This window comes from Heterodontus francisci, unplaced genomic scaffold (assembly GCF_036365525.1).
Source record: "Heterodontus francisci isolate sHetFra1 unplaced genomic scaffold, sHetFra1.hap1 HAP1_SCAFFOLD_86, whole genome shotgun sequence".
Taxonomy (NCBI): Eukaryota; Metazoa; Chordata; class Chondrichthyes; order Heterodontiformes; family Heterodontidae; genus Heterodontus; species Heterodontus francisci.
The window spans coordinates 4157551-4229639 of NW_027141093.1; the positions used below are offsets into that span (position 1 = coordinate 4157551).

Sequence of the window (72089 nt, forward strand, 5' to 3'; positions counted from 1 at the left end):
AGTCACAGGTTATAAGCAAGTGGGGTGGGGGTGGGGCAAGAGATAACAAAGGAGAAGCTGTAGATTGGACAAGGCCACATAGCTGACCAAAAGTTCATGCAGCAAAGGCAAACAATATGTTAATGGTGTGTTGAAAGACAAAGCATTAGTACAGATTAGGTGTTAATGGACTGAATATTGAACAGCAGGAAGTACAAACCTGAAAAAAAAAACAGTAGGTAAGCAAACTGAACAAACTGAGATGAAATGAAATAAATGCAAAAAAAAGATTAGTCTGTTGACCCTCTGTTTCACCCCCTCTATGGCAAGTGTATCCTTCATAAGATGAGGAGACTAAACTGTACACAATACTCCAGTGCGGATTCACCAAGGCTCTAGACAATTGCAGCAAGACATCTTTACTCCTGTACTCATGACCCCTCGTGTGGGTACAACATACCATTTGCCTTCCTAATTGATTGCTGCACCTGCACAAGAGCTTTTAGTGTCTCAGGAACAAGGACACCCAGGTCCCTTTGGACATCGACACTTCCCAACCTCTCACCATTTAAGAAATACTCTGTCTTTCTGTTTATTCTACCAAAGTGAATAACTTCACACTTATTCACATTATATTCCATGTTCTTGCCCATTCACTTAGCCTCTCCAGGTCCCCTGGAAGCCTCTCTGCATCCTCCTCACAACTCACACTTCACCGAGCTTTGTGTCATCTGCAAACTTGGAAATATTACATTTAATCCCCACATCCAAATCATTTATAGAGGTTGTTAACAGCTGTGGCTCCAACACTGATCCTTGCAGTACGCCAATAGTAACAGCCTGCCATCCTGAGAAGGACCCGTTATTCCTGCTCTCTGTTTTCGGTCTGTTAACCAATTCTCAATCCATATCAGTATATTATCCCCAAGCCTATGTGCTCTAATTTTGTTTACTCACCTCCTGTGTGGGACCTTACCAAAGGAAAATACAAATACCACACATCCACTGATTCTCCTTTATCTGTTCTATAGGTAACATCCTCAAAAATCTCAACAGGTTTTTCAAACCTGTTTTCCTTTTCATAAATCTATGTTGACTCTGCCCAATCATGTCATCATTTTCGAACTGTCTAGTTATCACATCCTTTATAATTGGCATATTCTTCTCCATGCTGCTATTGTACACTTTCAATTACTCAGATATAGGTGTTCACCTGCACATCAGAGCTGACGACAAGCTGTTCAACTTGGCAAGACTGTGCGCCAAGACCAAAGTGGGTAAATTCCTAGTCTGTGAGTTGCTATTTGCTGATGATGCTGTGCTGACATCCCATAATTAAGTTCAGTCACAGCAGCTTGTAGATCGGTTCTCCCTGGCCTGCAAAGAGTTTGGACTGACAATCAGCATCAGGAAGATGAAAGTTACGGGCCAGGACGTAGAGACTCCACTTTCCATCAACATCGACAACCTCACTTTGGAGGTTGTCAACAGCTTCACATACCTTCAATCAACAATCACCAGCAATCTGTTCCTTGATGCTGAAATCAGCACCAGGATTGTCAATGCTGCAGCTGTCATGTCAAAGTTGAGAAGACAAGTGTGAACCGACAGCAAACTGACCGAAAATACAAAGCTCCACGTGTACCAGGCTTGTGTTCTCAGCACCCTCCTTTATAGTAGAGAAGCATCAACAACTTATACAAGCCAAAAAAAGCGGCTGAACAGCTTCCACCTCCACTGCCTCAGATGGATACTGGGCATCTCCTGGCAGGACAGAGTGCCGAATGCGGAAGTACACCAGCGTGCAGGGATCCGCAGCATGTTTGCCCTCTTGAGTCAGCGGTGACTCTGTTGACTGGGCCAAATGGATGACGGTCACATTGCCAAAAACATGCTCTATGGTGAGCTTGCTATCAGCATGAGATCAACAGGTCAGGGAAAAAAATCAAGTCCTTTGGAGAGGTTTGAGTTAATTCAGGAGAGTGGGCATGGATTTATCAATGGGAGTTCATGCTTGACGAATCTAACTGCATTTGTTGATAAACTATCTGAGAATACTGATGAAGGGAATGCAGTGGATGTTGTTTATATGGATATTACGAAAGCATTTTATAAAGTACCACATAAAAGGGTGGTTAACAAAATTGGGGTTCATGGATTCGGAGGGTCAGTGTCCATTTGGATAGTAAATTGTTTTAAAGACTGAAAACAGCGAGTCATATTAAATGGTTCTTGGTCAGACCGGAGGACAGTCGACAGTGGTGTTCCCCAAGGGTCAGTGCCAGAACCACTGCTTTTTTGCTAAAGGTAAGTGACTTGGATCTTGGAATACAGAGTAGAATCTCAAAATAAGCCGATGACACCAAACTTGGAGGAGTGGCAAACAGTGAGGATGATATGAACTGCCTGCAACAGGACAGTGATAGGCTAGCAGAATGGGCAGACAGGTGGCAGATGGAATTTAATAGTGACAAGTGTGAGGTGATGTATTTTGGCATAAGGAATAGGGAGAGGCAATATATACTTAATGGCACAGTTATAAAGAGTGTGCTGGAATAGAGGGACTTGGGGTTCATGTGCACCGATCTTTGAAGGTGGCAAGACATATTGCGAGAGTGGTTAGCAAAGCATATGGGATCTTGGGCTTTATAAATAGAGGCATTGAGTACAAAAGCAGGGAAGTTATGCTGAACCATTATAAAACTCTGGTTAGGCCCCTATTGGAGTGTTGCTTCCAGTTCTGCTCAGCAGACTTTAGAAAGAATGTGAGGGTCCTTGAGAGGATGCAGAGGCGATTTACCAGAATGGATCCAGGGATGGGGGATTTTAGTTACAAGGTTAGGTTGGAAAAGCTAGGATTATTCTGCCTATATCAAAGGAGATTGAGTGGAGAATTGATAGAGGTGTATAACACCTCTAGAGAACAGGCCATCCTGGACTGGGTATTGTGTAATGAGAAAGGATTAGTTAACAATCTTGTTGTGTGGGGTCCCTTGGGGAAGTGCGCCCATAATATGATAAAATTCTTCATTAAGATGGAGAGTGAGAGAGTTGATTCCGAGACTAGGGTCCTGATTCTAAACAAAGGAAACTATGAAGGTATGAGGAGGGAGTTGGCTATGATAGATTGGGGAACGTTACTTAAATGGTTGACAGTGGATAGGCAATGGCTAGCATTTAAAGAGCGCATGGATGAATTACAACAATTGTTCATTCCTGTCTGTGCAAAAGTAAAACAGGAAGGGTGGCTCAACTGTGGCTTACAAAAGAAATTAAGGAAAGTATTAGATCCAAGGAGGAGAAATATAAAATGGCCAGAACAAGCAGCAAACCTGAAGATTGTGAGCAGTTTGGAATTTAGCAGAGGAGGACAAAAGGATTGATTAAGAAGGGGGAAATAGAGTATGAGAGTAAGCTAGCAGAGAACATAAAAACTGACTGTAAAAGCTTCTCTAGATATGTGTCGAGAAAAAGATTAGTGAAGACAAATGTGGGTCCCTTACAGTCAGAAATGGGGGAATTTATAATGGGGAACAAAGAAATGGCAGACCAATTAAATACATACCTTGGTTCTGTCTTCACAAAGGACGATACAAATTACCTCCCAGAAATGTTGGGGAACATAGGGTCTAATGAGAAGGAGGAACTGTAAGAAATCTGTATTCGTAGGGAATGTTTGGGAAATTGATGGGATTGAAGGCCGATAAATCCCCAAGGCCTGATAATCTGCATCCCAGAGTACTTAAGGAGGTGGCCCTTGAAATAGCAGATGCATTTCTGGTCTTTTTTCAAAATTCTATCGACTCTGGAACAGTTCCAATGGATTGGACGGTAGTTAATGTAACTCCACTATTTAAAAAAAGAGGCAGAAAGAAAACAGCGAAATATATACCGGTTAGCCTGACATCAGTCGTGGGGAAAATGCTGGAGTCCATTATAAAAGATGTAATAGCAGAGTGCAATTATAACTCGTCTCCACTCCTAGTATTTCTAAATCCCACACATTCACTATAATGTGAACAATTATTTCCTGTTGTGTCTCTCTCAGATTTGTAAACTTCACTGTATTGGAGTGAGGTGACATCTACTGGCGGGAAGCAAGAACTGCAATCAAGCAGCAGAAACTCCACAGTCTGTCAGGGTTAAAGAAACATTGCAATGTGAGGAGACAGCGAAGTGGTTTGATTGGGTAGATGGAGACATGATTCCACTTGTGGTGGTGTCTGAAGCAAAGGCCAGAAATACAAAATTGTCATTAATAAAAGAAATGAGGAATTCATGAAAAATGTAGTAACGTAGTGAATGGTTAGAATGTGGATAGAATAGAAAGTGAGATTGGATGGACAGAAGCAGTCTGAAAGGATGGCTGAAACAAAAGGTGAGTGCCCAGAAACGTTAACTGTGTTTCTCACAGCACAGATGCTGCCAGAGCTGCTGAACATTTCCAGCACTTTCTGTTTTTATTTCAGCATTTGCAGGATGTTGCTTTGATCTGAAAAAAAAATGGATGATTGGCTGGGGGGTTCCAGTGAAATTCCACAGCAGCGAAAGAGACCTGACTGATCAGTGGTTCGTTGGTCTAGGGGTATGATTCTTGCTTAGAAAATGTGGTTGATTAACATGTAAGAAATCCAGGGTTCTAATCCCAGATGAGCCCTGGCCTGCTGGCATTTTCAGATTAAGGTTATCTATTGGTTTCAGCTTTGCAGAAGGTGGAATTGACTTCCAAAAAGAGCTGCCATGAGGACCAGACAACTGGATTCAAAGAGCTTGTCGACTAAATTGCAATTAACTAAATGTACAGAAAGCCAAGTGGGAATATAAAGTTGTTGCTGGAATTGTGACCTGACTCCAAAAACAAAAGGACTGGGTTCTGGACTGGAATGGAATGGAATTCTTCAGTGTTTCTGTTGTTTGGCTTGCATTGACTCATCGATTTTCTTGTTTTTCACTTTGTCGATGCCTTTGAATAATTGTGGATCCTTCTTCAGGGTGTCTTCATTCACCAGGTAGTTCTGACCTCTGATGATGTTGATTGTAATCAGCTTCAATTCGCTGATAGTTTTGGAAGTGAGCAGATTTCCTTTGCTTGAGTCTACAACATGGAACTCAGTCTGACATGTGGACCCATGGGAGGATTTGAATGCCATCCCTGCGTTGGAGTTGCATCCATCCAATAAGAGACCGAGTAGAAGTGACAGTTCTGTCAGTCGAATATGAGACTTTTAATGGCAGGGTTGTGAGTTTGAGTGCCATTCTGTTTTTCCCTTTTGTAAGGCTTCATGAGCAGAGAGTACAGGGAGTGTTTGAAATGAGCAAGTCTCGCTTTGATTCAGGACTCTTACCTCTCAGCAGCATCTCGCTATGAAAGATTGAATTTGATCTCATTTCATTCTCAGCTCGGGGTCTGTGCGGCTCAGTGGCACTTCTGGCTGTCTCCCGCTTCACAATCCATCAGTACTGAGAAAGCAATGGGGAATATTACTCACATGTTGTGTTCTTTAATTTTTTGGAAAACTTGAATGTATGTATTTTCTTCCAAAACAAGGACAGCAAGCCGCTGTTAATGTAGGGCTGAAATAGCTCAGTTGGGAGAGCGTTAGACTGAAAATCTAAAAGTCCCTGGTTCAATCCCGGGTTTCAGCAATTTGGCTTCCTTATGCGTCCCTTGCCTTGGTTCTGATTTTCCAGTTGCACAATTTACTTTGAGATTATTTCCCAAGCACCAGTGGATTGAATTTGAGAAACAACACAGAGTCATATGCAACATAGAAGGTGGTCATTTGGCCTATCACGTCCATGCTGGCTTTCTCCGGAGCAATCTAGTCAGTTCCACTCACCAGCTCGATCCCTTTCCTCCTGCAAGTTTCTTTCCTTCAAGTATCCATCTAATTGCCTTTTCAAATCATTGATTGTCTCTGCTTCCACCACACTCGTGGGCCAAGACATTACCACCCACAACATAAAGTATTCCACCTCATCAAGGATGGGAAATACTTACATCTTCTATATTTGCTTATTCTCTATTTCTATGAGAATAGACTGGCAGTCAACATGAAAGGAAACCCAAAAATCTTCGAGCAGCATGTAAATGATAAGTGGGTAGTAAGAGGTTGAGTCGGGCCTATTAGGGACAACAAGGATAATATAAGCTTAGAGGTGCAGGGCAATGTTATTCTACTTAATGAGTACTTTGTATCAGTGATCACTAAGGAAGTGGAATTTGACAAAATATCAGTCGAAGTGAAGAGAGTAGAGTCAATGGAGAGGGTACAAATTGAGAGAGGGAGGTACTAAAAAGGCTGGCTGTGCTTAGGGAAGATAAATCACCTGGTCTGGATGGCTGGCATCCCAGGTTGCGAAAGGAAAAGCGGATGCAGATAATGGAAGAGTTTGCCATAATCTTCCAATCTTCCCTGGATACGGGGGAGGTGCCAGAGGATTAAACAGTGGCAAATGCGACACCCTTATTCAAGAAAGGGTGTAAGGACAGTCCGGGTAACTACAGGCCAGTTAGATTAACAGCAGCGGTGGGTAAGGTTTTAGAAAGAATAATCAGGGTAAAAAATCAACAGTCACTTGGAGAGGTTCGAGTTAATTAAGGAGAGTGAGCATGGATTTATAAATGGGAGTTCATGCTTGACTAATCTAACTGCATTTTTTGATGAACTAACAGAGCAGGTTGATGAAGGGAATGCAGTGGATGTTGTTTATATGGATTTTAAGGAAGCGTTTGACAAGGTACCACATAAAAGGGCGGTTAACAAAATTGAGGTTCATGGTATAGGAGGGTCAGTGTCCAATTTGATAGAAAATTGGTTTAAGGACAGAAAACAGCGAGTCTTATTAAATGGTTCTTTGTCAGACTGGAGGATAGTCAACAGTGGTGTTCCCCAAGGGTCAGTGCTAGAACCACTGCTTTTTTTGCTCAAGGTAAGTGACTTGGATCTTGGGATACAGAGTAGAATCTCAAAATATGCCGATGACACCAAACCTGGAGGAGCGGCAAACAGTGAAGATGATATGAACTGCCTGCAACAGGACAGTGATAGGCTAGCAGAATGGGCAGACAGGTGGCAGATGGAATTTAATAGTGACAAGTGTGAGGTGATGTATTTTGGCATAAGGAATAGGGAGAGGCAATATATACTTAATGGCACAGTTCTAAAGAGTGTACTGGAATAGAGGGACTTGGGGTTCATGTGCATCAATCTTTGAAGGAGGCAAGTCATATTGCGAGAGTGGTTCGCAAAGCATATGGGATCTTGGGCTTTATAAGTAGAGGCATTGAGTACAAAAGCAGGGAAGTTATGCTGAACCATTATAAAACTCTCGTTAGGCCCCAATTGGAGTGTTGCTTCCAGTTCTGCTCAGCAGACTTTAGAAAGAATGTGAGGGTCCTTGAGAGGACGCAGAGGCGATTTACCAGAATGGATCCAGGGGTGGGGGATTTTAGTTACAAGGTTAGGTTGGAAAAGCTAGGATTATTCTGCCTTTCTCAAAGGAGATTGAGTGGAGAATTGATAGAGGTGTATAACACCTCCAGAGAACAGGCCATCCTGGACTGGGTATTGTGTAATGAGAAAGGATTAGTTAACAATCTTGTTGTTCTCTTGGGGAAGTGCGCCCATAATATGATAAAATTCTTCATTAAGATGGAGTTGATTCCGAGACTCGGGTCCTGAATCTAAACAAAGAAAACTATGAAGGTATGAGGCGGGAGTTGGCTATGATAGATTGGGGAATGTTACTTAAAGGGTTGACAGTGGATAGGCAATGGCTAGCATTTAAAGAGCGCATGGATGAATTACAACAATTGTTCATTCCTGTCTGTGCAAAAGTAAAACAGGAAGGGTGGCTCAACTGTGGCTTGCAAAAGTAATTAAGGAAAGTATTAGATCCAAGGAGGAGAAATATAAAATGGCCAGAACAAGCAGCAAACCTGAAGATTGTGAGCAGTTTGGAATTTAGCAGAGGAGGACAAAAGGATTGATTAAGAAGGGGGAAATAGAGTATGACAGTAAGCTAGCAGAGAACATAAAAACTGACTGTAAAAGCTTCTATAGATATGTGTAGAGAAAAAGATTACTGAAGACAAATGTGGGCCCCTTACAGTCAGAAACGGGGGAATTTATAATGGGGAACAAAGAAATGGCAGACCAATTAAATACATACTTTGGATCTGTCTTCACAAAGGAGGATACAAATTATCTCCCAGAAATGTTGGGGAACATAGGGTCTAGTGAGAAGGAGGAGAAGGGTCTCGGAGAAGGAGCCTTTCAGTGCAGCAGCTTTTTCGGGAGCAGAGTGTGAGCGAGTGAGCAGCTGGGAAAGTCAGTTTGAAAGTAAATTTAATTTCCTTTTGTTTTTCGGCGGAGGCCAGGGGGCTGCTGGGTAAGTAAAACACTATATATTTGGGCGGTTTCTGAACCCGAGACACCACACTTGTAGTGTCTCCCACCCGCCCTCCTGCTCCAACCAAAAAAAAAGGACTCGGTGGGGTGTTTATAAGGTAAGGCTTTTTCGATTTCTCTGGTTTTATTGTGATTGGTAAAAACTTTACGTTCCTTTTTCATTTAACTAAGTTTAAACTTAAGATTAAAAATGGCAGGAGATCTCAGACCCGTATCATGCTCCTCTTGCTCAATGTGGGAGCTCAGGGACATGGCTGATGACCCTGACTCCTTCACGTGCAGGAAGTGTGTCCAGCTGCACCTCTTGTTAGACCGCATGACGGCTCTCGAGCTGCGGATGGACTCACTTTGGAGCATGCGCGATGCTGAGGAGGTCGTGGATAGCACGTTTAGTGAATTGGTCACACCGCAGATTAGGATTGCTGAGGGAGAAAGGGAATGGGTGACCAAAAGGCAGAGAAAGAGCAGGAAGGCAGCGCAGGAGTCCCCTGCGGTCATCTCCCTCCAAAACAAGTATACCGTTTTGGATACTGTTGAGGGAGATGGCTCACCAGGGGAAGGCAGCAGTAGCCAGGTCCATGGCACCGTGGCTGGCTCTGCTGTTCAGAAGGGCGGGAAAAAGAGTGGAAGGGCGATAGTCGTAGGGGATTCGATTGTAAGGGGAGTAGATAGGCGGTTCTGTGGTCGAAAACGAGGGTCCCGAATGGTATGTTGCCTCCCAGGTGCACGGGTCAGGGACGTCTCAGATCGGCTGCAGAACATTCTAAAGGGGGAGGGTGAACAGCCAGTTGTCATTGTGCACATAGGCACTAATGATATAGGTAAAAAACGGGATGAGGTCCTACAAGCAGAGTTTACGGAGTTAGGAGCCAAGTTAAAAAGTAGGACCTCAGAGGTAGTAATCTCAGGATTACTACCAGTGCCACGTGATAGTCAGAGTAAAAATGAAAGAATAGTCAGGATGAATGCGTGGCTTGAGAGATGGTGCAGGAAGGAGGGGTTCAGATTTTTGGGACATTAGGACCGGTTCTGTGGGAGGTGGGACTATTACAAATTGGACGGTCTACACCTGGGCCGGACTGGAACCAATGTCCTTGGAGGTGCTTTTGCTAACGCTGTTGGGGAGGGTTTAAACTAATGTGGCAGGGGGATGGGAACCAATTGAGGTCAGTTGACAGTAAGGAGGTAGTAACAAAAGCCTGTAAGGAACTAGATAATGAAGTCAGTGTGACTAAGGGGAAGAGCAGGCAGGGAGCAGATGATGAATATAAAGGGACTGGTGGTCTGAGGTGCATTTGTTTTAATGCAAGAAGTGTAGTAGGTAAGGCAGATGAACTTAGGGCTTGGATTAGTACCTGGGAGTATGATGTTATTGCTATTACTGAGACTTGGTTGAGGGAAGGGCATGATTGGCAACTAAATATCCCAGGATATCGATGCTTCAGGCGGGATAGAGAGGGAGGTATAAGGGGTGGAGGAGTTGCATTACTGGTCAAAGAGGATATCACAGCTGTGCTGAAGGAGGGCACTATGGAGGACTCGAGCAGTGAGGCAATATGGACAGAACACAGAAATAGGAAGGGTGCGGTAACAATGTTGGGGCTGTACTACAGGCCTCCCAACAGCGAGCGTGAGATAGAGGTACAAATATGTAAACAGATTATGGAAAGATGTAGGAGCAACAGGGTGGTGGTGATAGGAGATTTTAATTTTCCCAACATTGACTGGGATTCGCTTAGTGTTAGAGGTCCAGATGGAGCAGAATTTGTAAGGAGCATCCAGGAGGGTTTTCTAGAGCAGTATGTAAATAGTCCAACTCGGGAAGGGGCCATACTGGACCTGGTGTTGGGGAATGAGCCCGGCCAGGTTGTTGAAGTTTCAGTAGGGGACTACTTTGGGAATAGTGATCACAATTCCGTAAGCTTTAAAATACTCATGGACAAAGACGAGAGTGGTCCTAAAGGAAGAGTGCTAAATTGGGGGAAGGCCAACTATACCAAAATTCGGCAGGAGCTGGGAAATGTAGATTGGGAGCAGCTGTTTGAAGGTAAATCCACATGTGATATGTGGGAGGCTTTTAAAGAGAGGTTGATTAGCGCGCAGGAGAGACATGTTCCTGTGAAAATGAGGGATAGAAATGGCAAGATTAGGGAACCATGGATGACAGGTGAAATTGTGAGACTAGCTAAGAGGAAAAAGGAAGCATACATTAGGTCTAGGCGGCTGATGAAAGACGAAGCTTTGAAAGAATATCGGGAATGTAGGACCAATCTGAAACGAGGAATTAAGAGGGCTAAAAGGGGTCATGAAATATCTTTAGCAAACAGGGTTAAGGAAAATCCCAAAGCCTTTTATTCATATATAAGGAGAAAGAGGGTAACTAGAGAAAGGATTGGCCCACTAAAGGACAAAGGAGGAATGTTATGCTTGGACTCAGAGAAAATGGGTGAGATTCTAAACGAGTACTTTGCATCGGTATTCACCGAGGAGAGGGACATGACGGATGTTGAGGTTAAGAACAGATGTTTGATTACTCTAGGTCAAGTCGGCATAAGGAGGGAGGAAGTGTTGGGTATTCTAAAGGGCATTAAGGTGGACAAGTCCCCAGGTCCGGATGGGATCTATCCCAGGTTACTGAGGGAAGCGAGAGAGGAAATAGCTGGGGCCTTAACAGATATCTTTGCAGCATCCTTAAACACGGGTGAGGTCCCGGAGGACTGGAGAATTGCTAATGTTGTCCCCTTGTTTCAGAAGGGTAGCAGGGATAATCCAGGTAATTATAGACCGGTGAGCCTGACGTCAGTGGTAGGGAAGCTGCTGGAGAAGATACTGAGGGATAGGATCTATTCCCATTTGGAAGAAAATGGGCTCATCAGTGATAGGCAACATGGTTTTGTGCAGGGAAGGTCATGTCTTACCAACTTAATAGAATTCTTTGAGGAAGTGACAAAGTTGATTGATGAGGGAAGGGCTGTCGATGTCATATACATGGACTTCAGTAAGGCGTTTGATAAGGTTCCCCATGGCAGGCTGATGGAGAAAGTGAAGGCGCTTGGGGTCCAAGGTGTACTAGCTAGATGGATAAAGAACTGGCTGGGCAACAGGAGACAGAGAGGAGCAGTAGAAGGGAGTTTCTCAAAATGGAGACGTGTGACCAGTGGTGTTCCACAGGGATCCGTGCTGGGACCACTGTTGTTTATGATATACATTAATGATTTGGAGGAAAGTATAGGTGGACTGATTAGCAAGTTTGCAGACGACACTAAGATTGGTGGAGTAGCAGATAGTGAAGGGGACTGTCAGAGAATACAGCAGAATATAGATAGATTGGAGAGTTGGGCAGAGAAATGGCAGATGGAGTTCAATCAGGGCAAATGCGAGGTGATGCATTTTGGAAGATCCAATTCAAGAGTGAACTATACAGTAAATGGAAAAGTCCTGGGGAAAATTGATGTCCAGAGAGATTTGGGTGTTCAGGTCCACTGTTCCCTGAAGGTGGCAACTCAGGTAAATAGAGTGGTCAAGAAGGCATACGGCATGCTTTCCTTCATCGGACGGGGCATTGAGTACAAGAGTTGGCAGGTCATGTTACAGTTGTATAGGACTTTGGTTCGGCCACATTTAGAATACTGCGTACAGTTCAGGTCGCCACATTATCAAAAGAATGTGGATGCTTTGGAGAGGGTGCAGAGGAGGTTCACCAGGATGTTGCCTGGTATGGAGGGCGCTAGCTATGAAGAGAGGTTGAGCAGATTAGGATTATTTTCATTAGAAAGACGGAGGTTGAGGGGGGACCTGGTTGAGGTGTACAAAATCATGAGAGGTATCGACAGGGTGGATAGCAAGAGGCTTTTTCCCAGAGTGGGGGTTTCAATTACTCGAGGACACGAGTTCAAAGTGAAAGGGGAAAAGTTTAGGGGGGATATGCGTGGAAAGTTCTTTACGCAGAGGGTGGTGGGCACCTGGAACGCATTGCCAGCGGAGGTGGTATATGCGGGCACGATGGAGTCTTTTAAGATGTATCTAGACAGATACATGAATGGGCAGGAAGAAAAGAGATACAGAACCTTAGAAAATAGGCGACATGTTTAGAGAGAGTATCTGGATCGGCGCAGGCTTGGAGGGCCGAATGGCCTGTTCCTGTGCTGTAATTATCTTTGTTCTTTGTTCTTGTTCTAGGAACTGTATGAAATCAGTATTAGTAGGGAATGTTTGGGAAATTGATGGGATTGAAGGCCGATAAATCCCCAGGGCCTTATAATCTACATCCCAGAGTACTTAAGGAAGTGGCCCTTGAAATAGCAGATGCATTTCTGGTCTTTTTTCAAACTTCGCACGACTCTGGAACAGTTCCAATGGATTGGACGGTAGTTAATGTAACTCCACTATTTAAAAAAAGAGGCAGAAAGAAAACAGCGAATTTCATACCGGTTAGCCTGACATCAGTCGTGGGGAAAATGCTGGAGTCCATTATAAAAGATGTAATAGCAGAGTGCAATAATAACTCGTCTCCACTCCTAGTATTTCTAAATCCCACACATGCACTATAATGTGAACAATTATTTCCTGTTGTGTCTCTCTCAGATTTGTAAACTTCACTGTATTGGAGTGAGGTGACATCCACTGGCGGGAAGCAAGAACTGCAATCAAGCAGCAGAAACTCCACAGTCTGTCAGGGTTAAAGAAACATTGCAATGTGAGGATACAGCGAAGTGGTTTGATTGGGTAGATGGAGACATGATTCCACTTGTGGTGGTGTCTGAAATAAAGGCCAGAAATACAAAATTGTCATTAATAAAAGAAATGAGGAATTCATGAAAAATGTAGTAACGTAGTGAATGGTTAGAATGTGGACAGAATAGAAAGTGAGATTGGATGGACAGAAGCAGTCTGAAAGGATGGCTGAAACAAAAGGTGAGTGCCCTGAAACGTTAACTGTGTTTCTCTCAGCACAGACGCTGCCAGAGCTGCTGAACATTTCCAGCACTTTCTGTTTTTATTTCAGCATTATTAGGATGTTGCTTTGATCTGAAAAACAATGGATGATTGGCTGGGGGGGTTCCAGTGAAATTCCACAGCAGCTAATAAAACCTGACTTGTCAGTGGCTCGTTGGTCTAAGGGTATGATTCTCGCTTAGGGAAAATAGTTAATTAACATGCGAAAGTTCCTGGGTTCAAGTCCTGGACGAGCCCTGGTCAGCTGGCATTTTTAGATTAAGGTTATCTTTTGGTTTCAGCCTTGCAGAAGGTGGAATTGACTTCCAAACAGAGCTGGCATGAGCACCAGACAACTGGATTCAAAGAGCTTGTCGACAAAATTGCAATTAACTAAATGTACAGAAAGCCAAGTGGGAATATAAAGTTGTTGCTGGAATTGTGACCTGACTCCAAAAACAAAAGGACTGGGTTTTGGACTGGAATGGAATGGAATTCTTCAGTGTTTCTGTTGTTTGGCTTGCATTGACTCATCGATTTTCTTGTTTTTCACTTTGTCGATGCCTTTGAATAATTGTGGATCCTTCTTCAGGGTGTCTTCATTCACCAGGTAGTTCTGACCTCTGATGATGTTGATTGTAATCAGCTTCAATTCGCTGATAGTTTTGGAAGTGAGCAGATTTCCTTTGCTTGAGTCTACAACATGGAACTCAGTCTGACATGTGGACCCATGGGAGGATTTGAATGCCACCCCTGCGTTGGAGTTGCATCCATCCAATAAGAGACCGAGTAGAAGTGACAGTTCTGTCAGTCGAACATGAGACTTTTAATGGCAGGGTTGTGACTTTGAGTGCCATTCTGTTTTTCCCTTTTTTAAGGCTTCATGAGCAGAGAGTACAGGGAGTGTTTGAAAATGAGCAAGTCTCGCTTTGATTCAGGACTCTTACCTCTCAGCAGCATCTCACTATGAAAGATTGAATTTGATCTCATTTCATTCTCAGCTCGGGGTCTGTGCGGCTCAGTGGCACTTCTGGCTGTCTCCCGCTTCACAATCCATCAGTACTGAGAAAGCAATGGGGAATATTACTCACATGTTGTGTTCTTTAATTTTTTGGAAAACTTGAATGTATGTATTTTCTTCCAAAACAAGGACAATAAGCCGCTGTTAATGTAGGGCTGAAATAGCTCAGTTGGGAGAGCGTTAGACTGAAGATCTAAAGGTCCCTGGTTCAATCCCGGGTTTCAGCAGTTATGCTTCCTTATGCGTCCCTTGCCTTGGTTCTGATTTTCCGGTTGCACAATTTACTTTGAAATTATTTACCAAGCACCAGTGGATTGAATTTGAGAAACAACACAGAGTCATTTACAGCACAGAAGGTGGTCGTTTTACCTATCACATCCATGCTGGCTCTCCCCGGAGCAATCTAGTCAGTTCCACTCACCAGCTCGATCCCTTTCCTCCTGCAAGTTTCTTTCCTTCAAGTATCCATCTAATTTCCTTTTCAAATCATTGATTGTCTCTGCTTCCACCACACTCGTGGGCCAAGACATTACTACCCACAGCATAAAAAATTCCACATCATCAAGGATGGGAAATACTTATATCATCTATATTTGCTTATTCTCTATTTCTATGAGAATAGACTGACAGTCAACATGAAAGGAAACCCAAAAATCTTCGAGCAGCATGTAAATGATAAGTGGGTAGTAAGAGGTTGAGTCGGGCCTATGAGGGACAAAAAGGATAATATAAGCTTAGAGGTGCAGGGCAATGTTAATCTACTTAATGAGTACTTTGTATCAGTGATCACTGAGGAAGTGGAATTTGACAAAATATCAGTCGAAGTGAAGAGAGTAGAGGCAATGGAGAGAGTACAAATTAGGAGAGGGAGGTACTAAAAAGGCTGGCTGTGCTTAGGGAAGATAAATCACCTGGTCCGGATGGCTCACATCCCAGGTTGCGAAAGGAAATGCGGATGCAGATAACGGAAGGGCTTGTGATAATCTTCCAATCTTCCCGGGATACGGGGGAGGTGCCAGAGGATTAAACAGTGGCAAATGCGACACCCTTATTCAAGAAAGGGTGTAAGGACAGTCCGGCTAACTACAGGCCAGTTAGATTAACAGCAGCGGTGGGTAAGGTTTTGGAAAGAATAATCAGGGTAAAAAATCAACAGTCACTTGGAGAGGTTTGAGTTAATTAAGGAGAGTGAGCATGGATTTATAAAAGGGAGTTCATGCTTGACTAATCTAACTGCATTTGTTGATGAACTAACAGAGCAAGTTGATGAAGGCAATGCAGTGGATGTTGTTTATATTGATTTTAAGGAAGCGTTTGACAAGGTACCACATAAAAGGGCGGTTAACAAAATTGAGGTTCGTGGTATAGGAGGGTCAGTGTCCAATTGGATAGAAAATTGGTTTAAGGACAGAAAACAGCGAGTCTTATTAAATGGTTCTTTGTCAGACTGGAGGATAGTCGACAGTGGTGTTCCCCAAGGGTCAGTGCTAGAACCACTGCTTTTTTTGCTCAAGGTAAGTGACTTGGATCTTGGAATACAGAGTAGAATCTCAAAATATGCCGATGACACCAAACCTTGAGGAGCGGCAAACAGTGAAGATGATATGAACTGCCTGCAACAGGACAGTGATAGGCTAGCAAAATGGGCAGACAGGTGGCAGATGGAATTTAATAGTGACAAGTGTGAGGTGATGTATTTTGGCATAAGGAGTAGGGAGAGGCAATATATACTTAATGGCACAGTTCTAAAGAGTGTACTGGAATAGAGGGACTTGGGGTTCATGTGCATCAATCTTTGAAGGAGGCAAGTCATATTGCGAGAGTGGTTCGCAAAGCATATGGGATCTTGGGCTTTATAAGTAGAGGCATTGAGTACAAAAGCAGGGAGGTTATGCTGAACCATTATAAAACTCTGGTTAGGCCCCAATTGGAGTGTTGCTTCCAGTTCTGCTCAGCAGACTTTAGAAAGAATGTGAGGGTCCTTGAGAGGACGCAGAGGCGATTTACCAGAATGGATCCAGGGATGGGGGATTTTAGTTACAAGGTTAGGTTGGAAAAGCTAGGATTATTCTGCCTTTCTCAAAGGAGATTGAGTGGAGAATTGTTAGAGGTGTATAACACCTCTAGAGAACGGGCCATCCTGGACTGGGTATTGTGTAATGAGAAAGGATTAGTTAACAATCTTGTTGTGTGGGGTCCCTTGGGGAAGTGCGCCCATAATATGATAAAATTCTTCATTAAGATGGAGAGTGAGAGAGTTGATTCCGAGACTCGGGTCCTGAATCTAAACAAAGAAAACTATGAAGGTATGAGGCGGGAGTTGGTTTTGGTAGATTGGGGAACGTTACTTAAAGGGTTGACAGTGGATAGGCAATGGCTAGCATTTAAAGAGCGCATGGATGAATTACAACAATTGTTCATTCCTGTCTGTGCAAAAGTAAAACAGGAAGGGTGGCTCAACTGTGGCTTACAAAAGAAATTAAGGAAAGTATTAGATCCAAGGAGGAGAAATATAAAATGGCCAGAACAAGCAGCAAACCTGAAGATTGTGAGCAGTTTGGAATTTAGCAGAGGAGGACAAAAGGATTGATTAAGAAGGGGGAAATAGAGTATGACAGTAAGCTAGCAGAGAACATAAAAACTGACTGTAAAAGCTTCTATAGATATGTGTAGAGAAAAAGATTACTGAAGACAAATGTGGGCCCCTTACAGTCAGAAACGGGGGAATTTATAATGGGGAACAAAGAAATGGCAGACCAATTAAATACATACTTTGGATCTGTCTTCACAAAGGAGGATACAAATTATCTCCCAGAAATGTTGGAGAACATAGGGTCTAGTGAGAAGGAGGAACTGTATGAAATCAGTATTAGTAGGGAATGTTTGGGAAATTGATGGGATTGAAGGCCGATAAATCCCCAGGGCCTGATAATCTACATCCCAGAGTACTTAAGGAAGTGGCCCTTGAAATAGCAGATGCATTTCTGGTCTTTTTTCAAAATTCTATCGACTCTGGAACAGTTCCAATGGATTGGACGGTAGTTAATGTAACTCCACTATTTAAAAAAAGAGGCAGAAAGAAAACAGCGAATTATATACCGGTTAGCGAGGCCTGGACAAGGTATGCCAGCCAAGAGCGACGTCTCAATTCATTCCATCTTCGCTGCCTTCGGAGAATACTTGGCATCAGGTGGCAGGACTATATCTCCAACACAGAAGTCCTTGAAGCGGCCAACACCCCCAGCTTATACACACGACTGAGTCAGCGGCGCTTGAGATGGCTTGGCCATGTGAGCCGCATGGAAGATGGCAGGATCCCCAAAGACACATTGTACAGCGAGCTCGCCACTGGTATCAGACCCACCGGCCGTCCATGTCTCCGCTATAAAGACGTCTGCAAATGCGACATGAAATCGTGTGACATTGATCACAAGTCGTGGGAGTCAGTTGCCAGCATTCGCCAGAGCTGGCGGGCAGCCATAAAAACAGGGATAAATTGTGGCGAGTCGAAGAGACTTAGTAGTTGGCAGGAAAAAAGACAGAGGCGCAAGGGGAGAGCCAACTGTGCAACAGCCCCGACAAACAAATTTCTCTGCAGCACCTGTGGAAGAGCCTGTCACTCCAGAATTGGCCTTTTTAGCCACTCCAGGCGCTGCTTCACAAACCACTGACCACCTCCAGGCGCGTATCCATTGTCTCTCGAGATCAGGGGGCCCAAAAGAAGCCACACATCAGTCGTGGGGAAAATGCTGGAGTCCATTATAAAAGATGTTATAGCAGAGTGCAATAATAACTCGTCTCCACTCCTAGTATTTCTAAATCCCACACATTCACTATAATGTGAACAATTATTTCCTGTTGTGTCTCTCTCAGATTTGTAAACTTCACTGTATTGGAGTGATGTGACATCTACTGGCGGGAAGCAAGAACTGCAATCAAGCAGCAGAAACTCCACAGTCTGTCAGGGTTAAAGAAACATTGCAATGTGAGGATACAGCGAAGTGGTTTGATTGGGTAGATGGAGACATGATTCCACCTGTAGTGGTGTCTGAAGCAAAGGCCAGAAATACAAAATTGTCATTAATAAAAGAAATGAGGAATTCATGAAAAATGTAGTAACGTAGTGAATGGTTAGAATGTGGATAGAATAGAAAGTGAGATTGGATGGACAGAAGCAGTCTGAAAGGATGGCTAAACAAAAGGTGAGTGCCCTGAAACGTTAACTGTGTTTCTCACAGCACAGATGCTGCCAGAGCTGCTGAACATTTCCAGCACTTTCTGTTTTTATTTCAGCATTTGCAGGATGTTGCTTTGATCTGAAAAAAAATGGATGATTGGCTGGGGGGTTCCAGTGAAATTCCACAGCAGCTAATAAAGCCTGACCTGTCAGCGGCTGGTTGGTCTAGGGGTGTGATCCTCGCTTAGTGAGTATGGTTAATTAACATGCGAGAGATTCCGGGTTCAAGTCCCGGACGAGCCCTGGTCTGCTGGTGTTTTTAGATTAAGGTTATCTGTTGGTTTCAGCCTTGCAGAAGGCGGACTTGACTTCCATCCGGAGCTGCCTTGAGGACAAGACAACTGGATTCAAAGAGCTTGTCGACAAAATTGTAATTAACTAAATGTACAGATAGCCAAGTGGGAATATAAAGTTGTTGCTGGAATTGTGACCTGACTCCAAAAACATCTGGACTGGAATGGATTGGAACTCTTCAGTGTTTCTGTTGTTTGGCTTGCATTGACTCATCGATTTTCTTGTTTTTCACTTTGTCGATGCCTTTGAATAATTGTGGATCCTTCTTCAGGGTGTCTTCTTTCACCAGGTAGTTCTGACCTCTGATGATGTTGATTGTAATCAGCTTCAATTCGCTGATAGTTTTGGAAGTGAGCAGATTTCCTTTGCTTGAGTCTACAACATGGAACTCAGTCTGACATGTGGACCCATGGGAGGATTTGAATGCCATCCCTGCGTTGGAGTTGCATCCATCCAATAAGAGACCGAGTAGAAGTGACAGTTCTGTCAGTCGAATATGAGACATTTAATGGCAGGGTTGTGAGTTTGAGTGCCATTCTATTTTTCCCTTTTGTAAGGCTTCATGAGCAGAGAGTACAGGGAGTGTTTGAAATGAGCAAGTCTCGCTTTGATTCAGGACTCTTACCTCTCAGCAGCATCTCACTATGAAAGATTGAATTTGATCTCATTTCATTCTCAGCTCGGGGTCTGTCCGGCTCAGTGGCACTTCTGGCTGTCTCCCGCTTCACAATCCATCAGTACTGAGAAAGCAATGGGGAATATTACTCACATGTTGTGTTCTTTAATTTTTTGGAAAACTTGAATGTATGTATTTTCTTCCAAAACAAGGACAACAAGCCACTGTCAGTGCAGGGCTGAAATAGCTCAGTTGGGAAAGCGTTAAACTGACGATCTAAAGGTTCCTGGTTCAATCCCGGGTTTCAGCAATTTTGCTTCCTTATGCGTCCCTTGCCTTGGTTCTGATTTTCCAGTTGCACAATTTACTTTGAAATTATTTACCAAGCACCAGTGGATTGAATTTGAGAAACAACACAGAGTCATTTACAGCACAGAAGGTGGTCGTTTGGCCTATCACATCCATGCTGGCTCTCCCCGGAGCAATCTAGACAGTTCCACTCACCAGCTCGATCCCTTTCCTCCTGCAAGTTTCTTTCCTTCAAGTATCCATCTAATTTCCTTTTCAAATCATCGATTGTCTCTGCTTCCACCACACTCGTGGGCCAAGTCATTACCACCCACAACATAAGAAAGTTCCACCTCATCAAGGATGGGAAATACTTACACCTTCTATATTTGCTTATTCTCTATTTCTATGAAAATAGACTGACAGTCAACATGAAAGGAAACCCAAAAATCTTCGAGCAGCATGTAAATGATAAGTGGGTAGTAGGAGGTTGAGTCGGGCCTATTAGGGACAAAAAGGATAATATAAGCTGAGAGGTGCAGGGCAATGTTAATCTACTTAATGAGTACTTTGTATCAGTGATCACTAAGGAAGTGGAATTTGACAAAATATCAGTCGAAGTGAAGAGAGTAGAGTCAATGGAGAGGGTAGAAATTGAGAGAGGGAGGTACTAAAAAGGCTGGCTGTGCTTAGGGTAGATAAATCACCTGGTCTGGATGGCTGGCATCCCAGGTTGCGAAAGGAAATGCGGATGCAGATAATGGAAGAGTTTGCCATAATCTTCCAATCTTCCCTGGATACGGGGGAGGTGCCAGGAGTAAACAGTGGCAAATGCGACGCCCTTATTCAAGAAAGGGTGTAAGGACAGTCCGGCTAACTACAGGCTAGTTAGATTAACAGCAGCGGTGGGTAAGGTTTTAGAAAGAATAATCAGGGTAAAAAATCAACAGTCACTTGGAGAGGTTTGAGTTAATTAAGTAGAGTGAGCATTGATTTATAAATGTGAGTTCATGCTTGACTAATCGAACTGCATTTTTTGATGAACTAACAGAGCAGCTTGATGAAGGGAATGCAGTGGATGTTGTTTATATGGATTTTAAGGAAGCGTTTGATAAGGTTCCACATAAAAGTGGGGTTTCCAAAATTGAGGTTCGTGGTATAGGAGGGTCAGTGTCCAATTGGATAGAAAATTGGTTTAAGGACAGAAAACAGGGAGTATTATGAAATGATTCTTTGCCAGACTGGAGGATAGTCGACAGAGGTGTTCCCCAAGGGTCAGTGCCAGAACCACTGCTTTTTTTGCTAAAGATAAATGACTTGGATCTTGGAATATTGAGTAGAATCTCAAAATATCCCGATGACAACAAACTTGGAGGAGTGGCAAACAGTGAGGATGATATGAACTGCCTGCAACAGGACAATGATAGGCTAGCAGAATGGGCAGACAGGTGGCAGATGGAATTTAATAGTGACAAGTGTGAGGTGATGTATTTTGGCATAAGGAATAGGGAGAGGCAATATTTACTTAATGGCACAGTTCTAAAGTGTGTGTTGGAATAGAGGGACTTGGGGTTCATGTGCATCAATCTTTGAAGGTGGCAAGACATATTGCGAAAGTGGTTAGCAAAGCATATGGGATCTTGGGCTTGAAAAAAGAGGCATTGAGTACAAAGCAGGGAAGTTATGCTGAACCATTATAAAGCTCTGATTAGGCCCCAGTTGGCGTGTTGCTTCCAGTTTTGCTTACCACACTTAAGAAAGAATGTGAGCGTCCTTGAGAGGATGCAGAGGAAATTCACCAGCATGGATCCAGGGATGGAGGATTTTAGTTACAAGGTTAGGTTGGAAAAGCTAGGGTTGTTCTACCTGCATCAAAGGAGAGTGAGGGGAGAATTGATAGATGTGTTTTTGGCTATGACAGTTTTAAATAAATTGGCAAGGAAACATTGTTCCCGTTAACTCTTGGTACAAGGACTAGGGGACACAGATTGAAGGTTTTGGACAGGAGATTCAGGGGGAATGTGCGCAAGAACTTTTTTACACTGATTGGTGATGATCTGTAACTCGCTGCCCAAGAGGGCGGTGGAAATGGAGACAATAGAGGATTACAAAAGGAATTTGAATGGGCACTTGAAGGAAATAATTTTACAGGGCTATGGGGATCGAGCAGACAAGTAATAACTCGTCTCCACTCCTAGTATTTCTAAATCCCACACATTCACTATAATGTGAACAATTCTTTCCTGTTGTGTCTCTCTCAGATTTGTAAACTTCACTGTATTGGAGTGAAGTGACATCTACTGGCAAGAAACAAGAACTGCCGTGATGAGATCAGCCATGATTGCATTGAACGGCAGAGCAGTCTCGAGTGGCTGACTTGCCGACTCCGGCTCCTCGTTCTTATGTTCATAGAATCATGCAGCACAGAAGGAGGCCATTCGGCCCCATTGTGCCTCTGCTGACTCTCTGACAAAAAGATGCAATTAGTCCAACCCCCTGCCTATTTCCCCATAATCCTGGAGAATTTCACTTTGAAATATTTGTCCAATTCCTTTATGAAAGTTATAATTGAATCTGTTTCCACCACCCTGTCAGACAATTCATTCCAAATCCGAATCAGTTACTGGGTAAAAAGATCTCTCCTCACCTCCCCTTGACATTTTTGGCCAATTATTTTAAATCTGTGTCCTCTGGTTACTGACCCCCAGGACAGTGGAAACAGTTTCTCCCTCTCTACCCTATGAAAATCCTTCATGATTCTGAACACCTCTATTAAATCTTCCCTTAACCTTCTCTACTCTGAGGAGAACAATCCCAGCTTCACCAGCCTGTCCAGAGAACTGACACCCCTCATCTCTGGTATCATTCTAGTAAATCTCCTCTGAACTGTCTCAGAAGCTTTGATGTCCGTTCTAAAGCCTGGTGCCCAGAACTGGACACATTACTCGAGCTGAGATCGAGCCAGCGACGCCCACATCCCACGAACGAATAAAGAAACGCTCCCGAACCAGCCCCCAATTCTTAAGCATTTATCGACGCTCCCTGCCCAGTCCCCAAATCTTATTCATTTAGAAACGCTCCCTGCCCAGTCTCCAACTCTTATTCAATTATCGACACTCCCTGCCCAGTCCCCAATTCTTATCCATTTACAGACGCTTCCTGACCAGTACCCAAATCTTATTCATTTAGAGACGCTCCCTGCCCAGTCCCCCAATTCTTATCCATTTGCAGACGCTCCCTGCCCAGTCCCTAATTCTTATCCATTTACAGACGCTCCCTGACCAGTACCCAAATTTTATTCATTTAGAGACGCTCCCTGCCCAGTCCCCAATTCTTATCCATTTATGGACGCCATTTCGGGAAGCCTCACCGGGAAAAGCTTCACCACCGCCATCCGCAGGGATACAGATGGGATTGTTCCATCTTATTGTGGCCCTGAGGCCCTGCTCCAGCTGTGTGAGCCCGCAAAGTCTTCTCGCACTTTGTGAATATCCCGCTCCAACTCCGAACCCGCAGCTCGAGCTGCTGACAAAGCTCCCTACCGCGCCTGCGCGCCCCGCTCCTGTCACAGATAGGGCCGATTCTAGGCCGCTCTGCATTCTGGGTATCACACCTGTCATTAATGCTATTCTTTCAGCTCAAAGGTTTTATTACGTACATTTCATGACCTGGAATCGTCGTGAGTGTTTTCTTTTGCACATGTCAGTGCCTGGGAGGATCGAGTCAGCTTCACTTTGCAGCCATGAGTTTCTGGTGTGAGAAAGTGGTGTTTAACTCAGTATATTTCAGTTTTTGGTCTGTGACTGTGGGTATTATTCAGTACTTGTTTGTTTCTGCTATTGCTCTGTGAGTTTCACCACATATCTTTCAACAACTTGTATGTGAGCATCAGCTTTTGTCTATATCTATCAGTTTCTGAGAAGTGAGAAAGGGTTTGATTCTATCCCTATTAGTTTCTGTTACATGCATGTGTCTTTAATCTGCACCTCCTCTGAGTGTGTCTTCGTCTCTGTACTTGTAGGTGAGTATGTGTTTTGCTTTGTATCTCTCAGTCTTTGAAGTGTGAGCCTGGGTTTGTACCTAATTTCCTTTGTACCTTGCAGTTGGGATATGAAAGAAAGATTTTTACACGTTACCTGCCAACTGCTGCTACGTGACTGTGGGTTTCACACTGTATCTGTCAATTTCTTGTCTGGTAATGCGAAGTTTACAGTGTACCTGTCAGTTTCTTGTATGTGAGTGTTGATTTCACTCTGAAAAGAATCATAGATCATAGAATAGTTACAGAACAAAAGGAAGCCATTCAGCTCATTGTGCTTGTGCTGCTTCTGTGCACGAGCAACTCAGCTCATGCCACAGACTCATGTATTCCATGAAAACATGCAATTTTTCCACTTCAGATAATTATCTTATACCATTTTGAAAGCCATGGTTGAATCAGCCTCCATCACACTCTCAAGCAGTGCATATCAGATCTTAACCACTCGCTGTGCAAAAGAAGTTTTTCCTCATGTTGCCTTTGGTTCTTTTGCCATTCACCTTAAATCGGTGTCCTCAGGTTACAGAGCCGTGAATAATATTCCCCATTGCTTTCTCAGCACTGATGGATTGTGAAGCAGGAGACAGCCAGAAGTCCCACTGAGCCGCACTGACCCCGAGCTCGGAATGAAATGAGATGAAGTTCAATCTTTCACAGCGAGATGCTGCAGAGAGATGAGTCCCAAATCAAAGTGAGACTTTCTCATACTTTTGCTGAATTTCATTTCAAACACTCCTTGTACTCTCTGCTAATGAAGCCTTAAACAAGGGAAAAACAAAATGGCACTCAAACTCACCACCCTGAAATTAAAAGTTTAATGTTTGACTGACTGAACTGTCACTTCTACTCAGTCTCTTATTGGATGGATGCAACTGTATTCTCCAACGCAGGGGTGGCATTCAAATCCTCCCATGGGTCCACATGTCAGACTGAGTTCCATGTTGTAGACTCAAGCAAAGGAAATCTGTTCAGTTCCAAAACTATCAGTGAGTTGAAGCTCATTACGATCATCATCATCAGAGGTCAGAACTACCTGGTGAAAGATGACAATCTGAAGAAGGATCCACAATTATTCAAAGGCATCGACAAAGTGAAAAACAAGAAAATCGATGAGTCAGTGCAAGCCAAACAACAGAAACACTGAAGAATTCCATTCCATTCCAGTCCAGAACCCAGTCCTGTTGTTTTTGGAGTCAGGTCACAATTACTGCAACAACTTTATATTCCCACTTGGCTATCTGTACATTTAGTTAATCAAGCTCTTTGAATCCAGCTCTCTGGTCCTCAAGCAGGCTCCATATGGAAATCAATTCCGCCTTCTGCAAGGCTGAAACCAATCAATGACCTTAAACTAAAAATGCCAAAGAAGAAGGACTTGTCCAGGATTTGAACCCATGATCTCTCACACATTAATTAATCACTCAACCGAAGCAAGGATCATACCCCTAGATCAACATGCCACTGATATCAGAACTTCCTTTTAGCTCCTGTGGAATTTCACTGGCAGCCAAAGCCGACCATCCATTTTTATTTTCAGAGCAAAGCAACATCTTGCAAATTCTGAAATAAAAACAGAAAGTGTTGGAAATGTTCAGAAACTCTGGCAGCATCTGTGGAGAGAGAAACAGAGTTCACCTTTCAGGGCGTTTACCTTTTGTTTGAGCCATCCTTTCACACTGCATCTGTCCACCCAATCTCACTTTCTATTTTATCTAGATTCCATCCACTCACTACCTAAATACATTTATCATGAATTCCTCATATCTTTTAATAATGACAATTTTATATTTCTGGCCTTTGCTTTGGACTCCACCACAAGTGGAATCATGTCTCCACCAACCCAGTCAAACCCATTCACTATTTCCTCACATTGCAATGTTTCTTTCACCCTGACAGACGATGGAATTTCTGCTGCTTGATTGCAGTTCTTGCTTCCTGCCAGTAGATGTCACCTCACTCCAGTACAGTGAAGGTGACAAATCTGAGAGCACACAACAAGAAGTAATTGTTCACGTTGTTCATTGTTCAGTGAACAGGTCCCTCTATTCCTGCACACTCTTTAGAACTGTGCCATTAAGTATATTTTGCCTCTCCCTATTCCTTCTGCTAAAATGCATCACCTCACACTAGTCACTGTTAAAATCCATGTGCACCTGTCTGCCCATTCTGCTAGCCTATCACTGTCTTGTTGCAGGTGGTTCATTTCATCCTCACTGTTTGCCACTTCTCCAAGTTTGGTGTTATCGGCATATTTTGAGATTCTACTCTATATTCCAAGATCCAAGTCATTTATCTGTCGCAAGTAAAAAGCAGTGGTTCCAAACGTGACCCTTGGGGAACAGCACTGTCGACAACCTTCCAGTCTGAGAATGAATCATTTATTACGACTTGCTGTTTTCTGTCCTTAAGCCAATTTTCTATCCAATTGGACACTGACCCTCCTATTCCATGAACCTCAATGTTGTTAATCATCCTTTTATGTGTCGTTTCTTAAAATCCATATAAACAACATCCACTGCATTCCCTTCATAAACCTTCTCTGTTAGTTCATCAAAAAATGCAGTTAGATTAGTCAAGCATGAACTCCCATTTATAAATCCATGCTCACTCTCCTTAATTAACTCAAACCTCTCCAAGTGACTGTTGATTTTTTCCCTGATTGTTCTTTCTAAAACCTTACCTTAATCTAACTGGCCTGTAGTTAGCCGGACTGTCCTTACACCCTTTCTTGAATAAGGGTGTCACATTTGCAACTGTTTAATCCTCTGACACCTCCCCCGTATCCAGGGAAGATTGGAAGATTATAGCAAGCCTTTCTGTTATCTGCATCCACATTTCCTTTCGAAATCTGGGATGAAAGCCATCCGGACCAGGTAATTTATCTTCCTGAAGCATAACCAGCCTTTTCAGTACCTCCCTCTCTCAATTTGTACCCTCTCCATTGCCTCTACACTCTCCACTTATCCTGATATTTTGTCAAATTCCACTTCCTTAGTGATCATTGATACAAGGTACTTATTAACTAGGTTAACATTGCCCTGCAGCTCTAAGTATATATTACCCTCTTTGTCCCTAATGGGGCCCACTTCACCGCTGACTACCTGCTTATTATTTATATACTGCTCGAAGATTTTTGGGTTCCCTTTCATGTTGACTGCCATTCTATTCTCGTAGAGATAGGGAATAAGCTAAATATAGAAGATATAAATATTTCCCATCCTTGGGTGAGGTGGAATTTTTTTATGCTGTGAGTGGTAATGTCCTGACCCACGAGTGTGGTGGAAGTAGAGACAATCAATGATTTGAAAAAGAAATTGGATGGATACCTGAAGCAAAGGAACTTGCAGGAGGAAAGGGATCGAGCAGGTGAGTGGAACTGAGTTGCTGGCTCCGATAATTGCTGCAGTCACTGCGATCCCCCTTAATTTTGTACAAGGTGACAATGTTTGCATCACGCATGTTTTGAGCCCTTGTTGAGCTGGACTATGGTGGGCTCACTGTCCAGTTCCTCCATGACAGGGAAGTCTGGAATGGCACTGAGAGCTACTTCAATGACAATGTTCTCCGTTATGTAGAGTTCAAGGTAATGCTCCACTCACCTTTCCATCTGCTTGTTAGGTTCAGTGATGATCACCCCTCTCTTTGTCTTCAAAAGGTGCTGATTTAGTTACTACTGGGCCCATTGCTTTCTTAATTCCTTCAAACATAGCATCCCCGGATTCATCAGCAGAGTTTTAACCAGTATTGATTGGTGCAGTGCCGAGCAGTCTGCAGAGACTTGTTTCTGGCAGCTCTGAGAGCATTTAGATGTTGTTTGCTGGGGACTTGTTTGTAGTTCATGAGGGCTCTCCTCTTAGTTGCAGTAACTGACTCCATTTCAGTCCAATAAGCCTCAAACCAGTCAGCATTCCTCCCATCTCTTTTCCTATACACAGTGAGTGCAGAGTTATAGATGGTGGTGTGCAGATGATTCCACTTTGACACTGCACTGAGGCCTTGAGCATTGTTGTCTGAAAGAGCCTGATCGAGGATGTTGAGGAACTCCTGGGTCCTTTCTGGATCAGTGGTTCGGCAAGTGTTGATCAGAAGACGAGCTTTTATCATGGATGGATGAAGCTTCCTTGGCTGAAGCCTGACCTTGTTACACACCAGGGAGTGATCAGTGTCACAGTCAGCGCTGTGATAGCTGCGAGTGATGAGGACACTGCTGAGGGTGTTATGTCTGGTGAAGATAAGGTCTAGCTAGTGCCAATGGCATGATCTCGGATGTCTCCAGGACACCTTGTAGCACAGCTTGACCTGGAAGTAGCTGTTCATCACACAGAATCCATGGTGACAGCATAGCTCCAGCAACCTCTGTCCATTTTCATTCATCTTGCCAATCCCCTGGTGCTCTATGCACATTGGCAAAGCTGTGTAGTCAGTACCCAAGCTTGTGTTGAAGTCTCCTAGAAGGTACAGTCCCTCAGTGCTGGGAATTCTACTGATAGCAGTGTCAAGTGTCACATAGAATTGATCCTTGACATCTGGGGTGGAGGTGAGTGTCGGGACATAGATGCACATGAGATTAACTGGGCCCACACTTGTTGACAAGTGAAGAGTAAGAAGTCTCTCTGAGCCTACTGTGGGTGGTTCACTCATTTGAAGTGGCGTGTATTTTACTGTGAAACCCATTCCATGTTCACGAGTTGCCTCTTGGGCTTTCCCCTGCCAGAAGAAGGTGTAGTGTTTCTCTTTGAGGGATCCACTTTGAACGAGTCTAGTTTCTTGCAGCACAGCAATGTCCACATTGAGCCTTGTGAGTTCCTTGTCGATCACAGCTGTCTTGTGTGTGTCATCAACCTGCAGAAGGTTGTCGGTAAGGCCAGGACACATGGTCCTCACATTCCAGCTTGTGATGCGAAGGACTGGTGTCTTCTTTGTTGAGTTTGTTTTTCTTGGTGCATAGATTATCAATCCGTCTGTTGAGAGATGACTCTCCAAGCTCCAATCACCCATTGAAGCAAGCAGGTCGTGGCTTCACAACACCTAACTGACTCTGGGCTGCCCAGCTTGGAGTGAATGGTAGCTATCCAATGAGACACTAAGAGCTCTCCCACTGTCCGAAGTAACCCCTGGCGCTCATACTCTACACCAATTGAATGAGAGCTTATAATCAGTAACTGTTTATTCCCGGGTTGTGCTCATGTTTAACCACGAAGCTGGAGTGTCCTCTCTAGGGCACAGGCCTGGGCAAACAGTATGGAGACCCTGAGCATCAGGACCCCCTCTCAGCATTGCTCGTATTGTCCAAAGGAAAGGAAAAACCAGTACTGTTTGTTACCAGTTCTGTTGTCGGAGTTGCTGGAAAACTGCCTGATAAGTCACAGGTAACCGCCCCCAGGACTCCACTCCGGATTTACTGTCCAGGTTTACTGCCTCAGCCTTCTTATTTATTTATTTAGAGATACAGTACTGAAACAGGTCCTTCCAGCCCACCGAGTCTGTACCAACCATCAACCACCCATTTATACTAATCCTACATTAATCCCATATTCCTACCACATCCCCTCAATTCCCCTACCACCTACATACACTAGGGGCAATTTACAACAGCCAATTTACCTGTCAACCTGCAAGTCTTTGGCTGTGGAAGGAAACCAGAGCACCCGGCAGAAACCCACGCAGTCACAGGGAGAACTTGTAAACTCTGCACAGGCAGTACCCAGAATCGAACGCGGGTCACTAGAGGTGTGAGGCTGCGGTGCTAACCACTGCGCCACTGTGTCTTCTCCAGACACCCCTTGAGAAGTGAGACTTTTTGCCCAGAGATGGGGCTCTGTTTCTTGGCATCAGGATGGAACCACACACCAGTGGGCCTGTATGACATGCACAAGGATATCACACACTGCCCCATCTCTGGTACAGATCAGAGTCAGACACTGAACAGATTGCAACCTACAAGGACATCACATCCTTCCCGCTCTCTGGGACAGGTCAGTGTGATACACCAAACAAACAGCACCCTACAGGGACCTCATAAATGCCACGTCCCTGTGACAGATCAAGGTCAGACACTGCAAATATTGCAACCACAGGAACATCACAAATTGCCCCATCCCTCGGACAGCTCGGGGTCTGACATTGAACATATTGCAACAACAAGGACATTACTGTATTACTCCCTCCATTCTGAAAAACAAGCATTCACCCTACTTTTTACCCTGCAGCCAATTTTGGATCCACACTGCCACTGCCCCTTTAATCCCATCTGCTTGAATTTTGTTAGCAAGTCATAGAGAGATGCAAAACTGAAACAGGCCCTACGGCCCACTGAGTCTGTGCTGACCAACCACCACCCATTTATAGTAATCCTACACCATAATCCCATATTCCCTACCACATCCCCACCATTCTCTTACCGACACGAGGAGCAATTTACAACAGCCAATTTACCTATCAACCTGCAGTCTTTGCTTGTGGGCGGAAACCGGAGCACCCAGCAGAAACACACACAGTCACAGGGAGAACTTGCAAACTCTGCGCAGGCAGTACCCAGAACTGAACCTGGGTTGCGAGAGCTGTGAGGTTGCAGTGCCAACCACTGTGCCATTGGGCTGCCCCAAATCTAGTTTATTGTACCTTTTCAAACACAATTTTGACGTCCAGACACGTACCATTAACCTCACCACCCTCGTCAACTCTCTCTGAAACTTCATCAAAGAAATTAATTCATTAATTATTTCAGACACAATCTTCTGTTAACCAATCTGTACTGGCTGTCATTTATCAGCTCATGTTCTACCAAGTGACAGTTAATTTCCTCCTGGATAATTGTCTCTAAAAGTTTCCCCACCACCGACATTAGACTAATTGGTCTGTAGTTCCTGGGTTTATCTCTCTTTTTAAACAGGGCTGTAATATTCACAATCCTTGCAGACTTATCTTTTAATTCTGGAAAGTCTATTGTAGACAATCACTTTGGGCATGACTTTAACCAATTAAAGCAACAGGATACTTGATTAATAAGTCCAGAACTTTTATTGAGAGTAAAATAGTACTTAATAATTGAAAGTAAAATTATACTTAACAAACTTGGGGAATATAACTTTACAGCTCTGGGGACTGGTCGAGCTTGGTCTCAGAGTGTCACGGTCCTCTTTGTCCAGTCTAGATCCCTCGTCAGATGGAGAACTTGGTTGATGATCTGAGTCTTTACCTCTGAGATCTTCTAGTGTTCCTGCACACTGAAACCTTACAAGATCCCTACTTTTAACCCCTGGATGGCCATCACACCACCATGTAAAATAATAATTGGTCCTAGCTGTTGCTAGGTACATTTAATTAGTTCTTAATAATGTCTTCCACTAACAGTCACCTGTCCTCAGAATCTCAGACATGAGTACAATGGAGTGGTTTCACACTGTCTCCCAATCTGATCTGAAACAAGTTTCCTGTTCATTAAATCTAGACTCTTGAAGGTCACGATGTACCATACCATGGGTTTTATCAGGGGTCCGAGAAAGGTCCATTGTTTGAATACATTTAGCTGAAACTGTCCTTTCCCACAAAGACACAGAAACTCACAGTAATTAGATTGAACAAACTTTAAATGAAAACCCATTCTCTCTAAAATGTTTATTGATTCATTAATTATAACTCAATCAAGGTTCATTTCTTTTACAATCATCTGTTTCAGGATGGGTAGCTACTCATTAATTATACAGGATATAAACGTTAGTACTGAACACAAAATGGTTCCTTTGGTCATGTGTTCATTATAAAATGGCTTTCTTAACGTTGTTAGTTATGACAATGGATACATGATAAAAATGGTCAAGTTAAACTGAGATCGAACTACCCAAGCTTACCTCCATCCTCCAGTCCTCTGGCATCATTCCCATATTCAAGGAGGATTGAAAGATTGTGGTTCGAGTCTCTGCTATTTCCACCCTGACTTCCCTCAGCAACCCAGGATGCAGCCCATCCAGACCGGGTGACTTTTCTACTGTGAGCACTGCAAACCTTGTAATTGTCTCCTTTTTAACTATTTTCATCCCCTCCAAATTCTCCACTTCCTCCTCCTTTACTGTGACATTTGCAGCACCCGTTTGTTTTGTGATGACAGATGAAATGTACTTAATTAGTACCTCAGCCACACCCTCTGCCTCCACAGGATCTCCTAATTGACCCACCCTTTCATTGACTGTCCATATGTTGGTAAAAGACTTCAGTGTTCCCAGTTATGTGACCTGCTAATCTTTTCTCATACATTCTCTTGCTGATCTCATTTCCTTTTTTCAGCTCTCCTCTGTACTTTCTGTATTCTGCGTGTTTCTCTACTGCATATGAATCCTCACATGATTTTTCAGTGAATGGTTTTTGAACTATTTTGTCAAAGGATTTAGTTTTGTAAATTTCTCCCTCGCTCCCCTCATGGTCAGGCAGAAAGTTTAACTGCTGTGTTTTCAAACAGCAACAGCTTTATTTGAAAAGCCATTGGGACAGGATTCCGGGTTTTAATCCAGTCACAAATCTGGTTCTGATGTCTTGTGGCTCCAGCTGTCACATGACCTGTCAGAGGATGACCTCATAATTGACCCAGTCATGGAGCTGTGGGTTGATGTTTAAATTGCTTCAAAATAATTTTCCAGAAGGACAATCAAAATGAATCGATATATAAAAGGTAGATTTTGTGAATTTTTGCTCCCAATGGAAATTCCTGCAGAGTCTGCTGGTTTTCATATCCCCACACAGGAAGCTCTGTGCTCGGAGTCTGTATTCATTACATCAACATTATACAGAATCATTTCATGGGAGACCCCAGTGTGAATTGTAGACAGGTGGGTCAGTTTTAACTTTCAAAGTAACACAGAAGCAAAATACTGCTGATACTGGAAATCTGAAATAAAAACAGAAAATGCTGGAAATACTCAGCAGGTCGAGCAGCATCTGTGGAGAGAGAGACAGAGTTAACTTTTCAGATCTGTGACCTTTCATCAGAACTGAGCTGAAATTGTCTGAGGGACTGCGATTGTGGAATCAATTTCAGTGTCAAAGACATTGTACTTGGTAAGGATAGGAAGATGGAGATTATTAAGTACAGTGCAAAAATATAGATGCTTTTACATTATTTTAATCAAAATTGATTTAAACTTTGTGCTCATGAATCCTATCTTTTGATCACAATGACACTGATAACAATGGAAAAAGCAAGACTTGCATTTCACGACCACAGGACATTGCAAACCCTTTTACAGCCAATGAAGGAAGGACTTTTAAAGTGTAGTCACTCAACAGTACAATAGAGTACCCTACAATAAAGATGTATAAGATTCTCACCACACAACTGCCAGACAATGACCATCCCAAACAAGAGAGAATCTAACCATCTCCCTTTGACATTCAATGGCATTACCATCGCTGAATCCCCCACTCTCAACAACTTGGGGGTTACCATTGAGCAGAAACTGAACTGCAGTAGCCATATAAATATTATGGCTACAAGAGCAGGTCAGAGACTAGGAATCCTGCGGCAAGTAACTCACCTCCTGACTACCCAAAGCCTGGACATTAGTCAGGGGTATGATGGAATACTCTCCACTTGTCTGGCTGGGTGCAGCTCCAACAATACTCAAGAAACTCAACAGGACAAAGCAGCCCGCTTGATTGGCACCCCATTTACAACATTCATGCCCTCCATCACTGGCACACAGTGACAGCAGTGTGTACCATCCACAAGATGCACTGCAGCAATGTGCCAAGGCTCCTGAGACAGCACCTTCCAAACCCGCGACCTTTATCACCGAGAAGGACAAGGGCAGCAGATGCATGGGAACACCACAACCTGCAAGTTCCCCTCCAAGCCACACACCATCCTGAATTGTAACTGTATCACCGTTCCTTCACTGTTGCTGGGTCAAAATCCTGGAACTCTCCTCATAACAGCAGCACATGGACTGCAGTGGTTCAAGAAGGCAGCTCAGCACCACCTTCTCAAGGCAATTAGGGATGGATAATAAATGCTGGCCCAGCCAGCGACACCCACCTCCCATGAATGAATTAAAAAAATGATAATATCCTGTAATCCTCCAAAGTAGAAAATACAGATGGAAATGAAAAATAATAAAACAGTCAGCATGGATTTCACAAAGAAAGACTTGATTAACCTTATCTTTGAAAAATCAACAGCAAGAGTAATATAGCAGATGTAGAAGAGTTTAAGTTAATAAAGCCTCATCCATTTATGTGCTTGAACCATCAAATTGTGGGTTAACAAACAAACATACTAACTGACAGAGCTGCATGTTGTGCTTTCTAAATTACCCTAAAGTAGGGTGTTAATGAGTTAAAGCTTCAGGTTGCTGCAACCAGAATAGCCATTGTCCACTATCAGTTTTACTGTTATAAATAAAGGGTGGAACATTCATTGTGAATCTATAGAAACAGTCTGGTCCTGCACACTGCAGACACATCCACGTCATCACCAACCAGCTCTCCTATAATTGGTGCAGTTATTTGACTTTGCCCCATTCGCTCCATGGAATTACTTTTAAAAGATTTTAAATTACAAGCAGTTTTGTTAATGTTCAGCCTTTGAGAAGAAATCATTCCCTGGCCACAGTGGAGACAGCATTGAATATAAAACAGTAGACTACCAGGTAACACAGTGAAAGCTGATCAGCTCATCTATAATTACTTACATTTCTTAATTTTGCTCTTGCTATTCGGTTTTTCATCATTTTCAGTTCCTGACTGTGGATATTATTGTGATTAAATGTGAAAAGATGCACTGTGTCTCAGCCCCGGTATATTGGCTCTTTCTCTGTACAGTGCTGTATACACTCAGATACTGACAGTGTCTCTCCCTCCCTCAACTTTCCAGCCCTGACGGTGCAGAAAGCGCTGCTCAAAGTTACACATTCTGAGTGTTTGCAGTTGATTAGTGAGAGATTATTAACGTATCCTTCTGCAGCGCTGTCTCGGTTAATAACAGCAGATCTAAGCCACATTTCAGATACAGAAACAGATGCATCAATTATTCCCTCTTTCCCAGAGTGAGTGTGGCCGGGACAAGCAGCAACATTCCGGCCCCACACTCTGCAATTACCCAGCACCAGTGGAAAGCAGTGAATACAGATTCAATCATTGGGTTAATGTCCATTACAGGGATGCAAGATTCCACAGCCCAGGATAAACATCCCCATACACCGAGAACAAGCTCAGGAAAACCCGGGGGAGTTAATATCCCAATCACTGAGCATTCCAGCAACATTGAACAAGTTCCTGAACTGAGTGAACCTTTCAAAGTACAGAAGTGCGGACGAGGTCAAAAAGGTCTGAACAGTTGAGGTGACTGAGCGGTTTCAGCTTCTCTGTTCAGGTTGCAGCTTTCACTGGAGGCATGTGCTCAAATCCCACTTCTGACAACTTGATTTTCAGTTACTTTGCAGAGCTTCCTTGAAGGTTTGAGGTAGAGTAAATACTGAGGAACTGTTTCTAACTGCTGAAAGGTCAATAACCGAAGGTTATAGATTTAAGGTGACTCACAAAACCAGAAGGAACTTGAGGAAAAATCGATTTCTGCAATATGTGGTTAGGATTTCAGTTATGTGGATAGATTGGAGAAGATGGGGTTGTTCTCTTCAGAGAGGAGATTTGATAGAGGTGTTCACAATCATGAGGGGTCGTGACAGACCCGATAGAAATTGTTGGTAGAAGGATTGAGACTCAGGTAAAAGCTGTGGCTCAGTTGGTCACACTCACCTCGAAATCACAAGCTTCTGGGTTCAGATTTCACAGCTGACACTCCAGTGCAGCACTGAGGGTGTTGAAGGTGCTGCCTTTCAGGTGTGATGTTAAACCAAGACCTGGTCTGCATGTTTGGGTGAATGTAAAAGATCCCATGCTGCAATTTCAAACAAGTGAAGAGCAATTCTCCCTGGTGTTGTGATCAATATTTGCCCCTCAATCAGATCAGTTGGTCATTATCACATTGCTGTTTGTGGGTATTAGCTGCTGCATTTCTGACATTACAACAGTGATTACACTTCAAAAGTATTTCATTGTCTACAAAGTGCTTTGATATGTCCAGTGGTCTTGAAAGGTGCTATATAAATGCAAGTCTTTTCTTTCTTTATCACAACACATTGCTGTGTAAACCATGGTTCTTCATGTCACCCCTGGTTCTTCTGCTAATCACCTGATATCTGTGCCCTCTGCTTACTGACCCTTTTACCACTGGAAACAGTTTCTCCTGATTTAAACTATTGAAGAACTTCATGACTTTGAACAAATGTGTCAAATCTTTTCTGAATTTTCTCTGCTGCAAGGAGAACAACCCCAGCTTCTGCAATCTCTCCACATAACTGAAATCCCTCACCCTGCTACCATTGTGGTAAATCTCTTTTTTATTCTTTCATGGGATGTGGGCACTGCTGACACAATGTGATTCCTGTCAACGGAGCGGCCCGCTGACATCATCGGACTGTGCCAAGCTGTGCATAGGCACAGCTACATCTTGCCAGGATTAAGTGGCACATGTGGAGGATGATGTCATTGCGCAGCGCCAACTACATCGCATATCCGCGCTTGGTCCATCTTTTCACATGTGCGCTAAAGCGTCATCAGGTTTCCAGCCCCTCACTCAGCTGGAGGAAGCGGCTGAATAGGAGACTTTGAGGCTGGAGCTCTCCCCCGTCGGCAACTCGCTCCAGGCCTCGACGCTTCCTCCCCTCAGACGCTCGCTGTACACCTCGATGCTCCCCTGGACAATTGTTACCCACTCGCGTCATCCAGCTCTATGGCCTCTTGCTCTCTGCCCCCCAACCCCGCTCCAGCCGCCAGCTCTAGGCCATGCCACTTCCCTCCTCTAGGCCACTCACTACTCACTCCTACGTCACACTTTGCAGCCCACCTTGCTTCTTCGGGCGGCGCGTGGAGACTGGACAAACGTGGGAGCAAGTGGCCGAGAGAAGGGAAGCAGCGCAGCCTAGAGCTCGTGGCTGGAGGGGAGGGGGGTGGAGAGTGAGCGAACGACTGGAGAATGGGGTGACATGATCGGGAGACAATCGGCCAGGGAAGTAGAGGGGGGGGAGCAGCGAGGTCTGGAGCGAGCGACTATGGAGGGTGGAAGCGGCCGGTGCAAAGCAGGGGGAGAAAGCGAGTTGTGCCACCTAGTGGTTGCGTTGTCAGCAAACGCAGCCTTTATTGTCCATCCTTAATTGCCCTTGAGAAGGTGGTGGTGAGCTGCCTTTTTGGAGCTGCTGCAGTCCATGTGTTGAACGTAAACCCACAGTGCTGTTAGGAAGTGAGTTCCAAGATTTTGATCCAGTGACAGTGAAGGAATGGTGATATAGTTCCCAGTCAGGACAGTGTGTAACTTGGAGGGGAGCTTGCAGATGGTGGTGTTTCCATTCATCCAATGTCCTTCCAGGTGGTCGAGGTTGGGGGTTTGGAAGGTGCTGCAGAAGGAGGCTTGGTGAGTTGCTGCAGTGCATCTTGTAGATGGTACACACTGCTGCCACTGTTCACTGGTGGTGCAGGAAGTGAATATTTAAAGTAGTGGATGGAGTGCTGATCAAGTGATCTGCTTTGTCCTGGATGGTGTTGAGTTTCTTTGGTGTTGTTGGAGCTCCACTCATCCAGGCAAGTGGGGAGTATTACATCACACTCCTGACTTGTGACTTGTAGATGGTGGACAGGAGGTGAGTTACTTGCAGCAGAATTCCCAGCCCCTGACCTGCTCTTGTAGCTACGGTATTTATATGACTGATCCAATTCAGTTTCTGCTCATTGGTAACCCCCCGGATGTTGATTGTGAAGGATTCAGCAATGGTAATGTCATTGACTGTCAAGGGGAGATGGTTAGATTCACTCTTGTTGGAAATGGTCATTGCCTGGCATTTTTGTGGCGTGCATGTTACTTGCCACTTATCAGTCCAAGCCCAATCTTGCCCAGGTCTCTCTTCATGTGGACACGGACTGCTTCAGTATCTGAGGAGTTACTAATGCAACTGAACATTTTGCAATCATCAGTGGACATTTCCACTTCTGACCTTATGATGGAAGGAAGTTTATTGATTCTAGACAGATACATGAATGGGCAGGAAGAAAAGAGATACAGACCCTTAGAAAATAGGCGACATGTTTAGATAGAGGATCTGGATCGGCGCTGACTTGGAGGGCCGAAGGGCCTGTTCCTGTGCTGTAATTTTCTTTGTTCTTTTTTTGTTCTTTGATGAAGCAACTGAAGACGGTTGGGGCCTAGGACACTACCCTGAGGAACTCCTGAGCGATGTCTGGTACTGAGATGATTGGTCACCAACAATCAGCACCATATTCCTTTGCGCAAGGTATGACTCCAACCAGTGGAGATTTTTCTCCTTGATTGCAATTGACTTCAATTTTGCAAGGGCTCCTTGATGCCCTTGGCAAGAGCTCACTGTCACCTCACCTCACCTCCTGAATTCAGCTCTTCTGTCCATATTTGGGCCAAGGCCATAATGAGGTCAGGAACTAAGTGGCCCTGGCGGAACCCAAAATGAGCATTGGTGAGTAGGTTATGGCTGTGTAAGTGCTGCTTGATAGCACTGTCAACGACACCTTCCATCACTTTACTGATGATCAAGAGGAGGCTGATCGGGCAGGAATTGATCGGGTTGGATTTGTCCTGCCTTTTGTATACAGAACATACCTGGGCAATTTTCCACATTGCTGGGTAGATGCCAGTGTTGTAGCTTGGCGGGCGGTGTGGCTAGTTCTGGAGCACAAGTCTTCAGCACTGCAGCCAGGATGTTGTCAGTATCCAGAGCCTTCAGCCATTTCTTGATATCATGTGGAGTGAAGTGGATTTAGCTGAAGATTGGCACCTGTGATGCTGTGGACCTCAGGAGGAGGCCGAGATTGATCATCTACTTGGCACTTCTGGCTGAAGATGGTTGCAAATGATTCAACCTTGTATTTTGCACTGATATATGGTCTCCCTTATCATTAAGAATGGGGATATTTGTGGAGCCTCGTCCTCCTGTTAATTGTTTAATTATCCACCACCATTCAGGACTGGATGTGGCAGGACTGCAGAGCTTTGATCTGATCTGTTGGTTGTGAGATCACTCAGCTCAGTCTATTGCATGCTGCTTCCGCTATATGACATGCAAGTAATCCTGTGTTGTCGCTTCACTCATTTTTAGGTCTGCTTGGTGCTGCTCCTGACATGCCCTCCTGCACACTTCATTGAACCACTATTGCTCCCTTGGCTTGATGGTAATGGTAGAGTGAGGGATATGCCAGGCCATGAGGTAACATATTGTGTTTAAATACAGTTCTGCTGCTGCTGATGACCCACAGTGCCTCATGGATGTCCAGTTTTGAGCTGCCAGATCTGTTCATTTCTTCCGTCAGATATAATTGAAAAAAAAATTCTGAAGAAATGCATGAACTAAATAAAAAGGAGAGAGAAATAAATACTGACAAAATGGATGGCAGAATTTGGAAGGTAAAAAGATTTCAGTTTTATTATTGATGAGTGAGAGGAATATATCACACTTTGGGGCTTCTGGAAGTGGATTTACTGATAATCTGGGGAATTGATAGGAAACTGCTTCATAGTTGGTGGAACAAATTCCCGCCCTTGGGGTGGAGCCAACAGCTGCATCCGTCCAATAACAGACAGAGTAGAAGTACTGTATCAGGCCTTGTTAACTCAGTTGGTAGAGCATGGGACTTTTAATCTCAGGGTCTTGGATTTGAGACCCTTGTTGTGTGGTTGTTCTTCCCTTTTTCAGTCTTCATCAGCAGAGAGTTCAAGGAGTGTTTGAAATTAAATTCAACAACATCACCAGATTTCAACTACTCCCATCCCGCCCCCTCCCAGTGTAGTTGACAGGACTCTCAACCTCTGCCTTCCCCCTTCCCCTCCCTCCCAGATCTGCGACAGGGTTCCCCTTGTCCTCACTTTCCACCCCACCTGCCTCCACATCTAAAGGATCATCCTCCACCATTTCCGCCACCTCCAGCGTGATGCCACCACCAAACGCATCCTCCCCTCCCCTGTCAGCATTCCGAAGGGATTGTTCCCTCCGCGACACCCTGGTCCACTCCTCCATTACCCCCAATACCTCGTCCCCTTCCCAAGGCACCTTCCCATGCAATCGCAGGAGATATAATACCTGCCCTTTTCCCTCCTCTCTGCTCATTATCTAAAGCCCCAAACACTCCTTTCAGGTGAAGCAGCGATTTACTTGTACTTCTTTCAATTATGTATACTGTATTCACCGCTCACAATGCGGGCTCCTCTAAACTGGGGAGACCAAACGCAGATTAGATGGAACACCTCTGCTCATGCCGAAAGCATGATCCTGAGCTTCGGGTTGCTTGCCATTTCAACACTCTCCCCTGCTCTCATGTCAACATTTCTGTCTTTGGCCTGTTCCAGTGTTCCAGTGAAAATCAACCCAAGCTCGAGGAGCAGCACCTGACCTTTTGATTCGGCACTCTGCAGCCTTGTGAATTGAACATTGTGTTCAATAACATCAGAGCATGACTGGTGTCAGGCAACCACAAGCATTAACACACTCTTTGCCTTTGTCCCAGGACAGCTTTGTTATTTAATCTCTCCTTCCCTCTGCACTATCAAACACCTTCCCCTTTGTTCTCTCCCACATGCACCTCCCCGTCACTTGTTTAAAACCTAATTCTTTTCTAACCTGTGTCAGTTCTGATGAAAGGTCACAGACCAGAAACGTTAACTCTGTTTCTCTCACCACAGATGCTGCCAGAGCTATTGAGTATTTCCAGCACTTTTTGTTTTTATTTCAGATTTCCAGCATCTGCAGTATTTTGCTTTTATTGTGTCAGAAAGTCTTTCCTTGATTCAGGACTCTTACCTCTCTCCAGAATCTCTCTGCTAAAGATTGAACTTTATCTCATTTCACTCACAGCTCAGGGTCAGTGTGGCACAGTGGGACTTCTGGCTGTGTCCCACTTCACAATCCCTCAGTACTGAGAAAACAATGGGGAATATTACTCACATGTTGTGTTCTGTAACTTTTTACAAACACTTTAATGTATATATTGTCTTCCAAAGCAGTGACAGAATGGTGGCTTTAGTGTGCTGTTGAAATAGCTTTGTTGAGTTCGTGCTGTACGAACAGTTAAACAGTTCTTGGTTCAATACCAGGTTTTGGCACTTTCAACCTCTCCTGTGTCTTTTTCTTTGGCTCCAATTGTCAAGCTGCATGATTTGCTCTGAAATTAGCACCAGAGAACCAGGGCACCAGCGAGCATGAGGAGCTGAAATTAGCACAGATCAAATCCACTTAATATTTCTGACTGAAGATGGTTGCAAATGCTTCAGCTTCATCTTTTGCACTGACGTGCTCAGCACCACCATCATTGAGGATTTGAATGTTTTTGGAGCCTCCTCATCTTGTTAGTTATTTAATTATCCACCACCATTCACGACTGGATGTGGCAGGACTGTGGAGCTGTGATCTGATCCTGAGGGAGATATCCGTGTGTGGAGTGGCGGGATGTATGGAGAGTGATCCTGAAGAGGGTGTCCGAGCCTGGAGTGGAAGCTTTCCGTGGAGGTACAGGAGTAGGTCATTCAGCCCCAGTGTTTTATAAAGGTTTAGCATAACTTATTTGCTTTTACTCTATGCCTCTATTAATAAAGCCAAGTGTCCTGTTTGCTCTCAGCAACCTTTTCAAACCTTGATCAAAAAAGATTGGTGTACATTGTCTCATTCTTCCTCCCAAACTGTATCACTTCACAAGTCTCTGTGTAAAATTTTATCTGTTGTGTGAAAGCCCATTTTACCAGTGTGTTTAAGTTCCTCTGAAGTGTGTTACTGTCACTGGCATAGGATGAAATTCACGAGCATTCTTTGATGCTATCTCCGTGGAAAGAGCAATCTTACACACTAGCTCAAATTGGGATTTTGTGTGTTTGGTCTCTTTCCTCATCCACCAATATAAGCACAAATCTGTCTCATAATGTACGGTCTAAGAATGTGCCAATGTTGCAATGTGGTGATAAATTCTTCAGTGTCACAATGTACTCACCAACTGTTTCACTACTTTTCTGATTTCTGGATCCAAGTTTGTAGCTTTCCGCGATCTCTAGTGGCTTAGGGTTGAGCCTCACTTCAACGAAGAAACGGAAAATTATGATTTAAAGATTACACTGTCAATCATTCACATCTCTGTCTTCTCCTGAACTTCGAGTTCAAATTTGTTTGTGAAGTTGATTCACACGTTAAGACAGCACAGTCTTTGTCTTTGTGAAGGAAGTGATTTGGGAATGGCTGGTTGAAACTGTCCCTTCTTGCACAGAAATTCAGTGCAAATACTTGATCACTCACAATTTCCTTGAGAGAAATTTGTTCACAATCGCATTCGACACAGAAACGGCCTCAGCATTAATCTCACTGAAGCAGAATGTGACCGTGTTGTTTGTTTCAGAATGTTGTTGCCGTTATTTGTCGCTTTTAACCAAGACTGGGAGACAGGGCAAGGTTGATCCGAGGTTGGAATATATTATCATTCAGGAGCAAGAAAAATCAAAAGGAACAAAATAAGAAAACCCAGTCTCCGGATTTGAGAATCTGTAGATCCGCTTTGGGAAAGTGAATCAGAGCAGAATGAAGGGTGAACTGTCCAGAAGAGATGAAGACACAGCTCAGACAACACGTTCCCCTGGTTTATGATGCTGGAACATTCATCACACAGAAATGATTCAACCCAATGACAAACATTCTTCCAGCTGATAATTTATGCTATTGATTTAAGGACTGTCTCATGTGGTTACCGAGTGACGACGAGAAGATATTAAACTTTGTTCTATTCAATCCAGCTGTGATAAAGTTTGAATTTTTCTCCCTTTTATAAACAGTATTTGAAGGGTCTCGGTAACAATGTTCAGTGTTGATGAGAGTGGGGTCTGGGTGAGAAGCTGCTGAGTGTGACAGGGTCAGGACTGGATGCAGGAAGTTCTCTGACAGTCTCCCTCTATCTCTCAAATGGGTTTGAGTTGATTTACGACTGGTAGCTTTTATTTTACTTTTCTTATTTAGAGATATAGCCCCTTCGGCCCACCGAGTCTGTGCCAACAGGCAACCACCCATTTATACTAATCCTACATTAATCCCATATTCTCTACCACATCCCCACCATTCTCCTACCACGTACCTACACTGGGGACAATTTACAATGGCCAATTTACCTATCAACCTGCAAGTCTTTTGGAGGTGGGAGGAAACCAGAGCACCCGGCGGAAACCCACACAGACATAGGGAGAACTTGCAAACTCCACAGAGGCAGTACCCAGAACTGAATCCTGGTCGCTGGAGCTGTGAGGCTGCGGTGCTAACCATTGCGCCACTGTGCTGCTGTTGGTGTTTTGATAAATGAAGGAAGTTCCCTCCACCCATTTTTTTTGGACAGACAGTGTGGTATAAGGATGTAAAGGGTTAATGCTGAAGATAGTGGGATCAACCCCTCCCACTGTCAGAGTGATGATAGAACAGTCACATGAGATGAAGTTTGGGAGAAGAGAGAGCAGCACCAAGGATGCTAGCTTAGCAGGCTTGATGAGTGTGTATAGAGTATTGTGCAAATTAGAAAAGAGTTCTTAGTTCTTTCAGCAGGAACTGTGTCCAGAAAATATCGAGAAACTCACAATTTTATTATTCAGGAGTCGGAACACAGATATTAATTCCAAGTGACAGTTCTGGGACCAATTAACAAAAAAAGTAGAGAATAATATTGCTCACTGATTGAAATCCCCCAGTGAGGAGACAGTTAAACAGGTGATCTTTTGGGGCATCCTTCGATCCAAGGTTTCAGCAACATTTAATCTCCCTTTTTGGTGAAATTCTCTGTTAATTGCAACTTTTTTTTATCAGCTTTGATGGGCGAGTGAAAAAACTGAAAAGATTGAACAGTTCCATCCTTTCTTTTCTTCCTTCTTCTCTTCTTTCCATCAGTTTCTCTTTTCTCTCCCAGATCAATATAATGATGAGAATCCCAATTTAATCTGCTGTTTCTGGTGTTTTATCCATTCCAATCAAAATTTCAACATTCCAATCAAATCTATTTGTTATTCCACAGTGTCTCTCCATGTGTTTTATTCTGTTGTATTCTCTCACAGTCTGTTTGATGATCAATGTTACATCTCACTCTCTGTTCTGGTGAAGATCAGAAGCAGTGATATCTGTTTACACCACCCGACAAGTCGGCCTGATGCTGTGGCTGGCTGATCATGTGGGGTTAAAGCAATTCTTCCAGTCAGTTAGTTCAGTTTTCATTTCATGAGAAATTCGGTCATCATGACTTCATCAGTGACCGAATGGTTCAGGTGTCTGAGTGATGTTAATCATGATGTGATGAAATGATTGTATGTTCCAGTCTTTCCGTGGTGGGTTTTCACACTGAGTAGAAACGTGTTGGACATGGTCTGGAAATGTTTCACACTGCTCCATTCCCAACTTCATTTACTTACAGAAGATATATTTCCATCATTCCACAGCTGGCTGCAAAGCCAGAAGCTGTGCTGAAGGTGACAGCTATGTGTCTGCAACTGACAAGGTGGCCGAGAGGTTAAGGCGATGGACTGCTAATCCATTGTGCTTTGCACACGTGGGTTCGAATCCCATCCTTGTCGCTAGTTTATGAGCTGTTTCGTGTATTATTTATGTTGGGTGAGCTTTTGTGTCAAGTCAGCCTCGAAACCTGTTCTTGTCAATGTCCAGACAGTGATTCCAGAATTTGTTATACTTTATTAAAATTGAGACAGACAATTGGAATTCTTCACCCAAACTGCACTGGAATGAAGATCAAATAGGGATCACGAAACGGAGCAGGATTTTTCCTCCCCTCCTTCCTTCCATCATTACTTTCTCTGGATTTGCACCAAGTGAAAGACAAATGGGAAAAGCAAATGGCGAGGGAGCAGATGCAGAAAATTATCCTTTGGCAAGAAATTTATTTTCAAATCTTCTTGATAGATTAAGTGAGTGAGCAATGCTTTGGCAGATGGAGTTTAAAATGAGGGGTCATCTACTACCTACGATAGATCAGAGTGTTTTTTTGTAAGAGGTGAGATGTTAGAAACGGTTGAGGAGCAGAGACCCGAATACTGAATTGATAAAAGCTGGTAGAAAATAATGTGAAAAGTGAACAGAATCTGAAGATTGGAACTCATGGTGTAGTGATATAACGCTCTGTGCTCCTGAAGTATATGTCCAAGCCCAGATTGTGGGGAATCTGTGGAGAGTGATTTGGTTTTTATTCATTCTTGGGTGTGAGTATCGCTGATAAGGCGAGCATTTATTACCCATTCGTATTGCCGTTGAGAAGGTGGTGGAGAGCTGCCTTCTTGAACTGATGCAGTCCATATGGTGCAGGAACACCCACAGTGCTATTGGGGAGGGAGTTCCAGGATTGTGACCCAACAACAGTGAAGAAATGGCGATATCGTTCCAAGTCAGGATGGTGAGTGACTTGGAGGGGAACCTGCAGGTAGTGAGTTCCCATGCATCTGCTGCCCTTGTCCTTCGAGGTGGTAGTGGTCACGAGTTTGGAAGGTGCTGTTGAAGGGTACTTGGCGAGTTGCTGCAGTGCATATGGAGATGGTACACACTGCAGCCACTGTTTACTGGTTGTGGAGGGATTGAATGTTTAAGGTGGCGGGTGAGGTGCCGATCAAGTGCGCTGCTTTGTCCTGGATGGTGTTGAGCTTCTTGAGTGTTGTTGAGTGGGATGTATTCCATCACACTCCTGACTTGTGCCTTGTAGATGGTGGACAGGATTTTGGGTGTCAGGAGGTGAGATACTTGCTGCAGAATTCGTAATCTCTGACCTGCGCTTATAGCCACAGCATAGATGTGACTGGTCCAGTTACGTTTCTGGTCAAGATGTTGATGGTGGGGGATTTAACGATGATAATGCTTCTGAATATCAAAAGGTAGATTTTTTTTCTCTCTCATTGGGGATGTTCACTGCTTGGCACTTGTGTGGTCAGAAGGTTGCTTGTCACTTATCAGCTCAAGCCTGAATGTTGCTCAGGTCTTGCTGCTTGCAGGCACAGACTACTTCAGTATCTGAAGAGTTGTGAATCATCATCTAACATTCCCACTTCTGACTTATGTTGAAGAGAAAGTCGTCAATGAAACAGCTGGGATGTTTGGGTCTCCGACACTACCCTGAGAAACTCCTGAGGCAATGTCCTGGGCTGAGATGATTGGCCTCCACTAACCACAACATCTTGTTTTGTGCGAGATATGACTTCAACAAGTGGAGGGTTTTCCCCCTGATTCCCATTGACTTCAATTTTGCGAGGGATCCTTGATGCCACACTCACTCAAGGGCAATCACTCTCACCTCTCCTCTGGAATTCCAGTCTTTCGTCTCTGTTTGGACCAAGCTGCAATGAGATCATAAGAACAGAAGATCGGAAGAACTCATAGCAGGAGTAGGCCATTAGGCCCCTCGAGCTTGCTCCGCCATTCAATAGGATCATGGCTGACCTGATCATGACCTCAACCCCACTTTCTTGCCTGCCCACATAACCCTTGGCTCTCTTGTTGATAAAAATCTTGAAGACATTCAATGATCCAGCCTCCACTGCTCTCTGCGGTAAAGAATTCCAAAGATTAATGACCCTCTGAGAGAAGAAATTCCTTCTTAAATGAAAAAGCCCTAAATCTGAAACTGTGTCTCCTAGTTCTAGATTCCACCACGAGAGGAAACATCCTCTCAGCATCTACCCTGTCAAGCCCCCTCAGAATCTTATATGTCTCAATACGTTCTCCTTTCATTTTTCTCAACTCCAATGAGTATCGGTCCAACCTGCTCAACTTTCCTCGTGAGACAACACCTTCATCACAGGAATTAATCCAATGAACCTTCTCTGAACTGCCTCCAATGCAAGTATATCCCTCCTTAAATAAGGAGACCAAAACTGTACACAGTACTCTAGGTGTGGTTTCACCATCACCATGTACATTTGTAGCAAGACTTCTCTACTTTTATACTCCATCCCCCTTGCAATAAAGGGTAACATTCCATTTGCCTTCCTAATTATTTGCTGTACCTGCATGGTAACTTTTTGTGATTCATGTACGAGGACACCCAGATCCTTCTACACCGCAGCATTCTGTAATCTCTCACAATTTAAATAATATTTTCCTTTTCTATTCTTCCTACCAAAGTGGATAACCTCACATTTTCCCACATTATACTCTATCTGCCAAATTATTTCCTGGAGTTGAGAGACCCTGGCAGAACCTAAATTGAGCATCGATGATCAGATTATTGCTAAGTGTGTGGTGCTTGATAGCACTGTTGGTGACATCTTCCATCACTTTGCTGATGCTTGATAGTGGACTGATGGGGCGGCAATTGGTCAGATTGGATTTGTCCTGCATTTTTTTTGTGGAGAGGGCACACTTGGGCAACTTTCCACATTGTCAAGTAGATGCCCGTGTTGTAGCTCTTCTGAAACAGCTTGGCTGAGTGCGCCGCTAGTTCTGGAGCACAAGTACGAGTGTGGAAGTGAGCAGAAAGGCATGGCACTATGCTTAATGGGAAATATAGCCAAGTTAGGAATAGTAGCTTTGCTGAGCTTTGATTTTAAGTGGCAGAAACCACAATGAAATGGTTAAAAGTAAAGGCAGAGCGTGTGAGACTGTAAAGACAAGCCGACACTGGTAATTGCAAAGACATCTGTTCTTTATGGCCTGATTGTGTGACTCCCTGTGGTTTGGAACAAATGGACTCCTGTGAATCAAATGATGTCCATCCCTGTGTGAGTGATAAGGAGTGCTCGGCCCCTCTTATCTTCGTGAACTGCCACCACTTGATGTAGCTGCAGACTGCATGAAACACTCAGGAATGTACACCTAACAGAGATAGCAGGATGCGCCGCAATTACTTGTCACAAGGTAGAGACAGACTCATGATCCATGTAGGGAGTGAGACTAGAATGATTATTGATGATTCCTATGCTCTTGCCAATTAGCTTGCTTGTCCGCTTTGTTTTATCTTGCTGGTACAAAACAATATTTTATTCATAACAAGTATGTATTGAAAATGGAGTGTATTGGAACCTCAGTAACAGATGTACTGCATGTCACCACGTGGGTGAAGTCGAATTGTATCGCACTGATTGGTTAAACAAGGGGGTATAGCATGAATCTTAATGTATAAACAGTAGTACCTGTATCAAAAAACTTTACTTACTCTAGTGGACCAGACAGACTCTGGGTGGAGTCAGTGTCGTTGCATTAGAGTAAGTCAGCCGGCTAAATGCGCAAATAAAGTAATTGATTTTACCTACACATCCGACTCAGTATATTTAATGAACCAGACTGAAGCCAAAAAGAACTCAGATTTACACTAGAGCCGGAATGTTGTTCGGGCCCATCGTCTTTGCTGTATCGAGTGCCTTCAGCTATTTCTTGCCATTATGTGGAGTGAAGCAAATTGGCTGAAAACTGGAAGCTGTGATCCTGTGGACCTCAAGAGGCCGAGATGAATCATCCACTGAGTAATTTCTGACTGAAGATGGTTTCAAATGCTTCAGCTTCATCTTTTGCACTGACGTGCTCGGCTCCACCAACATTGAGGATAGGGATGTTTTTGGAGCCTCCTCATCTGGTTCGTTATTTAATTGTCCTCCACCTTTCATGACTGGATACCTAGTTTCTCAGGGCAGTGTCCAAGGCCCAATCATCCTCAGCTGTTTCATTGATGGCTTTCTCTTCAACATAAGTCAGAAGTGGGAATGTTCGCTGATGATTCACAACTCCTCAGATACTGAAGCAGTCTGTGCCTGCAAGCAGCAAGACCTGAACAACATTCAGGCTTGAGCTGATAAGTGACAAGCAACATTCTTTGATCGGATCCTGATTGAGATATCCGTGCGTGGAGCGGTGGGATGTATGGAGAGTGATTCTGAAGAGGATGTCTGAGCCTGGAGGGCAGAATCTGTGGAGAGTGGTCCTCAAAGGATTTCCGTGTCTGGAGATTTAGGATCTCTGAAGAGGGTCTCCGAGCCCATAGTGCTGGGATCAATGGAGAGTGATCCTGAAGTGGGTGTCCGAACCTGGAATGGCAGGATCTGTGGAGCGTGATCCTGACGAGTGTGTGTAAACCTGGAATGGAAGCTTTCTGTAGAGGTACAGGTGGAGGCCATTCATTCCCAGTATTTTATAAAGGTTTAGCATAACTTATATGCTTTTACTCTATGCCTCTATTAATAAAGCCAAGTGTCCTGTTTGCTCTTAGCTACCTTTTCAATCCTTCTCACATTGGTGTACATTGTCTCTCTGCTCCTGCACCCAGTTTAGAATTGTAACGTTTCATTTATATGGCATTCTTCCTTCCAAATTGTATCACTTCACACTTCTCTGTGTAAAATTTCATCTGTTATGTGAAAGCCCATTTTACCATTTTTTTTAAGTTCCCCTGAAGTGTGTTACGATCACTGGCATAGGACAAAATTCCTGAGCATTCTTTGATGCTATCTCCATAGACAGAGCAATCTTTTACGCGAGCTCAAATGTAGGATTTTGTGTGTTTAGTATCTTATTTCACCCACCAATATAAGCACAAATATGTCACGTAAATCCTGTTCACTGCAGTCCCTGCTGCTGTTTGCTGCCTATATTTACAGATTTTTATCTCAACCTCGTCACCATGTTCTCTAATATATTCAGGGGGCATCAGCAGAGAAAATGTTCAACAAGCATGGCAAGCGCAAGGAAATGTTTATTTATTTCATTATGTCATGAACACAATATACAAAGTTTTACATGTGTGAATCATCAATATGTGTCTTCATAAATGGAACCCCGTCACAATAAACACTGCCACCTTTCAATGTTTAGCAGACAGGTTTGGCGGCCTGATGTGTGTGATTCCCATATTAATGTGTTTGTACAAAGTTCGGGGAAAGATGGAGATACGAATAATTTACAGGGAAATCTTTTAAGCATATTACCACATCTCTCACTCACAAAGATCTGCAAACACATGGATTCCAAAAGAACCTGAGTACAAAATCACCTAAAATAAACACAGCCAGAGAGACTTGCAATAACCTGTAGCTCAGGGAAAGTACATGATGTTATGGAAGGGATTCTGTTTCTTCTGTTAAAATATTTTTTGAAGAAGTCATAATCAAACTGAATAAATGTAGGACCAGTTCTTTTTCAAGAGAGCACCGAAAGAGCCAATTTGGCAACTATGTTTACTGGTTGTCACATGATTCAAGTTAAATAAAGAACAGAAACCCTGGTAACCGGGAGAAATATGGTTAGTGAAGTCAGTCATGCCCCTTGATTGGACAACCTTGGCAGCAGCAGCGCAAACCTAAGACAGCAGAAAACTCACAACCTTTGGTTGTAGCAGTAAGTGTGTTTTACCTGCTGGAGTGAGCAGCTGATAAAGTTAACCTGAAGAATCGTCAAGGAAGGAGAGAAGACCACAACCCAGTTTATTTTCCAGAAAATCTTTAAAAGACCCTGAGAAGTCCACTGAGTTAATTCATCTTGTCGCATGTCTTTGAAGAAGGCCTGCTAAAATTAATTCTCAATGCCTTCTGAAAAGAACTGATCTAAAATACCCTAGTGACCTGTCTACGTATACTCGGAAGTTAGACTGTATTCCAGTTTTGGAGCAACATATCTCATCTGATGATTTCTTCAAAAATGAGCAAATAAACAGCCCAAGAGGTTTTATTTGTCTGTAACAGAGTGCTGAATTTAAAAAAAAATCCCTTTTATTTTTTCAGCTATCCGGTGTGTGTATGTGCGTGTGGCTCGAAGATAAAAAAAAGGACTTTAAAAGTTGTTCAAGGTGAAAAAGGAACTTTTAAAATTTCCACCTGTGTGTTGATGCTTTACTTCATGACTAGTCAAAACTTGTTCGACAATAAATGGATAATTTTGTTGTTCATTAAAGAAACCTGGTCAGTGTCTTCTATTCTGGGAAAAATAGAGTATATGATTGACTGTATCAGTATGTGGGAAAAGTTCACATAGATGTTGTGACCTGTGGAGAAGTGGGATGAGAATAAAGAGTGCCCTCCTCTGCCCTTAGTTGTCACAGCACTTGTGATCTGGCTCAGCAGCTTAATTGGTTCGAGTGTTTGTCTAATAATCAGAAAATCTTGGATTCATATCATGGCTTCAAAAGTTTAGCTATCAATCATTTACATCCATTTTCTTGTGAACTTTAACTTTTCTTATGAATTTCATTCACAAAAGAAAACAGCTCAGTGGTTGCCTTTGTGAAGGATGTGAGTTTGAAATGGCTGTTCCTGCTCGGACAGATGTCCAGTGCTAATATTTCAACGGCAACTCAATCCCCTACAATTTCTTTGAGAGCAATGTGTTTGCAGTTGCATTTAACCTGGAAAACAGCTCAACATTAATCTCACTGAAGGAAAGTGTGACTGTGTTGTATGTTTCAGAGTGTTTGTGTCATTTTGTGTCTCTTTTAACCAAGACTATAACACGACGCAAAGGGGAGGGTTGATCCGAGGTTTAGAATATATTATCATTCAGGAGCAAGAAAAATCAAATCGAACAAAATAATAAAACCCAGTCGCCAGATTTGAGAATCTGGAGATCCGCTTTGGGAAAGTGAATCAGAGCAGAATGAAGGGTGAACTGTCCGACTGCCCAGAAGAGATGAAGACACAGCTCCGTCAGCACGTTCCCCTGGTTTATGATGCTGGAACATTCCTCACACAGAAATTATTCAATCAATATTCATCTGCCAAGTCGGTCTGAGGCTGTGCCTCTCTGATCATGTGGAATTAATGCAATTCTTCCAGTCAGTGAGTTTAGTTGTCATTTCATGAGAAATTCGAAGTCATCATGACTTCGTCAGTGACCAAATGGTTCAGGTGTCTGAGTGATGTTAATCATGATGTGATGAAATGATTGTATGTTCCAGTCTTTCCGTGGTGGGTTTTCACACTGAGTGGAAACGTGTTGGACATGGTCTGGAAATGTTTCACACCACTCCATTCCCAACAGGCCATGACCTGATCTGATGGAAATTTCATTTACTTACAGAAGCTGCATTTCCATCATTGCACATCTGGCTGCACAGCCAGGATCTGCACTGTCCAAACAGCTGACAAGGTGGTCGAGAGGTTAAGATGGTGGCGTGCTAATGCATTTTGCTTTGCATGTGTGGGTTCGGATCCCAATTTTGTCGTTAGTGTATGAAGTGTCTAGCACATTGTTGTGGGGGAGCTTTTGTGGAAAGTTGGCCTGGAAACATGTTCTTATCAGTATCTCGCTGGTGATTCCAGAATTGTTTTTCCTTTATTAAAATTGAGACAGACAATCGGAATTCTTCACCCAAATTGGACTGGAATGAAGATCAAATATGGATGACGAAAAGGAGGAAGATTTTTCCCTCCCTCCTTCCTTCCATCTTTACTTTCTCTGGATTTACACCAAATGAAAGACGAACGGGAAAAGCAAACGGCGAGGGAGCAGAAGCAGAACATTATCCTTTGGCAAGAAATTTATTTTCAAATCTTCTTGATAGATTAAGTGAGTGAGCAATGTTTTGGCAGATGGAGTTTAAAATGTGGGGTCATCTAGTACCTACGAAAGATAGATCAGAGTGTTTTTTATAAGTGGTGAGATGTTAGAAACTGGAGAAGCAGAGACCCACGTGCTGAATCACTAAACACTAACGGACTGGTAGAAAATAATGTGAAAGGTGAATGGAATCTGAAGATTGGAACTCACGTTGTAGTTATATAAAGCTCTGTGCTCCTGAAGTAAATGTCCAAGCCTGGATTGTGGGGAATCTGTGGAGAATGATTTGTTTTTTATTTATTCTTGGGTGTGAGTATCGCTGGCAAGGCTGGCATTTATTGTCCATCCCTAATTGCCCTTGAGAATGTGGTGGGGAGCTGCCTTCTTGAACTGCTGCAGTCAATGTGGTGTAGGAACACCCACAGTGCTATTGCAGAGGGAGTTCCAGGATTTTGACCCAACAACAGTGAAGAAATGGTGATATAGTTCCAAGTCATGATGGTGAGTGACTTGGAGGTGAACCTGCAGGTGGTGGTGTTCCCATGCATCTGCTGCCCTTGTCCTTCGAGGTAGTGATCACGGGTTTGGATGGTGCTGTCGAACGTTACTTAGCGAGTTACTGCAGTGCATCTTGTAAGTGGTACACACTGCTGCCACTGTGCTCTGGTGGTGGAGAGAGTGAATGTTTAAGGTGGTGGGTGAGGTACCGATGAAGAGGACTGCTTTGTCCTGGGTCGTATTGAGCTTTTTATGTGTTTTTGGAGCTGCAGCTATCCAGAAAAGTGGAGAGTATTCCATCACATTCCTGACTTGTGTCTTGTAGACAATGGACAGGCTTTGGTATGTCAGGAGGTGAGATACTTGCTGCAGAATTCCCAATTTCTGACCTACGCTAAAAGCTGCAGCATAGATGTGACTGGTCCAGTTTAGTTTCTGGTCAATGGTAACCCCCAAGATGTTGTTGGTGAGGGATTCAGTGATGATAATGCTGCTGAGTATTAAAAGGTAGATGGTTTGATTCTCTCTCATTGGAGATGTTCACTGCGTAGCACTTTTGTGGCAACCAAGTCGCTTGTCACTTATCAGCTCAAGCCTGAATGTTGTTCAGGTCTCGCTGCTTGTGGACATGGACTGCTTCAGTATCTGAGGAGTTGTGAATCATCACCTAACATTCCCACTTCTGACTTAAGTTGAGGTGAAACTCATTAATGAAAGAGCTGAGGATGGTTGAGCCTAGTACACTACCCTGAGAAACTCCTGAGGCAATGTCCTGGATTGAGATGATCGGCCTCCACCAACCATAATCATCTTGCTTTGTGCTAGGTATGACTCCAACAAGTGGACAATTTTCCCCTGATTCCCATTGATTTCAATTTTGCTAGGGATCCTTGATGCCACACTCACTCAAGGGTAATTACTCTCACCTCTCCTCTGGAATTCCACTCTTTTGTCTCTATTTGGAACAAGCTGCAATGAGATCACAAGAACAGAAATAGTAGCAGCAGGAGGCCAATTGGCCCCTCGAGCCTTCTCCGGCATTCAATAGGATCATGGCTGATCTGATCATGGCATCAACCCCACTTTCTTGCCTGCCCCCCATAACCCTTGACTTCCTTGTAGAGAAAAATCCAAAGATGAACAACTGTCTGAGAGAAGAAATTCCTCCTCATTTCCTTCTGAAATGGAAAATCCCTAATTCTGAAACTGTGTCCCCTAGTTCTAGATTCCACCACGAGGGGAAACATCCTCTCAGCATCTACCCTGTCAAGACCCTTCAGAATCTTATATGTCTCAATACGATCACCTCTCATGTTTCTAAACTCCAATCAGTATAGGTCCAACCTGCTCAATCCTCCTCAAAAGACAACCCCTTCATCACAGGAATAAATCCAGTGAACCTTCTCTGAACTTTTTTTTAAATTTCCAACATATACTTTATTCGTTAAAAAAACTATAAAAAGATACATTACAAAACAGTTCAAAAACAGCACCAAGTCAACAATACAAAGATTGCAAAGGAGATCAGTTTCCTTCAGTACAGGAGTGAATTGCCTCACAACCCTTCCATTTCATTTTACCTGCCATGTACTTTTTGCAGCAAACAAATATTTTCTGGAATAAAAACAAGAAATACTGGAACCACACAGCAAATCTGGCAGCATCTGTGGAAAGAGAAGCAGAGTTAACGTTTCGGGTCACTGACCCTTCTTCGAAACTGACAAATATTAAAAATGTCACAGGTTATAAGCAAGTGAGGTGGGGGAGGGGCAAGAGATAACAAAGGAGAAGGTGCAGGTTGGACAAGGCCACATAGCTGACCAAAAGGTCAGCAATATAAAAGGTTGTAAAAAATGTAAAAAAGCAAAAAAGAAGAAAAAAGAAAAAACAACTAAAAATGAAAGTAAAACGGGGGGCTGTCATGCTCTGAAATTATTGAACTCAATGTTCAGTCCGGCAGGCTGTTGTGTACCTAATCGATAGATGAGATGCTGTTCCTCGAGCTTGCGTTGATGTTCACTGGAACACTGCAGCAATCCCAGGACAGAGATGTGAGCATGAGAGCAGGGGGGAGTGTTGAAATGGCAAGAAACCGGAAGCTCAGGGTCCTGCTTGCAGACCGAGCGGAGGTGTTCCGCAAAACGGTCACCCAGTCTGCGCTTGGTCTCCCCAATATAGAGGAGACCACATTGTGAGCAGCGAATACAGTATACTACATCGAAAGAAGTACAGGTAAATCGCTGCTTCACCTGAAAGGAGTATTTGGGGCCTGGGATAGTGAGGAGAGAGGAGGTAAATGGGCAGGTATTACACCTCCTGCGATTGCATAGGAAGGTGCCATGGGATGGGGACGAGGTGGTGGGGGTAATTGAGGAGTGGACCAGGTTGTCGCGGAGGGAACGATCCCTTCGGAATGCTGACAGGGGAAGGGAGGGGAAGATGCGTTTGGTAGTGGCATCACGCTGGAGGTGGCGAAAATGGCAGAGGATGATCCTTTGGATATGGAGGCTGATGGGGTGGAAAGTGAGGACAAGGGGAACCCTGTCACGGTTCTGGGAGGGAGGGGAAGGGTTGAGGGCAGAAGTACGGGAAATGGGCCGGACACGGTTGAGGGCCCTGTCAACAACAGTGGGGGGGATTCCTCGGTTGAGGAAAAATGAGGTCATACCAGAAGCACCGTCATGGAAGGTAGCATCATCAGAGCAGATGCGTCGAAGACGGAGAAACTGGGAGAATGGAATGGAGTCCTCACAGGGGGTAGTGTGTGAAGAAGTGTAGTCGAGGTAGCTGTGGGAGCCGGTGGGCTTATAATGGATATTGGGAGACAACCTATCCCCAGAGATGGAGACAGAGAAGTCGAGGAAGGGAAGGGAAGTGTCAGAGATGGACCACGTATGGGTGAGAGAAGAGTGGAAATTGGAAGCAAAGTTGATAAAGTTTTCCAGTTCGGGGCGGGAGCAGGAAATGGCACCGATACAGTCATCAATGTACCGGAAAAAGAGTTGGGGGAGGGGGCCTGAGTAGGGCAGGAACAAAGAATGCTCGACATATCCCACAAAAAGACAGGCATAACTAGGACCCATGCGGGTACCCATCGCGACACCTTTTACTTGAAGGAAGTGCTTGGAGTTGAAGGAGAAGTTGTTCAATGTGAGAACAAGTTCAGCCAGGCGGAGGAGGGTGGTGGTGGATGGGGACTGGTTGGGCCTCTGTTCCAGGAAGAAGCGGAGAGCCCTCAAACCATCTTGGCGGGGGATGGAGGTGCAGCGCGATTGGACGTCCATAGTGAAGAGGAGGCGGTTGGGACCAGGAAACTGGAAATTGTCAAAATGACGTAAGGCGTCAGAAGAGTCACGGATGTAGTTGGGAAGAGACTGGACCAGCGGAGAAAAGATAGAGTCAAGATAGGAAGAAATAAGTTCAGTGGGGCAGGAGCAGGCTGACACAATGGGTCTGCCGGGACGTACCCGTTTGTGGATTGTGGGAAGGAGGTAGAAGCGGGCTGTCCGGGGTTGCGGGACTATGAGGTTGGAAGCTGTAGAGGGAAGATCTCCAGAGGAGATGAGGTCAGTGACAGTCCTTTGGACGGTGGCTTGATGTTCGGTGATGGGGTCATGGTCCAGAGGGAGGTAGGAAGAAGTGCCTGTGAGTTGGCACTGAGCCTCTGCAAGGTAGAGGTCGGTACGCCATACAACAACAGCACCAACCTTGTCTGCAGGTTTGATGACCATGTCGGGGTTAGACCTGAGAGAACGGAGTGCCTCAAGATCAGAGGGGGACAGGTTAGAGTGAGTGAGGGGGGCAAAGAAATTGAGATGACAAATGTCTAGCCGACAGTTTTCAATGAAGAGATCAAGAGCGGGTAAGTGGCCGTGGGGGGGTGGGGGGGGGTCCAACTAGAGGGAGAATGCTGGAGGTGGGAGAATGGGTCTGCTGGTCGGGAGGAGGACTCCTGGTCAAAGAAGTGAGCCTGGAGGCGGAGAAATATTTTCTGGATACAGCCCGAGGGGATTTCCATGGATCCACTCACTCACTTCACCTTGGTGGTGGTACCTTACACAGTGGTCTTCCCCAGTGAACCTTTGCAGCGGCTGCCCCAAGCTGTAGTGCGTCCCTCAGCACGTAGTCTTGGACCTTGGAATGTGCCTGTCTGCAACATTAGGTCGTGGACAACTCTTTGCGCTGGAAGACCAGCAAGTTTCGGGCAGACCAGAGGGCGTCTTTCACCGAATTGATAGTCCTTCAGCAGCAGTTGATATTTATCTCGGTGTGCATCCCTGAGAACAGCCTGTGGAGCACAGACCCCTGTGTTACACAGCTGCTTGGGATGAACCGCGATAAAAACCACTGCATCTTTTTCTACACCTGCTTTGCAAAGACAGACAGGGCAGTCCTCTCTCCTCTGTCTTGTTTGTTTGCTGTATTGAACCCTTTGCTGAGTCTATTAGGAAGGATGCAAGCATAAGGGTGGGGGGGGGGGGGGGGTTACAATCCGAGGCAGTGGATTCACTCAGGTTAAAACTTCCCTGTACCTGGATGACGTCGCCGTCTTTTGCTCGGATCTGCTGTCCGTTCTCAGACTGATCAGCATCTGCGACCAGCTCGAACTCACTTCGGGAGCCAAAGTTAACCACGGCAAGTGCGAGTCCATGTTCTTTGGGAACTGGGCTGACCGATCCTTTGTCCCCTTCACCATCAGGTCAGACTACCTGATGGTGCTGGGGATATGGTTCGGAAGGGCCGGGGCGTGCACCAAAACCTGGAAGTAGCGAGTCGCCAGGATACACCATAAGCTGAGCATGTGGGAGCAGCGATCTCTCTCCATTGTGGGTAAGAACCTGGTGATCAGGTGCGAGGCGCTCACGTTGCTGTACGTGGTGCAGGTCTGGCCCATACGTCACTCCTCCGCTGTGGCGATCACCCGAGCCATTTTCCGCTTCATATGGGGTTCCAAAATGGACCAGGTCTGGAGGGACACGATGTTCAAACCCCTGGATAAGGGCGGGAAAAATGTACCCAACGTCGCCCTCATCCTGATGACTACCTTCGTGTGCGGCTGCATCAAGCTGTGCGCAGATTCCAAGTGCACAATCTCCAAGTGTCACTACGTGCTGAGGTTCTATCTGTCATCAGCGTTGTGAAGGATGGGCCTGGTCACATTGCCGCGGAATGCTCCATCCAGTTGGACCGTGCCGTACCACCTATCCTTCGTGGGAAAGTTTCTGTGGAAAAATATCTTTGACCACCAATCCTTCAGGTAGTGGTCTGCACGGAATGTCCTCAAGGCCCTACAGGAAAAGGAGATGGTGGATCCAGTCGGATGGTTCCCCGAGCAAACTTCCAAAGTCATTTGGCGGAATGCCTCATCACCAGAACTTTCAAACAAGCACCAAGATGAAACTTGGCTGGTAGTGAGAAGAGCCCTCCCCATCAGATCCTTCCTGCACGCCCGAAGTCTAACCCCCTCCGCACAATGCCCTCGAGGTGGCTGTGGTGGGGAAGAGACAGTTGCCCACCTCTTTCTCTGAATTGCCTCCAATGCAAGTATATCCATCCTTAAATAAGGAGAACAAAACTGTACACAGTACTCCAGGTGTGGTTTCACCAACACCCTGTACATTTGTAGCAAGACTTCTCTCCTTTTATACTCCATTCCCCTTTGTAACAAAGGGTAACATTCCATTTGCCTTCCTAATTATTTGCTCTAGCTGCATGCTAGCTTTTTATGATTCATGTACGAAGACACCCAGATCCTTCTATACCGCAGCATTCTGTAGTCTCTCGCAATTTAAATAATATTTAATTTATCTGTTCTTACTACCAAAGTGAATAACCTCACATTTTCAAACATTATACTCCAGCTTCCAAATGTTTGCCTGGATCTGAGAGGCCCTGGCGGAATCTAAACTGAGCATCGATGAGCAGATTATTGCTAAATGCGTGGTGATTGATATCACTGTTGATGACATCTTCCATCACTTTGCTGATAATTGATAGTAGACTGATGGGGCGGTAATTGGTCAGATTGGATTTGTCCTGCTTTTTTTTTATGGACAGGACACACCTGGGCAATTTTCCACATTGTCGAGTAGCTGTTTGTGTTGTCGCTCAAAAAAAAATTATCTTAATAAATTATCGGCTGTAAGCACGTTTGTCATCGGGTTGAATAATTTCTGTGTGAGGAATGTTACAGCATCATAAACCAGGGGAACGTGCTGACTGAGCTGTGTCTTCATCTCTTCTGGGCAGTCGGAAAGTTCACCCTTCATTCTGCTCTGATTCACTTTCCGAAAGCAGATCTACAGATTCTCACATCTGGAGACTGGGTTTTCTTGTTAGGTTCCTTTTGATTTTTCTTGCTCCTGAATGATAATATATGCCAACCTTGGATCAACCTTGCGTTGTGTCCCAGTCTTGGTTAAAAGCGACACATAACAGCACCAACACTCTGAAACAAACAACACAGTCACACTTTCCTTCAGTGAGATTAATGTTGAGGCGGTTTCCATGTCGAATGCAATTGTGAACAAATTTCTCACGAAGAAATTGTGGGTGATGTGAGCATATGCACTGAATTTCTGTGCAAGGAGGGACAGTTTCAAACAGCCATTCCGAAATCACTTCCTTCACAAAGACAAAGACTGTGCTGTCTTAACGTGTCACTCAACTTCACAAACACATTTGAACTCGAAGTTCAGTGGAAGACAGAGTGGTGAATGATTGATAGTGTAATCTTTGGATGAGAAAAGATACTTAACATACAAAATCCAACATTTGAGCTAGCGTGTAAGATTGATCTTTCCATGGAGATGATCACTGGAACACTGGAACAGGCCCAAGACAGAAATGTTGACATGAGAGCAGGGGGGAGTGTTGAAACGGCAAGGAACCAGAAGCTCGGGGTCATGCTTTTGGACTGAGCAGAGGTGTTCGACATAATCTGCGTTTGGTCTCCCCAGCTTGGAGGAGACTGCAATGTGAGCAGCGAATACAGTACACTAAATTGAAAGAAGTACAAGTAAATCGCTGCTTCACCTGAAAGGAGTGTTTGGGCTTTAAATAATGAGCAGAGAGGAGGGAAAAGGGTAGGTATTATATCTCCTGCGATTGCATGAGAAGATGCCTTGGGAAGGGGACGAGGTGTCAGGGATAATGGAGGAGTGGACCTAGGTGTCGTGGAGGGAACTATCCCTTCAGAATTGTGAGAAACGTAGCCCACTTAATAATAATTTACACCAAGTCAAACTCTGAAGAAGTAAGTTTATTTAACGTTCTTGCAAGATCGGGTGTCCTACAAGCAGGCACACCGATCAACATATTCAGTTCATGTTTATACAATACAAATCCATTTGTCCACGCCTTTATTTTACATTATTGGTTATAACGTATTATGACACTAACCTATCCTATGGTTGCTACAGTCTCCTCCTCTGTTTACTTCTCCCCCTACTCTAACTTTCTAGCCCCTAACTCTTGTTTTTGTTTTACCTTATTTGGCTCTCCATTGTGTGTTTTAACTTGCAGCTGTCAGCCTTTATCTTAGTGGGGCAGTTTCTTATTCACTACATCCTTTGTTCTAACTCTTGCTGTTTCTCTTTTATCTGACTAAGCACAATTTTTAAGTGATGTACTGTCCCAAGGTCTGTACTTACATACCCTTATCAGTTCTCTTTTTCAGTGATGTACTATCTTCAGGTCTCCACTTACATACCCTTATCAGTTCTCTTTGTCAGTGATGTACTGTCTTAAGGTCTCTACTTACAAACCCTTATCAGTTCTCTTTTTCAGTGATTTCATTATGTTGTGTACAAATGACTTCTTGGTAACTTTCCACAAGCTGTAGAAATAACATTTCAGTATTTCTTATTCTCACAATTCCCCCTTTTCTTTTACTTAATCCTTGTTGTTTTCTACATACTGCGGAGGTTTCTCATATGTCCTCTCAAATCCTCTGAGCATTATTTCAGCCGCCTTTTCAACGTCTGTATTTCCGTTGATACTATCCACTTTGTCATTACCTAACAGGTACATACTCTCTTCCTGGACTCTTTGTATTGACATCTGCTTCGTCAAAGCTGTCTCAATCAATCGCTGTGTCAGCCCTCTTACACAAGGAATAATACAACACCCGATGGCTATTAGTATTCCGACAACCATGATCAGGGAGGTAAAAACCGAGATTATCATGCCTTTCCATTTTCCAAACCAGGATTCAAGCCACCCCGTCAGGGAAGTGTCTGCTCCTGAATTTTCGGCCATCTCCTCTGCTAAATTTGTTAACCCTTGCAGTGCTCGGGTGATTGAACCATCGGGTGCTATGTTATTTGGGATAAATGTGCAACATTTCCCTCCTAACATTATACACACACCTCCTTTTTCTGCTAAGATCATATCTAGAGCCAGTCGATTTTCCCAAGCCATTCTACTAGTGGCGTCTAATTGTTCAGCTATACCTTTTACCGCATCTCTAGTATAATTTATAAATCTTTGTTGTTTGTAATAAATATAATTTATCCAACCTACATTTTTGTTAATAGTGACCCACCAAAACAAAGACTCGAAACCGGCGGTTATTTGGTTTCGGGCCTTGAATTCATCAGGTACCCCTCTTGGGACCCCTATGAAATCCATGTATACCTGGTCGTCAAAAGAGTTCGCTATCGCTTCCCTTTTACCCCTTTCCCTCGTTATTATCTTTTGTTTCTCAAATGCCAAGGTGAATGGTATTGCCAATTGAACAATTGCGCACGTCCCCTTCCACTGGGAGGGTAGGGTCTGTCTCAGGATTTTTCCTCCGCAATACCACCATAAATCCGCTCTGGGAACATTCAATGATGAGTAGTTCCCTCCGCTGACTCTTCCAGTTACGTCCACAGTCTCTATGCATGACTTCAACTCTCCCATATTGCTGGTTAGCTCCGCACCGTGTCGACATACGCATGATGTGTGATTCACACTGGTGGCTAAAAATGAAGGGGGAGTCCTTGAATCTTCTTTCTCTAGGGGAGGGAACATTATTGACAAGGATATGCAAGTTTGAATACCCCAAGCCGTCTTATCCTGATATTGGGCTAACATGCATTCCATGCCCTTTCGGTCACGCTCCCACCCCAGCGGGAAAGGTACTACTTGAGCTATCGGTCTACCAGATGCACAAGCATAGCAATTGTTTTTGTTCAAACTTTTTACAGTATATTTTATCCATTCTACCCAGGCATTTGTGTCCCCGTAACCGGTTTCTATCTCAATTGTCTTTCTCAAGTCTTTTACCTCTATTATTTTTACTATGTTAGGATCGTTATGTGAGGTCCCTTTTAGTTTGTTAGCTGGTTTACCAGTCTTATCTATTGTTACCTGAAAACAACATTTTAATTCACCTTTCTTTTTCCCTTCTCTAACTGTTACTCCAAACACCTTGTTGTCTAATTGGAAGTGGGTAATACAAAAACATCCAACCCATTTTATTTCCTGGCTACTTTTGAAAAGAAAGAAAGAAGGCACACAATATTACAGACAGTATTTCCGCGCTCGCGCCGTTATATTAAAAAAAAGTTTGTTACTCAAAATCTTTTTAGCTTTATTTTCAATGGTTCTTCTGTTAATTCGGTTGTCCAAGTTCCTTCCTCGGCCGGGGTTTGTACCGGCCCCTTGATTCTTGTGTAGTGGGTCCAACCTCTTTCTGCCGTTCTTATGGCTGTTTCAGTGGTTAGGAGAGTCTGGTATGGTCTTTCCCAGTTCAGTTGTAGTTTAGTCTCTTTCCACGATTTCACCAGAACCCAATCTCCTGGTTGGATCTTGTGCACTGCAAATTCGAGAGGTGGTGTCTGTGCTAACAGGCCTTGCTTCCTGAGGAATGACAATGAGGAAGACAACGCCAGTATATAGTTCTTTAGAAACGAATCTTTAGTTTCTAAGGTTGGCATCTTGCCCCTGGTTCCCATATAGGGTAATCCGAATAGCATTTCATAGGGGGACAGTCCCACATCTTTTCTAGGGGCTGTCCGAATTCTGAGTATCGCTATAGGTAAACATTTTGTCCAGGGTAACCTTGTTTCAAGTATCAGTTTGGACAGGTGTTTCTTTAAGGTCTGATTCATTCTTTCCACCCGCCCAGAAGAGGGAGAGAGCCAAGGGGTATGGAAGTCCCATTGGATTCCCAATCCCCTAACTATTTCTTGTTATAGCTTCGAGGTAAAATGACTTCCTTGGTCTGAAGTGCTGTGGCTGCCACAGCTTGCACACACTCTGGCCATCCCTTTTAGCTATTTCATTGTGGTTTCTGCCACTTAAAATCAAATCTCAGCAAAGCTACTATTCCTAACTTGGCTATATTTCCAATTAAGCATAGTGCCATGCCTTTCTGCTCACTTCCACATTCCCCCCTTTTATCATTCTATGATAACCTTCTCTCTCTACTGATCAACTTATATATGATTATATATATTCACTAGGATTATATGGATCTATTTGCTCAAATAACATTTAAGCAGTATAAGATAAAAGCAAATATAAAAAACTCAGCCACTGCTGAATCAGAAGGGTAGGCTGAGCCACCCTCTAACAAGGGGGTGTGTATTAGCCTGGTCGGTATGTTTTTCATTCTAACTTTTCCCTCGGATTGTCATGTCTGGGTGATAAGAAGAGTGCTGTTGAAATACAATCTCTCTCTCTCTCTCTCTCGCTGTACCAGCTGCAAGGCCAAGTTGCCTCTGCAGCCCTGAAGTTATGAAGTCATTTCTGATAAGCTGTCCCTCCCTACAGCACTGAAGCTAGCTTGTTAGCAGTACATGACTGATTAATTGTTTCAGGGTAGGCTGAGCCACCCTCTAACAAGGGGGCGTGTATTAGCCTGGTCGGTATGTTTTTCATTCTAACCTTTCCCTAGGATTGTCATGTCTGGGTGATAAGAAGAGTGCTGTTGAAGTACAATGTCTCGCTCTCTCTCTCTCTCGCTGTACCAGCTGCAAGGCCAAGTTGCCTCTGCAGCCCTGAAGTTATGAAGTCAGCTAGCTTGTTAGCAATACATGACTGATTAATTGTTTCATCTTAAATGTTCCCATGTAATTCTGTTCTTAAAAATTCTAAAATCTAAATTCTGTTCTCACAGTCCCCCCTTTTGATTCTTCAAAACATTTTAAAAAATCAATCCCTTGATCCCACCTAGGTGCCTTTAATGGTCTCTATTTGTCTAGAAACAGCCTTCAACACCCAGAGGGGTCGCACTCAATACGTCGCCTGCTTGTGCCATAAGAGGGGCCTGCGGTAACTCTGTAAAGGCATAAGTTTTGCAGGGGCTTCAACTACTTGTTTACAACAATGCCTTTTACTATCAGATTTCTAAGGTCTTTCATCTGGCCCCTATGGCCGATATTATTGTTCTGCCACTGCGGGTCTTGATTTGGGTATTTATGTTCAGCTGGTTCGTTTCCCCCTACCCCGGGAGGGTTTTCTCTTTCCCAAATTTTCAGGGGTCTTCTACGAGGACTTTCATTTCCTTTTTAAACACTCTTACCTCTCCTGACGTTAATGGTGCACTAACAAATCCAATTTCATTATTTCCTATTGGTACCTCTCTCAAGGGCATCATTGTCTTAGGAGACTCTCTGTCTCTATCGTCGTCGTTATCGTCGGGTTTAGGGGTGGTCCTTCTTGCTGTCCTTAGATCATATTTGGGTCTTTTTCTACTTGGTTTTTGACTCTAAATCCCAATACTCCAACATCCGTCCCAATGGACTTTCTGGAGGGATGTTGTCGGCAGACTTTCCTTGTCTCCCATCGTCTTCCTTTTTAGACGATTTATTTCCCATGGTTAACTGAAGGGTCTTGTACCCTACGGTATTCACCTCCCAGCTGAAGGGTCTTATACCTTACGGTATTCACCTCCTAACTGAAGGGTCTTATACCCGACAGTATTCACCTCCTAACTGAAGGGTCTTGTACCCTACGGTATTCACCTCCTAGCTGAAGGGTCTTATACCTTACGGTATTCACCTCCTAACTGAAGGGTCTTATACCATACAGTACTCACCTACTAGCTGAAGGGTCTTATACTGCAGGACTATAAAATTCACTCCTCAAGGACATTTGGTACTCAGAAGGTCTTATCCTACAGTTAACCATAAGTCACCAAGATAATACTTAAAAGTCGTTTTTCTTACCTTTGTCCGTGCACGGAGTTGCCTGACTTCACATGTGTACCTGCCGCACTAAATACTCGTTCAGAGTGACTTCCCTAGGATCGTTTTCAGTCAATTACTCGGGTCCGCTACCAACGAGAGAAACGAGACCGTTTTTAAATTAACGGGACGCCTCTTCTCGTCTGTCGTCGGCCGCGGTCCCGGCAATGATGAAGAGATCCCGGACGAGCCCCCAATTGTGAGAAACGTAGCCCACTTAATAATAATTTACACCAAGTCAAACTCTGAAGAAGTAAGTTTATTTCACGTTCTTGCAAGATCGGGTGTCCTACAAGCAGGCACACCGATCAACATATTCAGTTCATGTTTATACAATACAAATCCATTTGTCCACGCCTTTATTTTACATTATTGGTTATAACGTATTATGACACTAACCTATCCTATGGTTGCTACAGTCTCCTCCTCTGTTTACTTCTCCCCCTACTCTAACTTTCTAGCCCCTAACTCTTGTTTTTGTTTTACCTTATTTGGCTCTCCATTGTGTGTTTTAACTTGCAGCTGTCAGCCTTTATCTTAGTGGGGCAGTTTCTTATTCACTACATCCTTTGTTCTAACTCTTGCTGTTTCTCTTTTATCTGCCTAAGCACAATTTTTAAGTGATGTACTGTCCCAAGGTCTGTACTTACATACCCTTATCAGTTCTCTTTTTCAGTGATGTACTGTCTTAAGGTCTCCACTTACATACCCTTATCAGTTCTCTTTGTCAGTGATGTACTGTCTTAAGGTCTCTACTTACATACCCTTATCAGTTCCCTTTATCAGTGATTTCATTATGTTGTGTACAAATGACTTCTTGGTAACTTTCCACAAGCTGTAGAAACAACATTTCAGTATTTCTTATTCTCACAGAATGCTGACAGGGGAGGGGAAGATGAGGTAGCTGGTGGCATCACGCTGGAGGTGGTGGAAATGGTGGAAGATGATCCTTTGGATGTGGAGGCAGGTGGGGTGGAAAGTGAGGACAAGGGGATCCCTGTCGCAGTTCTGGGAGGGAGGGGAAGCGGGAAGGCAGAGGTTGATGGTCCTGTCAACTACACTGGGAGGGGGGCAAGGGATGGGGGTTGAAATCTGGTGATGTTGTTGAATTTAATTTCAAACACTCCTTGAACTCTCTGCCGATGAAGACTGAAAAAGGGAAGAGCAACCACACAACAATGGTCTCAAATCCAAGACCCTGAGATTAAAAGTCTCATGCTCTACCAACTGAGCTAACAAGGCCTGAAACAGTACTTCTACTCTGATACAGTAAATCCACTTACAGAAGCCCCAAAGTGTGAGAAATTCCTCTCACTCATCAATAATAAATCTGAAATCTTTTTACCTTCCAAATGCTGCCATCCATTTTGTCAGTATTTATTTCTCTCTCCTTTTTATTTAGTTCATGCATTTCTTCAGAATTTTTTTTTCAATTATATCTGAGGGAAGAAATGAACAGATCTGGCAGCTCAAAACTGGGCATCCATGAGGCACTGTGGGCCATCAGCAGCAGCAGAATTGTATTTAAACACAATATGTTACCTCATGGCCTGGCATATCCCTCACTCTACCATTACCATCAAGCCAAGGGAGCAATAGTGGTTCAATGAAGTGTGCAGGAGGGCATGTCAGGAGCAGCACCAAGCAGACCTAAAAATGAGGTGTCAACCTGGTGAAGCTACAACACAGAATTACTTGCATGTCATATAGCGGAAGCAGCATGCAATAGACAGAGCTAAGCAATCTCACAATCAACAGATCAGATCAAAGCTCTGTAGTCCTGCCACATCCAGTCCTGAATGGTGGTGGATAATTAAACAATTAACAGGAGTCACAGAGAGTCATAAAGTCGTACAGCATAGAACCAGGCCCTTTGGCCCACCGCGTCCATGCCGACCATAATGCCTATCTATACTAATCCGACCCGCCTGCATTTATTCCATATCCCTCCATGCCTTGCTCATTCAAGTACCTGTCCAGATGCCTCGTAAATGTGACTACTGTTCCTGCCTCCACCAGGCAGCTCATTCCAGATACCCACTATTCTTTCTGTGAAAAATTTACCCCTTTGACCCCCTTTAAACCTCCTCCCTCTTAGCTTAAATCTATGCCCTCTAGTTTTAGTCACCCCTACCATGGGAAACAGAGTCTGGCTATCTACACTATCTATGCCTCTCATAAAGCGTGACGTAGGAGTGAAGAACGAGTGACCAAGAGGAGAAAAGTGGCACGGCATAGAGCTAATGGCTGGAGTGGGGGTTGGGGGGCTGGGAGCGAGTGGCAGGAGAGCTGGGTGACGCGAACAGGGAACAATCGGCCAGGGGAGCAGCGAGGTGGAGAGCGAGCAGCTGAGGAGAAGAATCGTCAAGGCCGAGTGGGGAGAGCTCCAACCTCAAAGTCTCCCATTCAGCCGCTTCCTTCAGCTGAGTGAGATGCTGGATACCCGATGACGCTTTAGCGTGCATGTGCGAAGATGGACCAGGCGCTGATTTGCGATGATGTTGGTGCTGAGCCATGACATCATCCTGTGCATGTGCCACTTAACCCTGGCAAGATGTAGCTGTGCCTATGCGCAGCTTGGCGCTCTCTGATGATGTCAGCAGGCCGCTCCGTTGATAGGAATCACATTGTGTCAGCAGTGCCCACAACCCAGGAAAGAATAAAAAAGAGATTTACCACAATGGTAGCAGGGTGAGGGATTTCAGTTATGTGGAGAGATTGGAGAAGCTGGGGTTGTTCTCCTTGCAGCAGAGAAAATTCAGAAAAGATTTGACACATTTGTTCAAAATCATGGAGGTTTTCAATAGTTTAAATAAGGAGAAACTGTTTCCAGTGGTAAAAGGGTCAGTAAGCAGAGGACACAGATATCAGGTGATTGGCAGAAGAACCAGAGGTGACATGAGGAACCATTTTTTACACTGCAATATGTTGTGATAAAGAAAGAAAAGACTTGCATTTATATAGCACCTTTCCTGACCACTGGATATATCAAAGCACTTTGTAAACAATGAAATACTTTTGAAGTGTAATCACTGTTGTAATGTCAGAAATGCAGCAGCTAATACCCACAAACAGCAATGTGATAATGACCAACTGATCTGATTGAGGGGCAAATATTGATCACAACACCAGGGAGAATTGCTCTTCACTTGTTTGAAATTGCAGCATGGGATCTTTTACATTCACCCAAACATGCAGACCAGGTCTTGGTTTAACATCACACCTGAAAGGCAGCACCTTCAACACCCTCAGTGCTGCACTGGAGTGTCAGCTGTGAAATCTGAACCCAGAAGCTTGTGATTTCGAGGTGAGTGTGACCAACTGAGCCACAGCTTTTACCTGAGTCTCAATCCTTCCACCAACAGTTTCTCTCTATCGGATCTGTCACGACCCCTCATGATTGTGAACACCTCTATCAAATCTTCTCTCTAAGGAGAACAACACCAGCTTCTCCAATCTATCCACATAACTGAAATCCTAACCACACGTTGCAGAAAGGAATTTTTCCTCATGTTCCTTCTGGTTTTGTGAGTCACTTTAAATCTGTAACCTTCGGTTACTGACCGTTCAGCAGTTAGAAACAGTTCCTCAGTATTTACTCTACCTCAAACCTTCAAGGAAGCTCTGCAAAGTAACTGAAAATCAAGTTGTCAGAAGTGGGATTTAAACACATGCCTCCAGTGAAAGCTGCAACCTGAACAGAGAAGCTGAAACCGCTCAGTCACCTCAACTGTTCAGACCTTTTTGACCTCGTCATCACTTCTGTCCTTTGAAAGGTTCACTCAGTTCAGGAACTTGTTCAATGTTACTGGAATGCTCAGTGATTGGGATATTAACTCCCCCGGGTTTTCCTGAGCTTGTTCTCGGTGCATGGGGATGTTTGTCCTGGGCCGTGGAATCTTGCATCCCTGTAATGGACATTAACCCACTGATTGAATCTGTATTCACTGCTTTCCGCTGGTGCTGGGTAATTGCAGAGTGTGGGGCCGGAATGTTGCTGCTTGTCCCGGCCTCACTCACTCTGGGAAAGAGTGAATAATTGATGAATCTGTTTCTGTATCTGAAATGTGACTTCGATCTGCTGTTATTAACCGAGGCAGCGCTGCAGAAGGATACGTTAATAATCTCTCACTAATCAACTGCAAACAGTCAGAATGTGTAACTTTGAGCAGCGCTTTCTGCACCGTCAGGGCTGGAAAGTTGAGGGAGGGAGAGACACTGTCAGTATCTGAGTGCACACAGCACTACACAGAGAAAGAGCCAATATACCGGGGCTGAGACACAGTGTATCTTTTCACATTTAATCACAATAATATCCGGAGTCAGGAACTGAAAAGGATGAAAAACCGAATAATAAGAGCAAAAGTAAGAAAACTAAGCAATTATAGATTAGCTGATGAGCATTCTCTGTGTTACCTGACAGTCTACTGTTTTATTTTCAATGCTCTCTCCACTGTGGCCAGGGAATGATTTCTTCTGAAGGGCTGAATATTCACAAAGCTTCTTGGAATTTAAAATCTTTCAAAATTAATTCCATGGAGCTAATGCTGAAAAGTCAAATAACTGCATCTATTATAGGAGAGCTGGCTGGTGATGACGTGGATGTGTCTGCAGTGTGCAGGACCAGACTGTTTCTATAGATTCACAATGAATGTTCCACCCTTTATTTGTAACAGTAAAACTGATCGTGGACAATGGCTATTCTGGTTGCAGCAACCTGAAGATTTAACTCATTGACACCCTGCTTTCGGGTAATCTGGAAAGCACAACACCCAGCTCTGTCAGTTAGTGTGCTTGTTTGTTAACCCACAATTTGTTGGTTCAGTCACTTAAAAGGATGAGGCTTTATTAACTTAAACTCTTCTACATCTGCTGTATTACTCTTGCTGTTGATTCTTCAAAGATAAGTTTAATCAAGTCTTTCTTTGTGAAATCCATGCTGACTGTGTTTTATTATATTTTCATTTTCATATGTATTTTCTACTTTAGGGGATTACAGGATATTGTCATTTTTTATTGATTTTATTTTTATTTATTGCACTTATTGCCCATCCCTAATTCCCTCGAGAAGGTGGTGGTGAGCTGCCTTCTTGAACCACTGCAGTCGATGTGGTGCTGTTAGGAAGGGAGTTCCAGGATTTTGACCCAGCCACAGTGAAGGAACGGTGATATAGTTCCAATTCCAGGATGGTGTGTGGCTCAGAGGGAACTTGCAGGTGATGGTGTTCCCATGCATCTGCTGCCCTTGTCCTTCTAGGTAGTAGAAGTCACGGGTTTGGAAGGTGCTGTGTAAGGAGGCTTGCTGCCTTGCTGCTGTGCATCTTGTGGATGGTACACACTGCTACCACTGTGCGTTGGTGATGGAGAGAGTGAATATAGTGAATGAGGTGCCAATCAAGTGGGCTGCTTTGTCCTGGATGACGTTGAGCTTCTTGAGTGTTGTTGGAGCTGCACCTATCCAGGCAATGGAGAGGATTCCATCACACTCCTGACTTGTGCCTTGTGGATAGGGGACAGGCTTTGGGGAGTCAGGAGGTGAGTTACTCGCCGCAGGATTCCTAGTGTCTGACCTGCTCTTGTAGCCATGATATTTATATGACTACTGCAGTTCAGTTTCTGGTCAATGGTAACCCCCAGGATGTTCATCGTGGGGGATTCAGCACTCGTAATGCTGTTGAATGTCAAGGGGAGAGGGTTAGATTCTCTCTTGTTTCAGAAGGTCATTGCCTGGGACTTGCGTGACTCGAATGTGAAATATCCTTATTGTAGGGTATTGTATTGTACTGTACAGTGACTACACTTGGAAAGTACTTCATTGGCTGTAAAAGGCTTTACAAAGTCCTGTGGTCGTGAAATGCATGTGTTGCTTTTTCCATTGTTATCAATGTCATTGTGATCAAAAGATAGGTTTCGTGAGCACAAGGTTTAAATCAATGTTGATTCAAATAATGTAAAAGCATCTATATTCTTGCACTATACTTAATAATCACCATCTTCCTATCCTTACAGAGTACAATGTTTTTGACCCTGAAATTGATTCCACAATCTCAGTCCCTCAGACAATTTCAGCCCAGTTCTGATGAAAGATCACAGATCTGAAACGTTAACTCTGTTTCTCTCTCCACAGATGCTGCCAGACCTGCTGAGTATTTCCATCATTTTCAAGAGTCTCGATTTAATGAATAGGAAACTTGTTTCAGATCAGATTGGGAGACAGTGTGAAACCACTCCATTGTACTCATGTCTGAGATTCTGAGGACAGTTGGCTGTTAGTGGAAGACATCATTAATTAAATGTACCTAGCAACAGCTCAGACCAATTATTATTTTACAAGGCGGTGTGATGGCCATCCAGGGGTTAAAAGTAGGGATCTTGTAAGGTTTCAGTGTGCAGGAACACGAGAAGATCTCAGGGGTAAAGGCTCAGATCATCGACCAAGTTCTCCACCTGATGAGGGATCTAGGCTGGACAAAGAGGACCGTGACACTCTGAGACCAAGCTCGACCAGTCCACACACCTGCTAGAGCTGTAAAGTTATATTCCCCAAGTTTGTTCAAGATAATTTTACTTCCAATTATTAAGTACTATTTTACTCTCAATAAAAGTTCTGGACTTATTAATCAAGTATCCTGTTGCTTTAATTGGTTAAAGTCATGCCCAAAGAGATTGTCCACAATAGACTTTCCAGAATTAAAAGATAAGTCTGCAAGGATTGCTAATTTTACAGCCCTGTTTAAAAAGAGAGATAAACCCAGGAACTACAGACCAGTTCGTCTAATGTCAGTGGTGGGGAAACTTTTAGAGACAATTATCCAGGAGAAAATTAACTGGCACTTGGTAGAACATGGGCTAATAAATGACAGCCAGTACAGATTGGTTAACAGAAGATTGTGTATGAATTAATTAATGAATTAATTTCTTTGATGAGGTTTCAGAGAGAGTGGACCAGGGTGGTGAGGTTGATGGTGTGTGTCTGCACTTCAAAATTGTGTTTGAAAAAGTACCATAAAATAGACTTGTTCACAAAATTTGAGCAGATGGGATT

General features: G+C 43.9%; 4 non-coding genes across 4 annotated transcripts; all 4 read left to right on the forward strand.

Moving 5' to 3' along the window:
* The first annotated feature begins 5552 nt into the window (after positions 1 to 5552).
* On the forward strand, positions 5553 to 5625 carry trnaf-gaa (transfer RNA phenylalanine (anticodon GAA)). The gene has a single exon. It is a non-coding gene; the product is annotated as a tRNA-Phe (tRNA).
* An 8878-nt stretch (positions 5626 to 14503) lies between these two features.
* trnaf-gaa (transfer RNA phenylalanine (anticodon GAA)) lies at positions 14504 to 14576 on the forward strand. Its single transcript has one exon. It is a non-coding gene; the product is annotated as a tRNA-Phe (tRNA).
* Positions 14577 to 19733: 5157 nt separating this feature from the next.
* On the forward strand, positions 19734 to 19806 carry trnav-gac (transfer RNA valine (anticodon GAC)). The gene has a single exon. It is a non-coding gene; the product is annotated as a tRNA-Val (tRNA).
* A 24579-nt stretch (positions 19807 to 44385) lies between these two features.
* trnas-gcu (transfer RNA serine (anticodon GCU)) lies at positions 44386 to 44467 on the forward strand. Its single transcript has one exon. It is a non-coding gene; the product is annotated as a tRNA-Ser (tRNA).
* Positions 44468 to 72089: the final 27622 nt, after the last annotated feature.